The sequence below is a fragment of the Oncorhynchus masou genome, chromosome 31, assembly GCF_036934945.1.
Source record: "Oncorhynchus masou masou isolate Uvic2021 chromosome 31, UVic_Omas_1.1, whole genome shotgun sequence".
In the NCBI taxonomy this organism is placed as follows: domain Eukaryota; kingdom Metazoa; phylum Chordata; class Actinopteri; order Salmoniformes; family Salmonidae; genus Oncorhynchus; species Oncorhynchus masou.
The window spans coordinates 78,793,803-78,854,750 of record NC_088242.1 but is presented as its reverse complement, the minus strand read 5'-3'; the positions used below and the strand labels follow the sequence as shown (position 1 = coordinate 78,854,750).

Below are 60,948 nucleotides of genomic sequence, written 5' to 3'. Positions count from 1 at the left end.
ATCTGTAATAAAGCCCTTTTGTGTGGAAAAACTAATTCTGATTGTCAGGGCCTGGCTCCCCATTAGGTGGGCCTATGCCCCTGCCCGGTCATGTGAAGTCCATAGATTAGGGCCTAATGAATTTATTTCAATTGATTGATTTTCTTATATGAACTGTAACTCAGTAAAATGTTGCGTTTTTATATTTTTGTTCAGGATAGTTTCCTTATTTTTTAAGATGTCAATGCCAAAAGTAACATGGTTCATCATGGTAATGTCTCTGATGACCCTAAAATAAAGGTTCAAGTTAATAGGCCATTGTGAAGTGGATGTACAAAGGATCGAAAAGAACACAAAATCTGATTTCTGGATTTATCAATAACTCCGCCATTTCATATTAACCAGTCCCTTAGCTTTTCTCAAATAAAGTAAAGAGATGTACCATGGGCCTACGAATTTGGTGTTATTTGGACATAGTTCACGAGAAGAAGATTTCTAACATTTCTAAGATGGAGGAAAATCTATCCTGATGGGTTCTTGAGCCAAATTTGTTCAGCATGAGGAAAGATGCCCACATCCAAAGTTTAGGCCAATTGGTGCCATTCATTTTGACCAAGTTACTTATTGCCTCTAGTTTCTGTGTGTCAAATTAGAAAAAAAGTTGCCAATCTATGTATAAGTTATTTGACCAAGTCAAAGAATGTTTTAAAATCTAAGAATAACAATAGGTTTCACAACTTTGCTGTGAACCCCTAATGATGGTTTTGGAGGTCTCTCGGATCAACAATCATCACCAAAAGTCCATGGTATACTAAACTGTTGCATAGCCTTTACTTTGATGAAATAGCAGAAAATTATATTAAACTGCAAGTAGAAAAAGTAGTGTCATACTTTTGTTAATGAAACAGGGTTTTAAATGTAAAAGATTATGTGTGCCAGCTAAAGCTCTTGTCTGACTGAGAAAATTGTCCACAACAATTGTGAACTATTCCAACTTAATGGCTGAGATATTTCCCAGGTACAACTTTTTTTTGACCCCTCCCAAGTTTTCTGAGCAAAAAAAAAAAAAAAGTTGTATTTTTATTGTTGGACAAAAGACTAATTAGCTGTGTGATTTTAATTTTTGAAATCTGTTCCATAGTATTCCCACACATAATAGTATGTGATCGTGTACAAATGTAAGCAAGATTTGAAATTATGTTTTAGTTATATCTGTTTGGGCTTCTTGCGGTCAATTTGCTAATTATTTGTAATTATGTTCCGGACCCTTGACCATTCGCTCAATAAAAAATTGTTTGCAGCTTAATCTAGTTGATCCCTGTATTATACTGTGTGTAACTGTTAAAACTTTTGTGTTTCAGGAGATCCAGGCCAAGAAGTATAGGCCATTACTTTTAAGTCAAATAAGTATAGGCCATGACATTTTGTAGATTAATGTTTTGCAAAATAGTGGTACAGTCTGGGGACATTTAGTAAGATGGCTGCCAGGGCCAAATCTGCAGTGGCGCCATATCTAAATATTTTAAGGGTATCTAAGGCTACCATAGTGTTACCATTTTGTAAGATGGCCTCCACAGCCCCCAGGGGCCACATCTGTGGTGGCTCCATATCTAGATCTTTTCAGGGACCATAAATCTAGGGTCTATGACAAATTTGGTGCCTTTACCTCAAAGCAGTCCATTCAAAAAAATGTCTGCCACACCCCCCAGAGGTCAAATCTGGGGTGGCTCCATATTGAAATCTTTTCAGGGTACATATTTTGTGTTTTTATCAAAAAATGAATGATTTATCAGCTTAACCACCCTACTACAAACGATAAGTTCAATTGTGACTTAAAACATGATTGTTCAACCATTCTACAAATGTTCCATATACTGAAAGTTAAAAACAGCTAAAACACATGAGTTACTTTATAAGGGCATATCTCCGCTAGTTTACAAAAGAGACTGATGGATTTTTGACTGCTTTGGATGATTGAATATTTGCAAAGAATAGATTTATTAGGAAGAATGTGCGGATTCACCGGGCTGTGACTGGTCCTGCTCCTGCAGCTTCCTTCAGCTTGTTCCAGGTCTTGGTATGTGTCTTCAGAGCCATCTGTATGGATGGCATGGAAATCAGGAACTTTCTGGTTCTATAATGATAATTTCAGAACTGCATGTCCCTTACCCAACATGATAACATTACTTAAAAAGGGTACCTATGTAAGGACTTCGTAACATTTACAAATTCATAAGCAGAACAGAAGCCAATTGCAAAACAAAATGAAAATATTATTATCAATGTGTTATGAAGTATGCACTTACCTTCTGTAGGTAGCCTTCGTAAGTAAAGTTATATCTAACCTACAACTTTGACTCTCACCTCAGATATCTCAACTTTTCGCTCCCAGGCTCGGACACTCTGCTCGAGCTGGCTATGGGAGGCCTTAGCTGTGATGTATTGCAGCACGTGGGGAACACGGAAATCTGCCAGCTGGCCTCGCAGCTTCCTGTTAAGAGTCTCTGCCTTGGCTCGCTCCTGCCCAAAAAGGACACAAAGAGGGAGATATTTATTAGCCTACCCACCAGCAGTGTTGCAAACATAGCTGAATAGTTGGCTACAAAAATCGTATGATTTTGGTTAAAAACTAAACAGGTGAATGTTAAATTGACCTCTTCTGCCTGCAGTGTCTCCTCCTCGATCTTCACCAGCATCTCCTTACGGGAGGTGATGTCACTACTAAGCAGCTTTGACTCACATGTCATGCTCTGCAGCTTCTTCTACAATGGGAAAACAACACATTTCCTTATCAAAGTCCCGAACCCCCACGTACATAGTAACACAACAAAGGTCAAGTACCTTAGTTGGGCCTGGGTGATGAAAATAAGCCTAGAGTTTTATCAGTTTATCTCAAGGGATCTACCTCTCAAGTTCAGATTCCCCAACCAGGAAAATATAATTCCGCTCTCCTGAACCTGATCACACACCTGCACAAGAAAAGAGATGTACAGTGGGGCAAAAAAGTATTTGTGGTGTGTTTGGGATCATTGTCATGCTGAAAGACCTAGCCACGTTTCATCTTCAATGCCCTTGCTGATGGTAGGCTTTGTTACTTTGGTCCCAGCTCTCTGCAGGTCATTCACTAGGTACCCCCGTGTAGTTCTGGGATCTTTGCTCACCGTTCTTGTGATCATTTTGACCCCACAGGGTGAGATCTTGCGTGGAGCCCCAGATCGAGGGAGATTATCAGTGGTCTTGTATGTCTTCCATTTCCTAATAATTGCTCCCTCAGTTGATTTCTTCAAACCAAGCTGCTTACCTATTGCAGATTCAGTCTTCCCAGCCTGGTGCAGGTCTACAATTTTGTTTCTGGTGTCCTTTGACATCTCTTTGGTCTTGGCCATAGTGGAGTTTGGAGTGTGACTGAGGTTGTGGACAGGTGTCTTTTATACTGATAACAAGTTCAAACAGATGCCATTAACACAGGTAACGAGTGGAGGACAAAGGAGCCTCTTAAAGAAGTTACAGGTCTGTGAGAGCCAGAAATTTTGCTTGTTTGTAGGAGACCAAATACTTATTTTCCACCATAATTAGCAAATAAATTCATTAAAAATCCTACAATGTGATTTTCTTTTTCATTTTGTCTGTCATAGTTGAAGTTTACCTATGATGAAAACTACAGGCCTCTCATCTTTTTAAGTGGGAGAACTTGCACAATTGGTGGCTGACTAAATACTTTTTTGCCCCATTGTCCATACAATAGTGTTTGAATAGGAATCAAACCTTGTAGGAGTTGAGAACCTGTAGGGTGTTTCCTGCAAGGAGTTTTAGGCGCAGAAGGTCCTGGTTTCTTTCATCAATGCGTTCGAGATACTGGCTGTTCTCGATCTTCAGCTGCTGGAAATCCACCTCGTGCAGGGCTTCACCCATTTCCTCTTTCTGCCGTAGCTGTAACTGCAACTTCCTCTTCTGCACATGGAGGGCTGCATTCTTCAACCGCAACTTCTCAACCAGTGTGTCCTGTAGGATGATGTAAAGGTAGCAGCAGGATGAGACAAATAGGTGATGAGGTCAGAGAAACATGGCAGCAGTCGGTAACAGTGAATGCTGATATTGAAGCTTGCATTACTTCCAAGATTTGTAATTCAAGTCAGGAACCAAATGTGATTTAAGAACTCTGACCTGACCACCCTGCCTGGCATGCAGCTTGCTTACCTTTGCTCTCATCCTGTCCTCAAAATAACGAATGACCTTCTCTGCACCCATCATGACACCTCTCTTCTCCCTCAACACCTTAGCGACATCACGGTCAAACTCATAACTTGCTTTCTTGACCTCCACAAGTCGAATATCTGCTTCCTCCAGAGTTGCCTAATATGGGGAAGGGCCCAGAAATTATTGGTTATCAAGCTTTTGATACAATGTACAGTACCAGTCAAAGGTTTGGACACACCTACTCATTCAAGGGTTTTTCTTTATGTTTTACTATTTTCTACATTGTAGAATAATAGTGAAGACATCAACACTATGAAATAAAACATATGGAATCATGTAGTAAAGAAAAAAGTGTTAAGCAAAGCAAAATATAACTTATGTTGAAGATTCTTCAAAGTAGCCACCTCTTGCCTTGAGAACAGCTTCACTGGGAATACTTTTCCAACAGTCTTGAAGGAGTTCCCACATATGCTGAGCATTTGTTGGCAGCTTTTCACTCTGCAGTCCAACTCATCCCAAACCATCTCAATTCGGTTGAGGTCGGGTGATTGTGGATGCCAGGTCATCTTATGCAGCACTCCACCACTCTCCTTCTTGGTCAAATAGCCCTTACACATCCTGGAGGTGTGCTGGGTCATTGTTCTGTTGAAAAATAAATTATAGTCACACTTAGCATAAACCAGATGGGATGGTGTATCGCTGCAGAATGCTGTGGTAACCATGCTGGTTAAGTGTGCCTTGAATTCTAAATAAATCACTGACAGTGTCACCAGTAAAGCACCATCACACCACCTCCTCCATGCTTCACGGTGGGAACCACACATGCAGAGATCATGCGTTCACTTACTCTGCGTTTCACAAAGTCACGCCGGTTGAAACCAAAATTCTCAAATTAGGACTCATCAGACCAAAGGACAGATTTCCACCGGTCTAATGTCCATTGCTCGTGTTTCTTGGCCCAAGCATGTCTCTTTGCTGCAATTTCTGAGGCTGGTAACTCAAAGGAACTTCTGCAGCAGAGGTAACTCTTGAGTATTCCTTTCCTGTGGCGGTCCTCATGAGAGCCAGTTTCATCATAGTGCTTGATGGTTTTTGAGACTGCACTTGAAGAAACTGTGATGGAAATGTTATACATGTGCTTTTCTAATAACCAATTTCTGTGTTCATGCAAGTGAGTGATTGAATGAATCCTCATTTATCAGTATCTGCAATTTTGCAGTATGCCCAGACCTTGTTTTGAGAACGAAAGATATCTCCGTTTCAAGGTCTCAGCTTAGAGAGAAGAAGCCTCTTGAAGTATTGGTCTGTCACATGTTATGAACCAGTATTGGTAGGTCACATGAATGAAAAACGGTAATGCTGAATAAATTATGCAAATAAATTATGCAAATAAATAAATCATGCAAATATAACTTGTCTGTATATAGCTGTATATAAGACAACGGCTGGGACTGCCGCAGCAGAGCTCCTAACAGACATTCACTACGACACATCGGGTTTGTTGGAACCTCTCCAGTGCTCTGATAATAAACAATGATTAATTTATGATTGACTTTGAGTGTCCCTGCGTAAGAATTTCCACAACAAAACTTTAACTTTTCCGGATGACTGTCCTTCATGTCTTAAAGTAATGATGGACTGTCGTTTCTCTTTGCTTATTTGAGCTGTTCTTGCCATAATATGGACTAGGTATCCTACCAAATAAGGCTATCTTCTGTATACCACCCCATACCTTGTCACAACACAACTGATTGGCTCAAAAGCATAAAGAAGGAAAGAAATTCCACAAATTAACTTTTAACAAGGCACACCTGTTAATTGAAATGCATTCCAGGTGACTACCTCACAAAGCTGGTTGAGAGAATGCCAAGAGTGTGCAAAACTGTCATCAAGGCAAAAGGTGGCTACTTTGAAGAATCTCAAATATTAAATATTTTTGGATTTGTTTAAAAAAACATGGGTTACTACATGATTCCATATGTGTTATTTTATAGTTTGATGTCTTCACTGTTATTCTACAATGTAGAAAATAGTAAAAAATAAAGAGAAATCCTGGAATGAGTAGGTGTGCCTAAACGTTTGCCTGGTACTGCAATAATGCCAGAAATCTGAATGGGTTTCAGTGCATCTTAATTACATAGACCACAACTAAACCAAATCACAGATTCCTCTGCAGGTTACACAGATCCAGAATAGTCTTTCTCTATCCATTCTCTCTCTGTTTGTATATTGTGTTTACCTTATAGTTGTGGAGCACTCTTTCTGAGCTCTCCTTCAGTTTCTCCAGGTCCTCCTTGGTTTCATCTAACTCTCTCTGTGCCACGTCACACTTTTGCTCCAATGTCAGACGTTGTAACTGCTCCAGAGCCGTTGTCCGTGTTTTCATCTTTCTCCCACGGCCCTAAAGCCACAGAAATACAAGCATTCAAACATGCAGTAAAAACCCTTATTTTTCTATGGTAATAACACACACACTTTGTATTTCCCACCCAAGCCTTAGCCAACCATCTCCTCATTGGTTTATAGAAGCAGGTACCCACGTGCCATCTCCTCATTGGTTATACCCACGTGGGTGATTGAAAGACGAACTTTGTTGCTGGTTGTCGTGGTAATACAATAGAAGTTTAGATGCGATCACCATATAAGTTCAAAGATGAAAAAGCCTGGAAGGAGAGATGACTAGAAACGATTCAGTTGCCCGTTTATGTGTGGATTAATTTGTCGGAGTAGAGGACTTTGTGCAGTTCAGGTAAAATAACAACTCAGTGTTTATATCAGAGTACAAATTAGCTAGCAACAGCAAGCTAGCTAAATAGGACAAATTAGCTAGCAAGTGCAAGCTAACTAGCTAAATTGCCATACATGTTTAATGCTTTTCGACCTGTCCCCAAATTAATATCATTGGTTCAGAATTTGTTTTGATATTTTAACCTGCCTGTCTTGATCACGTTTGGTGTACGTGGACAAAATACATTTATGCACGATAGTGCAAGCCTGCAGCCGGTTTGGGATCTGTGTTAGCCCTTGGCGACGCAGACGCTCGTTGGCGCGCTAGCAGTGCGGGTGGAATATTTGAATAACATGGATTTCTAAATTTATTTTGCGACGCACGCGACGTGTCCGGTCTGGTCAGCATGTTAAACCTACGAGGTTATAGTGGAAGACGAGACTATGGTGCATGAGTCAATCACGAGAGGTCAAAGAACATTTAGGGTAGGGAAATCCATTTCATTCAACACATTGTTTGTGGAAGTTGTGCAAGATGCTTTCTCATACCCCTCCAATCTCCAACTGTGATGCTGCAGCTGCTCCCAGAGAATCTGATAAAGGCTGAGGAACCAAGTCCCTGGGGTCCAAGCGGCTTATATACCGCTCAAACATATCAGTTTCTGCCCGTAGCACCGCATTGGAGCGTCTGGAAAAAGAGGCAGTGAGGGACAAGGCCTTTTGTTTTTTTGCGGCCACAAATTGCTACTCCATGTAGCAAATCTATGAGTTAAGACAAGAGTTAAGAAGTGTTGAAACTGAAAAATATCTTTATACCTGAGTTCTTTGACGAGTTCAACGAGATGTCGCTTATCTGCTTCAGAAACATCTTGAACCATCTCTGCCATGGTTGCTAAGGTAAACAAACAGGTGGGAAGGCGGTTGCTGCGTCTGCTCAGACCAGCCATGGACGGATAGAGTTCTAAATTACGTGACTAGCACACGTAAAATCTGATAATTTATATATAAAAGGAAATTGTTGCAGATTTTAGAAAATCTGTGCCAATTGGATGGAAACCAATTATATAAATATATATATAGTAGATATGTTTCCATCCAATCAGCGATCGATTTTCATGCAAATATTCTCAAATCTGCATAAAGAAAACACACGTATTTTCCCACCAGTGGTGTTTCCACCAAACAGATTTGTTGCAGATTAAAGTAAGTGTATGATGAGGTAGTGCACATAAAACAATTTCGCTAAAGTTTTAATGTACAGACAAAAAAATCTAAAGTTCAATGTCTTTCCATCATTGTAATGAAACAGGCAGGGAGCAGAGCTCGAACCCTCGACCTTCGAGGTCCGGCGCGCTATTGACTGTGCCGCAAAAGTGTGCACGTGCGGCAGAGTCGATTTCCGCGCATATAAACCCAGGATCGTAACAATATGTTCAACTCTACGGTTAGTTTTGTCACAAAAACTGTTGCGTTAAATAGTATACTGCCTACTCGGGTTTCGGCAGATGGCTCAGGCCTACAGATTGCAGATACAATGCGGGTTGGCTAGTCTGCATGATAAGATTATTATGGATAACAGCGATAATATTTGAGTTTGTCAAACGGCAGTCAAGCAACTATCATCACGTCACAAGAATAAGACTTCCGATATTTTTTGGAAAGGAGCGTCAAGATAACCGTGCACTTTCACCACCCCGTGAAGTTAATCATAATTGTATTTAATCTGTAGACTAATAACTGCATGATCATAGTGGGAGGACCACACACCAATCGCGTGACTCCAAATGTACTTTGATATGATGGCTATTATATTAATATTTGCGCATAAAGGCGTTTCCATCACATAATTAATTTTACCGACACAAATAGACCCCACCATGTCAAATGAACAAATGATCTGTTGCCATTTATACAATTTTACAGAAACTACCTGTTTCCTCCACAGCTGTGGTGATTTTTTTTTAAGTGTATGATTTTCATCGCATAAAAACTGGATGTGAACGTGGTGAGTGATGGAACAATTGTTTCCAATGCATTTGAATACCCTACACACTAGAAGGCGCTGCAGCCTTGGCTGAACCTGGAGCTATGTGGCCACAGAGTTTCAAAACGTAGAAGTGCAACATCGCGAGACTTCCGGGAACGTTTGCGAAACAGAACAAACAGGCCAGGGTCTGGGATTTGAGAAGTCAATGATAGAAGTGAAAATGTCTTCCTTTGTTTAAAAAAAATCGAATTCTAAAGGCACAACCTAGATTCGAGTCAATGTCTAAAGTAGATGAACATGTTACCACTCCAACCTCGTGAAAGTGACAAACGTTTTCATTTTTGTCTTTATATTAAAGAGTGTCTTTGATACGACTGTGTGCACACGCGCAGTTTGGCGCGAGACGACCATTAGACCCTATAACGTGTCTCTACGCATGAGCTTTGCTAGCCAACGTCGCCCTGACATCGCCTACAAACGTGATCGGGGATTTAAATTCGAGAAGCAGTTTTAGCCTATCTTCATATTGTACTGTCTTTGATATGGCCATTCCACAAGCGTATCTAGATGATGTTCGTTTCCGGGTGCGCCTTATATCGCAATCCGGTTCCCTGCGGTTCGGAATAAGGACCGGGGCGTTTCTAAAAGAAAGCCTCAAAACCCGACCTCCAACGGGCTTTTCAAGGGATTTTGAAGCGGCGTTCCCTCCGCTTTCTAATGCTACGCGCCCCGGCGAGGGTGCACTGCACCGGCGCTCAATGGTGGTGCAATTCTCTCTGCGTTAGCATACTAGCTAACAACATCGATTTCTACTCCACCCCCTCTCTAACCGGCTGTAGCTACTAGGCAATACCCAGTAGCTAGGGGTGAGCTGTAAAACCCAATTTGCCCATTCAATTCCTCCTCATCACATCCATCCACAGCGCTAGAAGATTGTTGACTTGGGAGGGCCATCGCAAGACTATTCTTGAAGGATCCCTGCATCGGATTCGGGATTTAAGGCCCTCGGGGGTTTAACACGCAATCATTTCATTCATAAACTCCCCAAAGCCTGGCATCTCGGTCAATGTTTTGTTCAGTTTTAATACAATGTTTAAACTTATTTTACGTTATAGTACCAGTTCGTGATTTTTCCTTTCTACCTCAACACTTTATTTTAATTCTCCTCCCAGCCGTCTTAGTTAACACTAGCTATATCTGACGGCCCCTTTCCCCCCCCCCCATCAACCTTGGAGCCCAATTAGGTTTAGCTGCTTCTGGCAATCTGTGCAAAGATCGCTGCTCAGTGATAACTGCTCGCAGCACTCTGTGGTCATCTCTCGTGAGGAAGATATCAGATAAAAGGACGCCTCCTACTCGGACAGTGCGATACCTCGGGCTCCGACACGAATACGGTGGTCTGTGTTGCCAGCAATAGAGCTCTGTGGAAATCGAGTCCTCCACACAGACGGTGCTCAGGTGCTCGCAATGCCCGGCCCTGCGGCCGGCAGTAAATCTCGGGTGTACGCCGATGTCAACACTTTGAAGAGCAGGGAATATTGGGACTATGAAGCCCACGTGCCTAGCTGGAGGTGAGATGTTTATATATTCAAGACCAAGATATTAAAACATCATAATGCACTATTTAGTATTTTATTGGCAAATGCTTTATCAACCGTATGATAACACTGTTGATGTCGATACGTGTATTCTATTTGTATTTTGTTTTATTGTATGTCTAAATACTCCGCGTTTTCCAGCTACTACAACGACACATAATCTTTTACTATTTACTGGATTATGTTCCAATGGCCATAATATTGTTCGATTGCTTTTGGATCTTTGTGGGCGGATGCAACATTGATATATTATATATCATAATAATAAATTAGTATCAATAGGCGTATTTTGAAAACGACCTAATTTGGTGAATAATATGTATTTTTGGAGACCTAAAGTTTTGTCGGGAACGTGCATGGTTATGTCACTCTTGATTGGGATGGGAAAGTCATCAATCTGCGAGATCGAGCAGGCCTAGCTGGCAGTTGACGCTGACAAGGCAGTACCGAATGATGCTTGTGAATTTTACTACTGTAGCTACTTCCTATGTTCTACTTTTCGATATTTCCACATAAGCAACATGTGAACTTCGTAGGGGCTTATCAAATTGGTTGTCAAATGAAAGTTAAATATGTTTTGTAGAAATTAAAGGCATAGATAGGTACACTTGTCTGGATAAACAGATGGAAAAGGGGTCGTAGAATTCATCTACCAGAAAAAGTCTTAAAAGGAATCAGAAATGCATCAAAAAACCCACATATCTTTAAGATATTTCCAAATAGGATAATAGGAGGATAATGACGGTTAAAATCAAATTTCATTTGTCACGTGCTGAATACAACGGATGTAGACTACTTATTTACAAAATAAACTATGGTAAAAAATAAAATAAATACCACAAAATAACAATTTTGGCATACCGGTACCGAGTCAATGTGTGGAGGTACAGGTTAGTTGAGGTCATTTGTCCATGTAGGTAGGTGTTCAGCATCCTTATGGCTTGGGAGTAGAAGCTGTTAAAGAGCCATTTGGACCTAGACTTGGCACTCTGGTACCGCTTACCATGCGGTTGCATAGAGAGCAGTTTATGACTTGGGTGACTAGAGGCATTGTCGTGCCCTCTTCACAACTTTCTCAGTGTTTTTGGACCAGGATAGTTTGTTGGTGATGTGGACACCAAGGAAGTGAAACTCTCGACCTGCTCCACTACAGCCCCGTCAATGTGAATGGGGACTTGTTCGGCCCTCCTTTTCCTGTAGTGCTCGATCATTTCCTTTGTCTTGCTCACGTTGAGGGACAGGTTGTTGACCTGGCACCACCATGTCAGGCCTCTGACCTCCTCCCTATAGGCTCTCCCATCGTTGACAGTGAGAAATTGCGTAGCGCGATTTCTTGTAAGTATCTGGATTAGTGTCCCGCTCCTTGAAAGCGACAGCTCTAGCCTTTAACTCGGTGCGGATGTTCCCTTTAATCCATGGCTTTTGATTGGGATATGTACGTCGGTCACTGTGAGGACGACATCGTCGATGCACTTATTGATGAAGCCGGTGACTGAGCTGATATACTCCTTAATGCCATTGGATGAATCCTGGAATATATTCCAGTCTGTGCTAGCAAAACAGTCCCGTAGCGTAGCATCCGCGTCATCTGACCACTTCCGTATTGAGCGAGTCACTGGTACTTCCTGATTTCGTTTTTGCTTGTAAGCAGGAATCAGGAGGACAAAATTATGGACAGATATGCCAAATAGGTCGGGCAGGTAGCCTAGTGGTTAGAGCGTTGGACTACTAACCGAAAGGTTGCAAGAACAAATCCCAGAGCTGACAAGGTAAAAATCTGTCATTCTGCCCCTGAACAAGGCAGTTAACCCACTGTTCCTAAGCCGTCATTGAAAATAAGAATTTGTTCTTAACTGACATGCCTAGTTAAATAACGGTTTAAAAAATTGTGTGTGGAGTAAAGATGGTCTAGAGTTTTTTTAATTTAATTTATTTTGAATATCCTCTGCTTGCCCATGTGACATGCTGGTAGAAATGAGGTAAAACAGATTTAAATTTGCCTGCATTAAAGTCCTCGGCCACTAGAAGCGCCGCTTCTCGATGAGCGTTTTCTTATGGCCTCATACAGTTCGTTGAGTGTGGTCTTAGTGCCAGCGTCGGTTTGTGGTGGTAAATAGATAGCTTATCATGAGGTATTCTACCTCCGGCGAGCAATACCTCGAGACTACCTTTATATTAGACATTGCGCACCAGCTGTTATTGACAAATAGACACCCTTACCCCTTGTCTTATCAGACATACAGTGGGGAGAGCAAGTATTTGATACACTACCGATTTTGCAGGTTTTCCTACTTACAAAGCATGTAGAGGTCTGTAATTTTTTATCATAGGTACACTTCAATTTAAGTGGACCTTAAACAAAAAATCCAGAAAATTACATTGTATGATTTTTAAGTAATTAATTTGCATTTTATTGCATGACATAAGTATTTGATTCATCAGAAAAGCAGACCTTAATATTTGGTACAGAAACCTTTGTTTGCAATTACAGAGATCATACGTTTCCTGTAGTTCTTGACCAGGTTTGCACACACTGCAGCAGGGATTTTGGTCCACTGCTCCATACAGACCTCCAGATCCTTCAGGTTTTGGGGCTGTCGCTGGGCAATATGGACTTTTTGCTCCCTCCAAAGATTTTCTATTGGGTTCATGTCTGGAGACTGGCTAGGCCATTCCAGGACCTTGAGATGCTTCTTACGGAGCCACTCCTTAGTTGCCCTGGCTGTGTGTTTTGGGTCGTTGTCATGCTGGAAGACCCAGCCACGACCCATCTTCAATGCTCTTACTGAGGGAAGGAGGTTGTTGGCCAAGATCTCGCGATACATGGCCCCATCCATCCTCCCCTCAATACGGTGCAGTCGTCCTGTCCCATTTGCAGAAAAGCATCCCCAAAGAATGATGTTTCCACCTACATGCTTCACGGTTGGGATGGTGTTCTTGGGGTTGTACTCATCCTTCTTCTTCCTCCTAACACAGCGAGTGCAGTTTAGACCAAAAAGCTCTATTTTTGTCTCATCAGACCACTTGACCTTCTCCCATTCCTCCTCTGGATCATCCAGATGGTCATTGGCAAACCTCAGACGGGCCTGGACATGCGCTGGCTGGAGCAGGGGGACCTTGCGTGCGCTGCAGGATTTTAATCCATGACGGCATAGTGTGTTACTAATGGTTTTATTTGAGACTGTGGTCCCAGCTCTCTTCAGGTAATTGACCAGGTCCTGCCGTGTAGTTCTGGGCTGATCCCTCACCTTCCTCATGATCATTAATGCCCCACAAGGTGAGATTTTGCATGGAGCACCAGCCTGAGGGTGATTGACCGTCATCTAGAACTTCTTCCATTTTCTAATAATTGCGGCAACAGTTGTTGCCTTCTCACCAAGCTGCTTGCCTATTGTCCTGTAGCCCATCCCAGCCTTGTGCAGGTCTACAATTTTACCCCTGATGTCCGTACACAGCTCTCTGGTCTTGGCCATTGTGGAGAGGTTGGAGTGTGTGGACAGGTGTCTTTTATACAGGTAACGAGTTCAAACAGATGCAGTTAATACAGGTATTGAGTGGAGAACAGGAGGGCTTCTTAAAGAAAAACTAACAGGTCTGTGAGAGCTGGAATTCCTACTGGTTGGTAGATAGTCAAATACTTATGTCATGCAATAAAATGGAAATGAATTACTTAAAAATCATACAATGTCATTTTTTGGATTTTTGTTTTAGATTCCGTCTCTCACAGTTGAAGTGTACCTTTTGATGAAAAAAATACAGACCTCTACATGCTTTGTAAGTTGGAAAAACTGCAAAATCGGAAAACCTGCAAATCAAATACTTGTTCTCCCCACTGTAGCTGTTCTGTCCTGCCGATGCACGGAAACCCCAGCCAGCTGTATATTATCCGTGTCATCGTTCAGCCACGACTCTGTAAATCATAAGATATTACTGTTTTTAATGTCCCGTTGGTAAGATAGTCTCAAACGGGAGCTCATCCAGTTTATTATTCATTGATCGCAAGTAAGTTGTCTAATAGAACGGATGGTAGAGGCGGATTACCCACTTGCCGACAAATTCTCACAAGGCACCCTGATCTCCGCCCCCTGTATTTACTTATTTTCTTCATGCGAATTACAGCATTTGGGACTTGTCTGGGAGCAACATTATGTCCTTCGCGTCCGACTCATTAAAGAAAATCTTTGTCTAGTTCTAGGTGAGTAATCACTGTTCTGATATCCAGAAGCTTTTTTTTGGTCATAAGAGACGGTAGCATCAACATTATGTACAAAATAAGTTACAAACAAATTGGTTAGGGTCCCGTAAAATGGCAGCCATCCCCTCCGGCGCCATTCCGTAACAAGTAATAGTTGACCTACCAATTAGTTATATTGATTTTTACTGATATGCATTTTGTTTATGAATTATTAAGTGATTAAAACTCAAAATTCCGTTATCAAATTGGTAACAGAATTACCAAAAAATCTAACGGAATTACTGCAGCTGAATTGGCTACAATGGGAAATCACAATAGTCACAAACCACAGTTGGTTCACCTGCTACTGTCCTCTCTTCCACTGGCATATTGTTATGTTCAGCTCATAGCAGTTTTCTTTGTCTTTCTGTTGTCTTATGGTCAAACCAAGACTGTTTTAACAGTCTGGACACCTCTCCCTCGCTCTGCCTTTCTCTAATTCTCCAGTTAATGTGACATCTTCCAGCTCTTACTAACACCTACCCATGAGTAGTGCTGTTGCAGTGACCGTATTATCACCACTCCGGCAGTCACGAGTCATGAAAGCAGCCAAATTTCACACGACTGTTCTGTCACGGTAATTAGGCTTCTCCAAGCTCTGATGGTGCTGATGGTCATTAGTAGCCTACCAAACTTGCTAACTGCCTGTTACTCAACACTCTATTGTCACTCTAATCACTCTGACATCCATGCAAATGTTTTTTCAAAAATCTAATCAAATACTTAATCAGAGCCCATGAGCTCATGTTGCGCAACATTTCAATAGGCTATGCAATTGCGCAAGAAAACCGAGTGATGGCCTCTACTACAAAGAGGAGGATTCGCTTTCTACAGGCTAGACCTACTCTGTTTATTTCTTAACTTTCCTAACATTAAGCACATTGCTTATATTTACAGCAGGAGTATAACCTACCTGGTTGGCATAAATGAACCACAGGGAAAAGCGTCCTCCATTCACTATTTAAGTGCATAGATGACTTATTTTTCCCCGTTGCCCCTGTTTCGATACAGGTGCATGATAATGTTCCCTTCTTTATCAAAACAAATTTCACCCATATATTATTTAGTATAAGTAAATGCAAAATTTAATCAAGAATATGGGTGACAATATTGCTTATCACTTGTGAATGATGCCCAGCATAAGAAACAAAGCCTTTTCTTACTACTTTTTTTGAATCATAGCCGCACGTATCATGTAGCCTAGCCCATAGCCTATATGTTTTAATAAGCTTTGTATCACATCTAAAGTGGCCAAATAACTTCTTAAAATTAAGCACGTTGGGCTCAACACGCCTTGTAAAGCAGATTAACTGCAATACATGAGTGGCACGTGAGCTTCAAATTTGGGGAAGATAATTTTCACCATAAAAATGCACCTTTATAAAAAAAGCATTACATACCTAATTACATTTGGAGTCACTTTTGATAATGTTTTTTTCTGCTAATGGAACATTTGCGTTTATAGCCTACTACCATGTGCGCATTGCTGCGCTTATAATGTGAAGATATAGCCTAATAGTTTATCAAAATTTTAAGCTAAATGTTCTGATCTGTTGTGTAAGCCACATTGCGTAAAAGTTTTTTTTTATGCTAGTGGTTGTATTAATTTGGAATCTATCTCATTCCACAACTGTCCCATACTATGTTTGGAATATGTATTTCTCGCACAGAGTAGAATAGGTTGACCTTTGTACTATGGGGGATAGTAGGTTGACATAGGCTAGTGCTTTTGTTGTTCGTTAGGCCTACTCATCTTGTTAGCTGATGAAAAGAAAATGTGGACAGTTCTTCCAATATCTTCAATATGCACCTCGGACTATGATAAGGACACGCGCAGTTGCGTCCCCGATGTGTCTGTTTTCACTTGTAGCCTGTGAGAAAGACCTGATCATGTGTTGGAGCGTGCAGCACTCAGGGGGAGGGGCACAACGGCCACTGGCTGCAAACGGCATGGATTCTTTTAGGATGCGTTACTGCACACAAACGGGATGCCACCGTTAAATTCTAGGCATTATCAAGTGCTTGTCAAATTGTGAATGAGTGACTGATATAGTGTGTACAGCCTGTGCAAAAAAATAAGCAGAACTGTGACTTGTTTTCAAATCCTCATTAGTCGCATCATGCAGACTGACAATGTATTAAAAATAAAAACAGCCTAATGTTTGCGGAACAACTAAAGTTATATTAACTCTAAATGAATCATATAGGAATTAGTGATGCACCAATATTGCATTTTTGGACAATATCCGATATTTTCCTTGCGAAAAAACCCCCCGATACTGATAACCGATATTTAGAATTTTAGCGGCGTTTTAAGCATTCTAGTATAGTTAACAGACAACGGACACAGCAGTCTAAGGCACTGCATCTCAGTGCAAGAGGCGTCACTACAGTCCCTGGTTCGAATCCTGGCTGTATTATATCCGGCCGTGATTGGGAGTCCTATAGGGCGGTGCACAATTGACCCAGCGTTGTCCGGGTTTGGCCGGGGTAGGCCATCATTGTAAATAAGAATTTGTTCTTAACTGACTTGTCTAGTTAAATAAAGGTTACACACAAACCATACTGACCAAAAAGTTAGTTTGTTGGCATTTACGTATGTCCCCATTACCAGTAAAACAATCCAAACCAGCTTCTTTCACTTACTTGCTGTGCTGTTTCGTTGTCCATTTGTTCAGTCGTTTCATTCTCATCCAGGATTTCTATGGAACGCCGTTTGGGTCTTTGCGTGTCAAATAACACTATTTGACATGTCAAATAACACTATTTGACCAATCAGGACCTGAATTTTCACATAATAATTTAACGCGTTCATAATTTTTCACGTAGTTATTACGAATTGATTACACTATCACTCGTCACAACATTCATAGATACGTATGCTATAAAGTTGTCTCGCGCACTTACAGTGCTGGTCATAAATAAAAAGCTAGCTATCTCATGGATGCAAACCATTTTTTAAGTTATTATTTTTTATAAAATGTTTTAACTAATATCAACAACAAAAGAAGAATAGTCACATGCAAACAAACAAACTATTTACATTGCCAGGAATCATAAACAAACAAATCATATTAATTAATAATACAACAAGTTTTTTACTTGCCTTTTTGTTTTTCATTTTAGTTCAATTGGTGCCATATTGTCTAAACTCATTTATAAAGTGGAAAAAAGTTAGGTTTTGAATTAGACCATTTGCATTTGTGAATGTGAAATTTACCTAGTATTATTAGCATTTGGATTAAATATACTACATCTTTATGTCAGAATTTCTAAAATAAATCATTATATCAAAACCATTAAATAGTAGAAACGGTCCTATTTTTTTTAAAAACAAAATACTATATGTCAATCCAAAACATTCTACGATAAATACAGGCAAAAAACAAATGCAAAATGGTCTCCTTCTCCATTCCACAGAAATCACAGTTATATTCAATATTCAGCTTGAATCTTTCCAAAACATGTTTCACAGGATAAATTCTATGTAACATTTTAACATTTACATTTAAGTCATTTAGCAGACGCTCTTATCCAGAGCGACTTACAAATTGGTGAATTCACCTTCTGACATCCAGTGGAACAGCCACTTTACAATAGTGCATCTAAATCATTTAAGGGGGGGTGAGAAGGATTACTTTATCCTATCCTAGGTATTCCTTGAAGAGGTGGGGTTTCAGGTGTCTCCGGAAGGTGGTGATTGACTCCGCTGTCCTGGCGTCGTGAGGGAGTTTGTTCCACCATTGGGGGGCCAGAGCAGCGAACAGTTTTGACTGGGCTGAGCGGGAACTGTACTTCCTCAGTGGTAGGGAGGCGAGCAGGCCAGAGGTGGATGAACGCAGTGCCCTTGTTTGGGTGTAGGGCCTGATCAGAGCCTGGAGGTACTGCGGTGCCGTTCCCCTCACAGCTCCGTAGGCAAGCACCATGGTCTTGTAGCGGATGCGAGCTTCAACTGGAAGCCAGTGGAGAGAGCGGAGGAGCGGGGTGACGTGAGAGAACTTGGGAAGGTTGAACACCAGACGGGCTGCGGCGTTCTGGATGAGTTGTAGGGGTTTAATGGCACAGGCAGGGAGCCCAGCCAACAGCGAGTTGCAGTAATCCAGACGGGAGATGACAAGTGCCTGGATTAGGACCTGCGCCGCTTCCTGTGTGAGGCAGGGTCGTACTCTGCGGATGTTGTAGAGCATGAACCTACAGGAACGGGCCACCGCCTTGATGTTAGTTGAGAACGACAGGGTGTTGTCCAGGATCACGCCAAGGTTCTTAGCGCTCTGGGAGGAGGACACAATGGAGTTGTCAACCGTGATGGCGAGATCATGGAACGGGCAGTTCTTCCCCGGGAGGAAGAGCAGCTCCGTCTTGCCGAGGTTCAGCTTGAGGTGGTGATCCGTCATCCACACTGATATGTCTGCCAGACATGCAGAGATGCGATTCGCCACCTGGTCATCAGAAGGGGGAAAGGAGAAGATTAATTGTGTGTCGTCTGCATAGCAATGATAGGAGAGACCATGTGAGGTTATGACAGAGCCAAGTGACTTGGTGTATAGCGAGAATAGGAGAGGGCCTAGAACAGAGCCCTGGGGGACACCAGTGGTGAGAGCGCGTGGCGAGGAGACAGATTCTCGCCACACCACCTGGTAGGAGTGACCTGTCAGGTAGGACGCAATCCAAGTATGGGCCGCGCCGGAGATGCCCAACTCGGAGAGGGTGGAGAGGAGGATCTGATGGTTCACAGTATCGAAGGCAGCCGATAGGTCTAGAAGGATGAGAGCAGAGGAGAGAGAGTTAGCTTTAGCAGTGCGGAGCGCCTCCGTGATACAGAGAAGAGCAGTCTCAGTTGAATGACTAGTCTTGAAACCTGACTGATTTGGATCAAGAAGGTCATTCTGAGAGAGATAGCGGGAGAGCTGGCCAAGGATGGCACGTTCAAGAGTTTTGGAGAGAAAAGAAAGAAGGGATACTGGTCTGTAGTTGTTGACATCGGAGGGATCGAGTGTCTCTTGAAGACGGAAGGGACGTAGCCAGCGGTCAGGGATGAGTTGATGAGCGAGGTGAGGTAAGGGAGAAGGTCTCCGGAAATGGTCTGGAGAAGAGAGGAGGGGATAGGGTCAAGCGGGCAGGTTGTTGGGCGGCCGGCCGTCACAAGAAGCGAGATTTCATCTGGAGAGAGAGGGGAGAAAGAGGTCAGAGCACATGGTAGGGCAGTGTGAGCAGAACCAGCGGTGTCATTTGACTTAGCAAACGAGGATCGGATGTCGTCGACCTTCTTTTCAAAATGGTTGACGAAGTCATCTGCAGAGAGGGGGGAGGGGGAGGAGGATTCAGGAGGGAGGAGAAGGTGGCAAAGAGCTTCCTAGGGTTAGAGGCAGATGCTTGGAGTTTAGAGTGGAAGAAAGTGGCTTTAGCAGCAGAGACAGAGGAGGAAAATGTAGAGAGGAGGGAGTGAAAGGATGCCAGGTCCGCAGGGAGGCGAGTTTTCCTCCATTTCCGCTCGGCTGCCCGGAGCACTGTTCTGTGAGCTCGCAATGAGTCGTCGAGCCACGGAGCGGGGAGGGGAGGACCGAGCCGGCCTGGAGGATAGGGGACATAGAGAGTCAAAGGATGCAGAAAGGGAAGAGAGGAGGGTTGAGGAGGCAGAATCAGGAGATAGGTTGGAGAAGGTATGAGCAGAGGGAAGAGATGATAGGATGGAAGAGGAGAGAGTAGCGGGGGAGAGAGAGCGAAGGTTGGGACGCGCGATACCATTTACATTTACATTTAAGTCATACCTTATCCAGAGCGACTTACACCGAGTAGGGGCAGTGTGGGAAGTGTTGGATGAGAGCGAGAGGGAAAAGGATACAAGGTAGTGGTCGGAGACTTGGAGGGGAGTTGCAATGAGGTTAGTGGAAGAACAGCATCTAGTAAAGATGAGGTCGAGCGTATTGCCTGCCTTGTGAGTAGGGGGGAAGGTGAGAGGGTGAGGTCAAAAGAGGAGAGGAGTGGAAAGAAGGAGGCAGAGAGGAATGAGTCGAAGGTAGACGTGGGGAGGTTAAAGTCGCCCAGGACTGTGAGAGGTGAGCCGTCCTCAGGAAAGGAGCTTATCAAGGCATCAAGCTCATTTTAAATATAACTTCCTTTACTTTGTTACTGATACAATATTTGTTAGCAATTTTCCATTCTTTTCCCTTTTGTATATCACCATAGATATTTGACCAAAATAATCTTGCTGAGGGAATTGTAGTAGCACAAACAATATTCCTAATCTGTTTATAGCTACATTTATCATTGATGTTAATATTGCCAATGAATATATTTTCATGTAAATCTATGTTACTTACATCAACCACAGAGGAATTTAAAAGAGATACAACCCCCCTTGGAATCGCATCAAAAACAATTGCCTATTCTCTTATTGGAATTTTAAATTTATCAAGAAATTCCCCATATGAGAGTAGATACCCATCCTTATTCAGTAACTGACCAACTAAAATAATTTTATTCTCAAACCAGTTATGAAAAAAAGAGATTTATACGATTTAAAAATATCTTTGTTGTTCCATAAAAAGTATCTGTGAGGGGAAAAATTGTGTTTATATGCTAACATCTAAGCTAGAATTGCCTGTTTATGGAATTTGGCCAACTTTACTGGACTTTTATCAATATCAAAATTACATCGAAGCAAAAATTCTAAACCACCAACAGAGTCATCATTATATACTTAGGGAAGATATTCTAAATACTGTTCTGGTTAATATCAGAATCCAATTTGTTTTAAAAGCATTATTTAGAGTATTGAAATCTAAAACCTCAAGACCTCCTTGTTCATGGATGCAAACAATGTTCTTCCCCAAAAACATAGCAAACCGTCATAATCTAGGTGTCGTCATCTGAAACAACCCTAATTTATAAAACCGTTCTTATTTGATTAATGGTGGTCGGAACCATCTATGTGTAGCTAGCCACAATAAGGATTAGCCACAATAGAGGAATTTGCGGTTCGCCTTCAAAATAAAAGTATGGCATAATTGTACTATTTGTATCAATGTCAATTACAGACTTTTATTTTGAAGGCAAACCGCAAATTCCTCTATTGTGCCTAATCCTTATTGTGGCTAACTTCACAACACATAATCCGGTCCGGTCGCGCCTCACGAGCCAGATGAGGCTAGCTGGCTGCTTATAACGTTAGCTTTGGGCAACAAGGTTAAATTGCTGGCTAGCTATTTATTTCCATTTACTGAAGTTCAATTTCAATAGGTACACAACAAGTGGCAACTTAGCTAATACTTAAAAAAATATATATTTTACCTTTATTTAACAAAATCAGTTAAGAATAAATTCTTATTTTCAATGACGGCCTAGGAACAGTGGGATTTGATCTTGCAACCTTTCGGTTACTAGTCCAACGCTCTAACCACTAGGCTGCCTGCCACCACAAGGATTCCTAAATTATTACTATGAACAATGAAAATGACTGCAGTTTCTACTGGTCATTGTTTTCAGGCTGGTTGTAATGGTGCTAGCTAGGTACCAAGCTAAAGCTAGCTACCCCAGATGTTGCGGTGGAACATGTGATGCGGTATTTTAAACACATCGTTAGTGGCTTGTGTTTGCTCATTTGCAGACTTATTTTTTGCAGCTTTGACAGTGCTACTGTATCTTTTTTGACATGCAAAGACCCTAAACGGCGTTCCATAATATGTATGTCGTGAAGCTAATAGCAGTGACGCTATTACAATGTAACAGAGAACAGTTGATTTTCAAGGGCAATGAATTCCATTATCTTGGCTTTAATGGATTTCTCCTTTGCGTTGTCTCGCTGAAATGTTCTTACTCTTTCAAATGACTACTCGACTTGTTGACTGCTCGATCCTCCCAGGTTAGGAATTCTGTGTTGACGTGTAGCGCAACATTTTAAGTGGCGTCATTACATCAAGTACCTACGTTATATAGGTATGCAGTCAGGTTTGACATCGGTTTTGCACATATCGGCCGATACCGATGTTGGTATTTTTATTAGAATATGTTCACTGATATATCGTGATCCCTAATAGGAATACCTATTTCTTTGTTAACAGCTGAATACAGAATGTGTGCGCACTCCCTCAAATCGTTTGGAGGAAATATCCTTTTTTTATTCAGCTTTGTTCAATTGTATTCTTCATACTATAAAATTATGCCATGGAATTCTAAGCAAATATTGTCTGCTGAATGAACTAGTGTAGCCCACAGCCATTTGGCATTGCCAGATCAGGACATCTCAGAGTATGCTTTTCTGTTCTTCTGAAATAGACTGCATTTCCTCATATCATCCTTTGTGGGATGTTCCCCAATGCTGGAAGGGGGGACCTGAGTGAAAAAGTTTGTGAACCCCTGCAGTATTGTACAGTGAGTAGAGCACAGAGTACAGTCCAGTACAGTAGGACAGTACAATACAGTGAAACATGAGGAGAATGACATTCATATCAATAGTTATGCATTTCTGTGTAGTACTGATCATGGACCAATGATGTAATTCCGTTTCACGGTTATAAATCCACTTCACTTACTGTAGTTCAATAACCAAAATAGATTTGTTCAAACTCAAGGTACCATGTCCTAGCTGACACCCCATTCTTTCTGCAGATATCTTTGAGTTAGGGTTGGGTGATATGTCGAATTAATTCAAATGTATGTTTTTGTGTGATATTCCAAATGCCTGTATCTCAAGAATCAATGTTATTAAATGTTTGGTCTTTAAAAAAAAAAGTGTTTATGCCCACTTGTTCTCATGTCTTTTTGACTTCTGTGCTGTGTGCAAGGATTTTGGGCCAAGGATCATCAACTGATTCAGGCTTGACACAATTTATTTTCTTCTTGAGTGGATGGTCAGGGGGCCAGAACATGATTACAAATAATTTTTAGACTGAAAATTGACCGCAATACTTAAGTCCAAACAGGTATATTTGACTAAAACATAATTTCTTACCTTGCTTTTATACGATCACATACACTGAGTTTACAAAACATTAGGAATGCCTTGTTACTATTGACTTGCACCCCACCCTTTTCCCCCCAGAACAGCCTTATTTCGTTGGGCATGGACTCTACAAGGTTTCGAAAGTGTTCCACAAGGATGCTGTCCCATATTGACTCCAATGCTTCCCACGGTTGTCAAGTTGGCTGGATGTCCTTTGTGTGGTGGACCATTCTTGATACACACGCAACTTTTAGGCGTGAAAAACCTAGCAGCATTGCAGTTCTTGACACAAACTCACACAAATCTAATTCGTTTGAGAATAGGTTGGAACAGATTTCCAAAATTAACATAACTTGCAGCTGATTTACTAGTAAGGTCCTCAGTTGAGCAGTGACTTTCAACCACAAAGACTAGCCCCCTCCCCCCCAATGCATCACAAAGAAGATTAAAAAAACAGACATTGAATATATCCCTTTGATCATAGGGAGGTGAATGAATTACACTTTTTTTACCCAGTCACTACAATGATACAGGCGTCCTTCCAACGAAGTTGCAGGAGAGGAAGGAAACCACCCAGGAATTTCCCCATGAGTTTAAAACAGTTAAAGTTTAATGGCTGCGATAGGAGAGAACTGAGGATGCATCGACAACAATGTAGTTACCCTACAATACTAACCTAATTGACAGAATGAAAAGGACACCTGTACAGAATACAAATATTCCAAAACATGCATCCTGTTTGGAACAAGGTACTAAAATAAATACTGCAAAAAGCAATTCACTTTGTCCTGAATACAATGTGTTATGTTTGGGGCAAATCCAATGCAACACATTTGCAACACATTACTGAGTACCACTCTCCATATTTAAGTATAGTGGTGGCTGCATCATGTTATGGGTATGCTAGTAATCGTTAAAGACGAGAGATTTTCAGGATAAAAAGTAAATGGAATGGAGCTAAGCACAGGCAAAATCCTGAAGGAAAACCTGGTTTAGTTTGCCTTCTACCAGACACTGGGAGATTAATTCACCTTTCAGCAAGACAATAACCTAAAACACAAAGCCAAATCTACACTGGAGTTGCTTACCAAGAATACCGTGACTGTTCCTGAGTGGCCAAGTTACAGTTTGGACTTAAATCTACTTGAAAATCTATGGGAAGTCCTGAAAATGGTTGTCTAGCAATGATCAACAACCAATTTGACAGAACTTGAATAATTTTGAAAAGAATAATGGACAAATGTTGCGCAATCCAGATGTGGAAAGGTCTTAGAGACATAGCCAGCAAGACTCACCAATACCCCATAATGACAAAGCAAAAACAGGTTTTTAGAAATGTTTGCAAATTTATTAAAAACAAAACATAGAAATACCTTATTTACATAAGTATTCAGACCCTTTGCTATGCGACTCGAAATGATGCTCAGGTGCATCCTGTTTCCAATGATCATCCTTGAGATGTTTATATAACTTGATTGCAGTAAACCTGTGGTAAATTCAATTGATTGGATATGATTTGGAAAGGCACACACCTACTATATAAGGTCCCACAGTTTACAGTGCATGTCAGAGCAAAAACCAAGCCATACGGTCGAAGGAATTGTCCGTAGAGCTCCGAGACAGAATTGTGTCGAGGCACAGATCTGGGGAAAGGTACCAACAAAATTATGCAGCTTTGAAGGTCCCCAAGAACACAGTGGCTCCCATCCTTCTTAAATGAAAGACGTTTGGAACCACCAAGAACCTTCGTAGAGCTGGCCCCTGGCCAAACTGAACAATCGGGGGAGAAGGGCCTTTTTAAAAATAAAAATAAATGTATTTCACCTTTATTTAACCAGGTAAGCTAGTTGAGAACAAGTTCTCATTTGCAACTGCGACCTGGCCAAGATAAAGCATAGCAGTTCGACACATACAACAACACAGAGTTACACATGGAATGAACAAAACATACAGTCAATAATACAGTAGAAAAAGAAGTCTATATACAGTGAGTGCAAATAAGGTCAAATAAGGGAGTTAAGGCAATAAATAGGCCATGGTGGCGAAGTAATTACAATATGGCAATTAAACACAAATGGTAGATGTGCAAAAGATGGATGTGCAAGCAGAGATACTGTGGTGCAAAATAAATAAATACAGTATGGGAATGAGGTAGATAGATGGGTTGTATACAGATGGGCTATGAACAGGTGCAGTGATCTGTGAGCTGCTCTGACAGCTGGTTCTTAAAGCTAGTGAGGGAGATGGGAATCTCCAGCTTCAGTGATTTTTGCAGTTCGTTCCATTCAGTGGCAACAGAGAAATGGAAGGAAAGGCGACCAAAGGAGGAATTGGCTTTGGGGGTGACCAGTGAGCTATACCTGCTGGAGCGTATGCTACGAGTGGGTGCTGCTATTGTGACCAGCGAGCTGAGATAGGGCGGGGCTTTACCTAGCAGAGACTTGTAGATAACCTGTAGCCAGTGGGTTTGGCGACGAGTATGAAGCGAGGGCCAGCCAACGAGAGCGTACCGATCACAGTGGTGGGTAGTATATGTGGCTTTGGTGACAAAATGGATGGCACTGTGATAGACAACATCCAGTTTGCTGAGTAGAGTGTTGGAGGCTATTTTATAGATGACATCGCCGAAGTCATGGATCGGTTGGATGGTCAGTTTTACGAGGGTATGTTTGGCAGCATGAGTGAAGGAAGCTTTGTTGCGAAATAGGAAGCCGATTCTGGATTTAATTTTTGATTGGAGATGCTTAATGTGAGTCTGGAAGGAGAGTTTACAGTCTAGCCAGACACCTAGGTATTTGTAGTTGTCCACGTATTCTAAGTCAGAGTCGTCCAGAGTAGTGATGCTGGATGGGCGGGCAGGTGCGGGCAATGATCGGTTGAATGGCATGCATTTAGTTTTATTTGCGTTTTAAGAGCAGTTGGATGCCACGGAAAGAGAGTTGTATGGCATTGAAGCTCGTCTGGAGGTTAGTTAACACAGTGTCCAAAGAAGGGCCAGAAGTATACAGAATGGTATCGTCTGCATAGAGGTGGATTACAGATTCACCAGCAGCAAGAGCGACATCATTGATGTATACAGAGAAGAGAGTCGGCCCGAGAATTGAACCCTGTGGCACCCCCATAGAGGCCTTGGTCAAGCAACCCGATGGTCACTCTTGACAGAGCTCTAGAGTTCCTCTGTGGAGATGGGAGAACCTTTCAGAAGGGAAACCATCTCTGCATTACTCCATCAATCAGGCCTTTATGGTAGAGTGGCCAGACGGAAGCCACTCCTCAGTAAAAGGCACATGACAGCCCGCTTGGAGTTTGCCAAAAGACACATAAATGACTCTCACACCATGAAAAACAAGATTCTCCTGTCTGATTAAACAAAGATTGAATTCTTTGGTCTGAATGCCAAGTGTCACGTCTGGAGGAAACAGTGAAGCATGGTGGTGGCAGCATCATGCTGAGGGTATGCTCCAGAGAGCTCAAGACCTCAGACTGGGGTGACGGTTCACCTTCAAACAGGACAACGACCCTAAGCACACAGCCAAGACAACGGTCCTTCGCGGCCCAGCCAGAGCCCGGACTTTAACCCGATCTAACATATCTTGAGAGACCTGAAAATAGCTGTGCAGCTACGCTCCCCATCCAACCTGACAGAGCTTGAGAGGGTCTGCAGAGAAGAATGAGAGAAACTTCCCAAATACAGGTGTGCCAAGCTTGTAGCTTCATACCTAAGAAGACTCGATGCTGTAATCGCTGCCAAAGTAAAGGTTATGTAAATGTGATATTTCAGTTTTGTCTTTTAAATAAATTTTCATTTACGGGGTATTGTGTGTAGATTGAGGGGGGGGAAACTATTTAATACATTTTAGAATAAGTCTGTAATGTAACAAAATGTTGAATACTTTCCGAATCCACTGTCTGTATTTCATTTTCAACTATTTTGCAAAAACATTTTTAAACATGTTTTCACTTTGTCATTATGGGGTGTTGTATGTGTGTGTGTGTGTGTGTACATGGGTGAAGGGGACACAACAAAATGTGGAAAAGTCAAGGAGTATGAATAATTTCTGTATCTGTTCCCCTATTCTCTCTCACCTAGTAACCAGGAAGACTACCAGTTGGTGCGGAAGCTCGGCAGGGGGAAGTACAGTGAGGTGTTTGAGGCCATCAACATCAACAACAATGAGAAGGTGGTGGTCAAGATCCTCAAGGTAAGTTGTTCAAGGGCTGCTTTGTTTCTCTCTATGCCCCAGTAGAGGTGGATTTGTGGTCTGTTTTCTTTAAACACCTAGTCTAAGTAAGAATCAACCAGGAAAACATCTAAGTTTCTAGGTAAGGTGGATACGTGGATGATGCTGTCACCCTTAGTTAGGCTATTTGTTGTTATAAATGAAGTTACATCCTGCATGGTCAAACGTTTAGGCTACATCCTGGTCTGATTGTATGTCTGTTATTATGACCCTGATTAGCCTGTCAAGAAAAAGAAAATCAAGCGGGAAATCAAGATCCTGGAGAATCTGCGAGGGGGAACCAACATCATCCGATTGGTGGACACAGTGAAAGACCCTGTGGTATGTCTTACAGCTCTTAGTCACCTGATTACATGGCCACTTCCTTACCCCTTCAAAGATCAGATTTGTTTGTTTATATTGTGAATTCCTTTTGTGAATGTTCCTATACATATAATGGCTGTTGAATTAACATTCTTACACTTTATAATATCAGTACAATTAACTTTACAAATGGTGAACGTGTTTGATATTCTTTTAGTGGGGTTCACTTGACTCTTTGAAAGTTCTGCAAACTAGTCATCTACTCACATATGAAGTCTTAGACTAACTAAATTAACTGACCAATGATCTAGAAGCAGGCGAAACTGGACTCAGTCTTTCTCACATTTTGGCAGGGTCATTTTGAGAATGTTTATGGATGCAAGGGAGACACAATTACCTCATCAAATAATTTCTTCATCACATGTTCACTATGCTGCTACCTACAATAACAGAAATGGGAATTTTGATCATGGGAATTAATAAGGCTAATATTAACATGGCTTTCTCTTTAATTACAAAACACATGATTTCAATAGCAGCCGGGACAAAATTGGGATGTGATGCCTTGTAATTATATTATTTCATGCTTCATCTGTGTTGATGCGCTTCTGATGTGTGTGATGGATGTTAAGGGTGTTAAGCCACTGCACAATGATGTGTGCTCTTCCTTTTCTTTCCAGTAAATATGGCTCATAGCCTGATGTCATTTTTAATGTTTGATTTATCAATGAGATTGGAATATTTCCACATTTCTCTGACCCCCCCCCCGTGTTCTCTCTCTCTCTCTCTCTCTCTCTCTCTCTCTCTCTCTCTCTCTCTCTCTCTCTCTCTCTCTCTCTGCAGTCCCGAACACCTGCTCTTGTCTTTGAATGCATCAATAACACAGATTTTAAGGTAGAATCATTCCCTCTAGGCATGGGTTTTTACTGGTTTTGGGATGGTGTCATGAGTGGGGAAACTTGGTCATGTTACCCAATAAGGCTTGGTACTTTCAAATAACATGTTGGTAGCCATGACTTAGCATTGCATTGTCCAGAGAATTTTGCACCCAATGTGTTTGTGTGTCTGTATGGTTGGTTGAAGGTGTTTAGTTAAACAGTGTGTGTTGCATCATGGATGCATGCATCGCATACTTGCTTTCTGCAAATTAAATCTTAAACTTTTCTTCTCTCCCCAGGAGCTCTACCAGAAGTTAACAGATTTTGATATACGTTTTTACATGTATGAACTACTAAAGGTGAGCCTTGCAGTTTTACCCCGTGTGTTTTCACATGCACTCCCAGTCCTACCTTTTACTTTCCGAACTGTGGGATTAGTTTGTGGTGTCTAGTCATTATTTTGCTGCCTCTTACATGATTTTGTTTTTTGTGTTTTCAGGCTCTGGACTACTGTCACAGTATGGGTATTATGCACCGGGACGTCAAGCCCCACAATGTGATGATTGATCACCAGATGAGGAAGGTAGGGGGAGCTCTTAACCTTTTTCAACCTTAGGTGTGTAGAACCTTGGTAAATTCAGAGTCAGATGATGCTATGTGTCTTGTCCAATTTTTTTAAGCTGTTCGAAAAGTCTACAAAGCTTACATAAATTGTCAGATTTGTCTGAAGTGACTTCAGTTATTTCTTTGCCAATATTGAATGGCAGTTCATAACTCTTAGCCTTTGCCAAATACAGTATTCTCATTGCCACCAGATGGCATCAGGGCACATACAGGACATCAACCTTTTTAGTAGTAGCAGCGACATCCCTTATGTGCCTCATTGTCAGTGTGGTTTCTATTCTAACACTTTGTGGTTTGTGTTTTTGTGCTGCAGCTACGCCTGATAGACTGGGGCCTTGCAGAATTCTACCATCCTGCACAGGAATACAATGTCCGAGTAGCTTCTCGCTACTTTAAGGGACCCGAGTTACTTGTGGATTACCAGGTAAATCCCCAGCACATGCAAGCAAACACACACACTGACACATGGTCATCCTGTAAATGAATAGTACTCCAGTGTTATTGTGTACCAATTTAATTGTAATTGGTAGCTGTTTGTGTATTGATTTATAACTGTAACTGATGCGTTTTGTGGTTCCTGTCAGATGTATGACTATAGTTTGGACATGTGGAGTCTGGGCTGCATGCTGGCCAGTATGATCTTCCAGAAAGAGCCCTTCTTCCATGGCCAGGACAATTATGACCAGGTATCCAATTCATTTACCAATGAACTGACCCTTTCTGTTGTCACTACCAAACTTCCTTTAATCTCACCACAACCCATCTTATTCCACCCTCATCTAGACCTCTCATTATATGATAACACTGACTGCTACAATCTATTAGAGCAGATAACACATTCACTACCTGATGATAACATGTACTTACCAAATTAGATTGTACATTAACAAATATTCCCTAAGGCAAACTGAAACACATTTGTAAAATTGACACTGTTCTTATTTCAGCTGGTCCGAATTGCCAAAGTCCTGGGGACAGATGAGCTTTTTGGTTACTTGCGCAAATACCACATTGAACTGGACCCACGCTTCAAGGACCTTCTTGGCCAGTGAGTACCAACAGGGAGTGCCATTGAGACATGTACAGTACCTTCAGAAAGTATTCATACCCCTTGACCTATTCCACATTTTGTTATATTACAGCCTGAATTCAAAATGGACTAAATATTATTATTATTCACCCATCTACACACAATACCACATAATGACAAAATGAAAACACGTTTTTATAAATGTTAGCAAATTTATTGAAAATTTAAAAACATAAATATCGAATTAACATAAGTATTCACACCCCTAAGTCAATACATGTTAGAATCACCTTTTGCAGTGCATGCAAAGCAAAGCAGTGAGTCTTTTGGGGTTTTGTATACCTGTCTCTAAGAGCTTTGCATATCTGTATTGTACAATATTTTATTTTTTTAAATGGTTTTATTGTTCAAGCTGTCAAATTGGTTGTTGATCATTGCAAGTCGCTAATATTTTATGAAAATTTTTAATAATCAAAACTGTAACAAGGCCATACAGGAACATTCAATGTCATCTTGGTAAGCAACTCCAATGTATATTTGGCCTTGTGTTTTAGGTTATTACCTGTTGAAAGGTAATAACCTAAAATTATAAATACCTGTTTATTTGTCTCCCAGTGTCTGTTGGAAACCAGACTGAACCAGATTATCCTGTAGGGGTTTGCCAGTGCTTAGCTCTATTCCATTTAATAAACAAATATTTTTACTTCCTAGTCCTTGCTGATGACAAGCATACCCATAACATGATGCAGACACCACCATGCTTGAAAATATGAAAAGTGTTACTTAGTGATGTGTTAGATTTTCCCCAAACATAATGCTTAATATTCAGGACATAAAGTAAAGAAAATTGCCACGTTTTTTGCAGTTTTACTTTACTGCCTTATTGCAAACAGGAAGCATGTTTTAGAATATTTGTTGTATGAACAGTCTTCCTTTCACTCTGTTATTTAGGTTAGTATTGTGGAGTAACTACATTGTTGTTGATCCATCCTCCGATCACAGCCATTAAACTCTGTAACTGTTTTAAAGTTACCATTGGCCTCATGGTGAAATCCCTGAGCGGTTTCCTTCCTCTCTGGCAACTGAGTTAGGTAGGACACCTGTATCTTTGTAGTGGCTGGGTGTATTGATACACCATCCAAAGTGTTATTAGTAACTTCACCAGGCTCAAAGGGATATTCAATGTGTGTTTTTTTTACCCATCTACCAATATATGCTTTTTTTTGCAAGACATTGGAAAAACCTCCCTGGCCTTTGTGGTTGAATCTGTGTTTGATTTTTTTTTTTTTTCACCTTTATTTAACCAGGTAGGCTAGTTGAGAACAAGTTCTCAATTGCAACTGCGACCTGGCCAAGATAAAGCATAGCAGTGTAAACAGACAACACAGAGTTACACATGGAGTAAACAATTAACAAGTCAATAACACAGTAGAAAAAAAGGGAGTCTATATACATTGTGTGCAAAAGGCATGAGGAGGTAGGCGAATAATTACAGTTTTGCAGATTAACACTGGAGTGATCAATTCACTGCTTGACTGAGGGCCCTAACAGCTAAGAGTATGTGTGGGGTACAGAGATGAGGTCGTCATTCAAAAATCATGTTAGACTCACTCTGTGTGCAATAAGTGTTTATGTGACTTATTATGTGACTTTTTAAGCAGATTTTTACTCCTAAAGTTTAGGCTTGCCATAACAAAGGGGTGGAATATTTATTAAATCAAGACATTTCAAGTTTTCATCTTTAATTAATTTGTACAAATGTCTTAAAACATAATTCCATTTTTTTTTTTTTTTAGTTCAGGCTATAACACAACAAAATATGCAAATAGTCATGTTGTGTGAATACTTTCTGAAGGCACTGTATTTAACTTAACTGAGTGTAAACCCTAGAGATGGGTCAGTTCCACAGATGGGTCAAGTACCAATTCTACGCTAGATGAATCACTATAGACTTAGACCATCTATATCAGACAGTGGCCTTATAGATCCAGAAAAGGAAACATTCTTTCCCAGGTGATAATACTGTTGTATTGAAGTGACAGCCTAGAGTAAGTTAGCTCTCTGTCTCCCTCCTCAGGCAGACACGGAAACGCTGGGAGCAGTTTGTCCAGACAGACAACCAGCACCTGGTGAGCCCTGAAGCTCTGGACCTGCTGGATAAGCTGCTGCGCTACGACCACCAGCAGAGACTGACGGCCACAGAGGCCATGGAGCACCCCTACTTCTGTGAGTAATGCAACCTGAACGATTCCTGTTGACCACCTCTGTTGTGAATTGCCGGTTATTATGGCATTGAGGATATGATCTTTAACATGATGACTCTTCTACTAAGATCCTGTGCTGAAGGAACAGTCTCTCTCTAATGTGGATGGCAATATGGTGTCCAGTGGATCCACTACAGCTCGATGAAAGCAGGTGAGTGAGAGAAACACCAACACTGGTCTTATTGTAAATGTTGACATTCTTTTGGTCTGAGAGAAATTTAGCTCCATGTCAGGTGTCCAAGCAGGTTCACTGAAATTGTTCCATTGTTCTCAATGATTCTATTGCTCTGGGTAAACGCTGCTTTTTAAATATTTTTTATAAAATCACTTTTAGATTTCTTAAGATAAATAAGCATCAACAGTATCATTTCTCTTCCCTTTTTGTCTTTCAGAAGAACATTTGTTACCTCAAATTTTGACCCCTTTGTGGCAGAAACCTCTTCAAGTGTACAGTGACAATGGATCAAAGCACCGCCGACCAGTAATACACTCAGATGTTCATACGGACACACACACACATACATGAACACACTCACACCCTCCTCTGTGTCAGTCCATGGTTGGCTTGCCCCAGTTACATGTGAAGCAGCCAGACCAATGAGCTTGATGTCTCACCTCTGCCTCTGCCCCCCTTCCTCTTGTCATTAGGTAAACAGAAAGTTTCAAAGACTAGAAAAAAAGGAAACTTTCCTGTCATTATCCCCCCCCCCCTCGTTAAACTAAGCATGAAGAATGAAAAGGAGCGTGAGCCTGCCCCCGCCTTCCCTGTCTGTCCGTCTGTGTTCAGTATTCAGCCCCTCTGCAGACTTGAGCTCAGCCTCCACACTGTAGTACTGAAGTGGCATGGTGGACCTTTTCTCTGCTCTAGGTAGAATGATGATAATAATATTAATGAAAATAAATGATTTTTATTTAGATTGATGTGTTTGTGTGATTTTTGGAAAATGTATTTGCCATGAGCAGTATGGCCTGCTGGGTGTTGGGTGTTTGACGTGGTGGTTTAACAAAATGTCAAAGAAAATGACTGCCACAGTTCTGTGGTCAGAGGCCATAGGACAGCTGCACACGGCCGACCTCTGTTTTTTATGTAACCTTTGTTTAACAAGGAAAGTCAGTGAAGAACAAATTCTTATTTACAATGACGGCCTAGGAACAGTGGGGTAACTGCCTTGTTCAGGGACATAACGACAGATTTATACCTTGTCAGCTTTGGGTTTTGATCTAGCAACCTTTCCGTGACTGGCCCAACGCTCTAACCACTAGGCTACCTGCCGCCCCACTAGGCTACCTGCCGCCCCACTAGGCTACCTGCCGCCCCACTAGGCTACCTGCCGCCCCACTAGGCTACCTGCCGCCCCACTAGGCTACCTGTTATGGTGTGTTCCATTTATATCTTACTTATTGTTGTTCAGACAGTCTTACAGTAATTATTCAGAGAGACGACCACAAACAACCCCAGTATCTGGTGGTCAATTAACAGTGGTTCATCTATGCCATTAATTGCTGAGGAATGTGACAGTCTTGTCTTGACACCAAGTTGCTACCACAACCCTTAATGGGCTTGGCTCCAAAACACACTCACCCTAGATACAGAGAAAATGTTTTGACAGACCATTCAATGTGAACCATCAGTGCTCATTCACTGAGTGAGTAATCTGTTCAGCTTCGTGAACTTTACTCAAGTGTTTCCTTCATTTGGGCAGTTACCGTTTGCTTACAGTCAGAAAGGCTGCAATTTGGGCAGCATGCTCACCAAAAATACAGCTTGTTATGTTGTGGCCATAAACACAGTGGTGGAAAAAGTACCCAATTGTCATACTTGAGTAAAAGTAACGATCCCTTAAAAGAAAATGACACAAGTAAAAGTGAAAGCCACAGAGTAATACTACCAGATTAAAAGTATCTGGTTTCAAATATACTTAAGTATCAAAAGTAAATGTTATTTCAACATATATTTAAGCCAGGGACACACTCCCAACACTCAGACAATTTACAAACTAAGCAATTGTGTTTAGGGAGTCCACCAGATCAGATGCAGTAGGGATGACCAGGGATGTTCTCTTGATAAGTGTTTGAATTGGACCATTTTCTGTCCTGCTAAGAATTTGATGTAATGTAACCAGTACTTTTGGGTGTCAGGGGAAAATGCATGGAGTAAAAAGTATATTAATTTCTTTATGAATGTAGTAGAGTAAATGTAGTCAAAAATAAAAAATAGTAAGTATAGGTACCCCAAAAACTACTTCAGTAAAAATACTTTAAAGTACTATTTAAGTACATTACACCACTGCATAGACATCATCCATAGAAGTAATTGACTATTGCCAAGAGGAGCGCACCGGCCATCTCCATGAGTAGTAGCCTATGGCTTCATCTTCGTCATTAGGTGAGTCAGTGTGCCACTGGAAACTATTTAGTAGCCTACTGTAGCCTATAATAAAAACATCTATTTATAATGGCCTGGACTATTGTTTGAATTCAAGGCCAGATTGATCTCAGTTTGTCAGAGTAGCCTATAAAAAAATAACTTCCCGAGCCTATGATCTCTTAATCCTGCCCTGGTGAATACTTATGTAAATTTGATATTTTTGTATTTAATTTTCAATACATTTGCCAACATTTCTAAAATCATGTTTTCACTTCCATGTGCTATTCAGTGTACAGGTGTGAGAAGTTTTTTTTAATTTTTTTTAATCCATTTTGAATTCAGCCTGTAACACAACAAAATGTGGAATAAGTCAAGGGGATGAATACTTTATGAAGGTACTGTAGATGCATCCATGCTGTGACCCTTACTGTAAGTAGAGCAGTGCTACTGGAAAGCTTTGTCATCGGACACTTGCTGCGCCAGAGTGCATAAGGCGCAGCCCCATCCCTGTTCCACAGGAGGAGCTCTTACTGGGAGGGCAGGTGACCTAATGCAGTGTCCTTCACTTTTGCTCACTAGTGTCTATAATCAACTCAGGAACTGATGCAGTTTCTCCACAACACTTATCCTCTGCCAAAATGTCCACCTATCTGAATCAGAGCCCCTGATTCTTTGTACATCTGTAATAATGAGGCAAGCTTAGCTGATACATGTAGGCTAATGGTATTCTTGTGTAACCTTGGTAAGTGTTATGGACACCATGCAGTACACTTTGTGGTGAGACTGTACCAGGTCACACTAATTGGCTCCTTAATTTGTTTGACCTCAATGTCAGAATACAGGAGTAAGAACATTTGGTGAGATGGAGAAGATGTGCGTGTATAGTACAGTACAGATCTGGTGTCCTTCTCAGACCACATACATCAACTTGTTCCCACTGGGCATACGCTGGTTGAATTAACTTTGTTTCCACATTTCAATGAAATTATGTTGAACCAACGTGGAATAGACGTTGAATTGATGTCTGTGCCTAGTGGGTTGTCTCTCACACCCCGAGTTGCAGAGCAAGGCTTATGTGGTGGCAGGTACCCTAGCATTTAAGGGTTTGAGCCAGTAATCAAAAGGTTGCTGGTTCAAATTCCCAAGCTGTCTAGGTGATACATCTGTCGATGTGCCTTAGTGCAAGGCACTTAACCCTAATTGCTCCTGTAAGTCTCTCTGGATAAGAGGGTCTGCTAAATGACTCAAATGTAGCAAACTACATTGACTTGTATAGGGGGTCCATTTAATTAGTATGTCTCCACCAAAGGAACCGGAGACCAGTTAACATGATGTAAATAAGTACTGTAACTGGTGCTGGAGCCAAACAGCCACTTAGCTAAATGTGTGTTCCTATCAGTAACAACATGGAGCCCTCCTGCGCAGACCTAACTTTAGAAGAACCTTTTGTTGAGATGCGTTGTTATTGATTGTGTATCCAGTGTCTGCACCATAGGATTTGGCTTTTGACTCTACAGATGAAGGATCGTGATCACCCTGTTGCAGGAGAACTTGTACATTAATTATATTCCACATAATAATTCACATTTCCTGTTGCTGCATGATTATTTTCCTACTGTAGCAAACTGGTTCAAATTAAGATCCTACATCTGTGTATGTTTCTCTATGCCATTTGGGACCTATTTTTGATTTTGCACGTGCAGCTGTATCACGTCTTGTTTTTGGTTATGAGTGTGTAGCCCAACCTCAGAGCCCTGTTCACCATTCTGTGCAAGGCGGTGGTGGCTGGACTATGGAGTTGTGTTTTAGTGTAGAATCCTCCTGTTCCATGATTCTGAATGAGTTAGCTATGATAACCATTTCTATGAGAATTGACCCTGAGTGAAGGACAAGGTGTTTGCTCCATGAACCTGCACGCACAGTAGCAGCTTAAAGGAGATGCACGTGCGTGATCCCAGGGTAGCATGACTGAAATATCCACTTCCTCCTCAAGATGAAACCTGAGAGCGAGTTTCCTGTCCTACAACCTGACTCCTCTGCTCCTCACGTTCAGACAACATCTCTTCCCATCAATGTTTCAGCAGGGGCCTTGTCAGATCAGCTGGGGCCCGGGTCTGGTCAGCTGTGGACCGGTCAGCATGGCAGTAGTCAAGAGAGAGAGAACAGGAATCTGTGTTTACAGCAGGGGCTGTGAGTGGGGTTTTCTATGACATTTGACAACCATATTAATCGTTTGGAATTGATAGGAGGGCTTATTTTAGGTGTTTAGTGTTGTTTTTAAGGGCCCAGTGTCTTTTTATTGTTGTAAGTGTCTAGCGTAGCGTTGTAGCCTATTTTAAAGTGTCTAGTCTATTCTATTATTTTAAGTCCCTACTGTCTGGTGTGTCTAAGTGTTACCTATTCTTCCCCTTTCTTTCTGTCTCTCTGCCTCTGTGCGAAAGAGGATAATTCATGTGAGTCTTCTGGATTCATGTTCACAATTAAACAATGAAACTTCAACAGCATAACAATTCATCATGTTTTTCTCATGATTGTGTCTGAACTTCCCTCCAGCTCTATCCTGGAACTTGCAAGGAAAACGAAAAACAGTGCACCGAAAAAACACCTGGAGGCAGGAACTAGAAGCAGATACTAAAAGATCTGACATGGGGTGGAACAAGATTGAGAAGTAAGTCAGTAAAACCTCCCCCCAGCCAATAATTACTGTATTATGGTAATTACTTACCTCCGTTTGGAATGAATGGCAAATGCTTTAAACGATGTATGACACAAGTATACAGGTGATAGTACTACGTGTGTTACTTTGTAAATCCAGTGTCTATGTAACCCAGAGCATACACTTCGATGGACAGTAATCTATTTGATAAAATGTACACAGAAACACAAACCTGTTACATCACAACAGCAAAATACAACAGACAAGGAGTTAAGTTGATCTAAAGAGTCAAAGCTTTATTAAATCTTCACAGTGCAAATGTCAATTACACCTTTCATTTAGCAATGTACACCCAGATTTCAACACACCTAAAAAAGACAACAACCCAACACCTAACCCCCCCAGCCCACAACAGAGGAACATGACAAGTCCCCTTTCCTGACCGGTGGTAACTTTCCACAGGTTTATTTACTGTTGGACCTTCCAGTGAGCATAGTCTCACCTGCTGAAATTACATATATCAGACAAAATAAAATCCCTGTGGTTGCCATACAGAAAGGAAAAAATAGTAGATTTTCTGTATCAATGGTGAATCATTGCCCACTGGGCTCTAACATGAAGCTAAATCTATCAGTCACTACTCCACTTCTGACCACTCCAGATGGAAAAAATACAGGTGTGCTGTCTCTCAGGAGTGTCCTCCCGCCCATCAACAAAGGAAGCATGGGGGAGATATGGTGTCTGTGCCACTATGTACTGGTTTGTGTGGAGACGTAAAGGGGGCTCATCCCCAAATGAATCGTAGCTCCCAATTGGGGGGGGGGCTCTTAAGGTGCCATTATCATCCAAATCTTTTAATGTTAGGAGTAATACGTCTGCGACGAAAGCAGGAAGGCAGACATCTCTTGTCTGACTTGGTCGGAGAACCAGGTGGTGGAGGAGAAGATGCTTGCTTCCTGAAACACAAAGAGTTTGACCATGAGTCAGAGATCTATAAATTGAGGTAATAATTTAACATCTACATCCTCTAAAATATTCAGAAGGTGATTGTTTTTTCATTCAATTGACAAAACAACTTACAAAACAACTACACTCTTAGAAAAAAAGGTTCCAAAAGGGTTCTCTGGCTGTCCCCATAGTAGAACCCTTTTTGGTTCCAGGTAGATCCTTTTTTTCTCAGAGTGTATCACCTACCCCGAATATAGCACATTTTGACAGTGCTAGATGATACAGGGCATTCGGAAAGTATTCAGACCCTTTTAATCCATATTTTGTTACGTTACAGCCTTATTCTAAAATGTATTCAATAAATATTTTTCTTTCTCAATCTACACACAATACCCCATAATGACAAAGATTTTTTTTAAATCATTTTAGCAAATGTATATATATTTTTTAAACAGAAAAACCTTATTTACATAAGTATTCAGACCCTTTGCTAAAAGACTCATTGATCATCCTTGAAATGTTTCTACAACTTAATTGGAGTCCACCTGTGGTAAATTCAATTGATTGGACATGATCTGGAAAGGCACACACCTACTATATTAGGTCCCACAGTTTACAGTGCATGTCAGAGCAAAAACCAAGCCATACGGTCGAAGGAATTGTCCGTAGAGCTCCGAGACAGAATTGTGTCGAGACACAGATCTGGGGAAGGGTACCAAAACATTTCTGCAGCATTAAAGGTCTCCAAGAACACAGTGGCCTCCATCATTCTTAAATGGAAGAAGCCTGGAAGCACTAAGACTCTTCCTAGAGCTGCCCGCCAGGCCAAACTGAGCAATCGGGGGAGAAAGGCCTTGGTCAGGCAGGTGACCAAGAACCCGATGGTTACTCTGAAGGAGCTCCAAAGATCCTCTGTGGAGATGGGAGAACTTTCCAGAAGGACAACCATCTCTGCAGCACTCCACCAATCAGGCCTTTATGGTAGAGTGGCCAGACGGAATCCACTCCTCAGTAAAAGGCACATGACAGCCCTCTTGGAGTTTGCCAAAAGGCACCTAAAGACTCTCAGACCATCAGATGTTCTGGTCTTAGGAAATGTGAGCTGATATTTCAGCTTTTAATTTTCAATAACGTTGCTAAAAATGAGAAAAACCTGTTTCTGCTTTGTCATTATAGGGTATTGTGTGTATATTGTTGAGGGGGAAAAAACAATTTAATACATTTTAGTATAATGCTGTAACGTAACAAAATGTGGAGAAAGTCAAGGGATCTGAATAATTTCCGAATGCACTGTATATGCTACCTACACACACAGGACTTGAAGAGAAATAAGACTGATAACAGTGCATCCAGAGAGATGTTGCACTGTAGTACAGCAGTGGGATTTGGCCTCACCTCTTGTTGGCTGCAGCAGCAGCCTCATAACGCATCACACACAGCATTCTGTAGATCTGACGTAGGGTCAACTTAGGGGTATTGCATGCCAGACGCGGGTGGGGGTCATTACGAGGGCCGCGGTAGGCGATGAGGGACATGTAACCACACTTGGGGCCCTTCCCAAAGAGTTGGAGAGGCTGATGGAGAGTGCTGTTTCCATAACAGGAAGCAAACTGGAGGAGACATGGGGACAGAAAAATACAGGTTTTTGCTCAGCATTCTGAAGCAACACAATGTCAAGTCTATTTTGTGGATTTAAGTGCCAAGATAAAAAAAATTAGGACCCTAATCATTCAAAACTTGTTTTCAAAAGCACAAAAATAAAAAAAAGTTCTGTTCATTTTAGTTTTACACAGTGAACATTGTTTCATTCATTTTCTCATTTTCACACAATGCAAACTGTTTTGTCTCTGTCCAGAATTTCAGTAAACAGTTTGAAAAGTTGAGAAAACAATTCCCCTCTCCATCAGAAACCCAAGCCCAGCACTCACACAAAGACTGGATCCTTCCTTCTACCAGACAAACAGATTATTTTACTTGACACCTGATCTTCATGGAGAACATTGGCTGAACATCCTCACTCTGACTACCAGACAACCTAGTCTGCCACAGACACACAGCTGAACTGAAGCCCCTCCATGGGTACAGTGACACATAGGAGTTTATCAACTGAGGCTCCTGTCCAACATTTCATATTTATTTCCCTTTGTCTATTTAACATAATAACCATAATTTCATAAAAACATTTTTGCTGATACAGTTCTGTTGAGGATCGTTCATAAATTTCCCACATTTTCACAAACCACTATTATGACCCAAACACATAAATAAATACTCACAGGCACTACAGTTGCCATGGACTGAGATGGAGAGACTGCTTGATCTGTTCAAAGTGCTGTAGTTCAGGTGAGAAGGTAACTTTGAGCCACTCTGCGGACATGCCACTTTCTTATAGCTTTCTGAGACAGTGATGCTGAATAGGGCAGGGCCAGTTACATTCCAGTCAATACAAAACAGACCTGCCCACTTCTGACATCACCCAGTGAGCTCACTGCTCTTTATGCACCCACACTCCACACACAGAACACAGCAAATAGGATGTCTCATGTTTCAGAAAATCAGCACCACAAAGCTTTTAATTATTAAGAAGGCTTTTGTCCCTGGGGGTAAATTTAGAAGCAGAGGGGTGTGAATTGAAGTGTAATTCTGGGAATGATGAGGGAGAAGCTTAGTAGCAGGTGCACTTTGTGTCATACTTTAATGGTTTGAATGTGCCCCTGGCACTCATTCTTGACTTAGACCACATTAGAGGACTCTTTCATTACTATTGTGACCAGGGGTGCGATTCCACTGAGCCTCTGTATATACACTGCTCCAAAAAAATAAAGGGAACACTAAAATAACACATCCTAGATCTGAATGAATGAAATATTCGTATTAAATACTTTTTTCTTTACATAGTTGAATGTGCTGACAACAAAATCACACAAAAATTATCAATGGAAATCAAATTTATCAACTCATGGAGGTCTGGATTTGGAGTCACACTCAAAATTAAAGTGGAAAACCACACTACAGGCGGATCCGACTTTGATGTAATGTCATTAAAACAAGTCAAAATGAGGCTCAGTAGTGTGTGTGGCCTCCATGTGCCTGTATGACCTCCCTACAACGCCTGGGCATGCTTCTGATGAGGTGGCGGATGGTCTCCTGAGGGATCTCCTCCCAGACCTGGACTAAAGCATCTGCCAACTCCTGGACAGTCTGTGGTGCAACGTGGCGTTGGTGGATGGTGCGAGACATGATGTCCCAGATGTGCTCAATTGGATTCAGGTCTGGGGAACGGGCGGGCCCGTCTATAGCATGAATGCCTTCCTCTTGCAGGAACTGCTGACATACTCCAGCCACATGAGGTCGAGCATTTTCTTGCATTAGGAGGAACCCAGGGCCAACCGCACCAGCATATGGTCTCACAAGGGGTCTGAGGATCTCATCTCGGTACCTAATGGCAGTCAGGCTACCTCTGGCGAGCACATGGAGGGCTGTGCGGCCCCCCAAAGAAATGTCACCCCACACCATGACTGACCCACCACCAAACCGGTCATGCTGGAGAATGTTGCAGGCAGCAGAACGTTCTCCACGGCGTCTCCAGACTGTCACGTCTGTCACATGTGCTCAGTGTGAACCTGCGGGGCACCAGTGGGGATTTTGCCAATCTTGGTGTTCTCTGGCAAATGCCAAACGTCCTGCACGGTGTTGGGCTGTAAGCACAATCCCCACCTGTGGACGTCGGGCCCTCATACCACCCTCATGGAGTCTGTTTCTGACCGTTTGAGCAGACACATGCACATTTGTGGCCTGCTGGAGGTAATTTTGCAGAGCTCTGGCAGTGCTCTTCCTGCTCCTCCTTGCACAAAGGCGGAGGTGGCGGTCCTGCTGTTGGGTTGTTGCCCTCCTACGGCCTCCTCCACGTCTCCTGATGTACTGGCCTGTCTCCTGGTAGCGCCTCCATACTCTGGACACTACGCTGACAGACACAGCAAACCTTCTTGCCACAGCTCATATTGATGTGCCATCCTGGATGAGCTGCACTACCTGAGCCACTTGTGTGGGTTGTAGACTCCGTCTCATGCTACCACTAGAGTGAAAGCACCGCCAGCATTCAAAAGTGACCAAAACATCAGCCAGGAAGCATAGGAACTGAGAAGTGGTCTGTGGTCACCACCTGCAGAACCACTCCTTTATTGGGGGTGTCTTGCTAATTGCCTATAATTTCCACCTGTTGTCTATACCATTTGCACAACAGTATGTGACATTTATTGTCAATCAGTGTTGCTTTCTAAGTGGACAGCTTGATTTCACAGAAGTGTGATTGACTTGGAGTTACATTGTGTTGTTTAAGTGTTCCCTTTATTTTTTTGAGCAGTGTACAATGCTTCTTCATTCACAGTCTTTTCAGCCCAGCAAGTGAGTTTATGAGCTGTAGTAACAAGTGACTCTGGCATTGGCTTACATTACATAGGCACTGCACTGAAGGCTGGAAAGTCCCACCTATTTCATTGGTTGAGAGACCTGTCAATTTAACTAGGCCAGTCAGTTAAGAACAAATACTTATTTCACAATGACTGCCTACCCCAACCAAACTGGACCAACTGTGCGCCGCACTATGGGACTCCCAATCACGGCCAGGAGTAAAAGGTTAATGATGCGGAATTAAAATCACTGGCAACCAGAATATGTATGTCTTCCTGTTGTTTATAGCCTTGTATAGGTCATTAAGTGGCAGCTTGTTATTTTTCTTGTCCTGGGGTGGTATGAATACGACAGTCGTGGGTCGTGCTTCAACCGTGCTCGAGTCAAGAGGCAAACCCCTCCCCTTCTTGATTTCCCTGACTCCACTGTCAGGTCCGCATTGGGACTGGAGAATCCATCAAATTGGATAGCTATGGGGGGTATCAAATCCGAGAGCATTTTTTCAGAAAAGCAGAGAATATTGCTGTTTCGAGAGTCCCACTGATAGCAAATCCACGAACGGAGGGCATTCATCTTATGAGGGAAGAGGTGGCCGGTTTTCCCATTGCCTTAATCTCACCAGGATCCCCCCTCTCTTGCCTCTGTAACACCAGCGTTTCCTCTTGGGTAGCCCAAAAATTGGATTGGAATTAAAGAAAGAATCCAGGGCAGATGAGTCGACGTCGAAGTTGAACACGGAATTGAAGTAACTGCCGATCTAATGTTCAAAAGTTCTTGTCGGCTGTAAGAAATGATAGCGGATATATTTAGTGAAAATAAGTGAAAATAATTGATGAAAGAATCACAAAATAGCTAAATTGGGTTGGAGCTTGCAAAACGACGGCCATCCAGTATGGGGCCATCAAGGGCCATCTATTAGGCGTTTATTCACTAATCTTTCTTCTTTATCTAATAATTGTGTTTATTCATTCACAACAAGGATGCTGCTGGGTCCAGCACAGGCAGTGTGGTCTCCTGCTCTTCTGGTACCAGTGATGTGGGAAAGGATGCTGGGCTTAGCAGAGACAGCTCAGAGGTGGACGCACACACACACGTTACATTGACAAATGGGACACCTGCTCTTTCCAATGTATCATATGTATCTACAGATGTAGGATCTTAATTTGATCGCCCTGTTGCGGGAGAGCTTTCCTGAAATGCAGGAAATGTAAAACTTGTAGTGTATTTGAGGTTTAAAAAGACTTCTAAAGTTTGTAATTTCCACTTTGAAATTTCAGACTTGATTTTTCCCATACAAACAAATCTATCAACCCTTACAAATATGTCCAATAATTATAATCCACATAATAATTCACATTTCCTGTTGCTGCAGGATATTTTAATCCTTCTGTAGGAAACTGGCTTAAATTATTATCCTCTTAAGGATCCACCACTTTTTGCCCCTTTTGGACAGTGTAGTTAGATTAACAAGAATTTAAGCTTTCTGCCAATGTCAGATATGTTTATGTCCTGGGAAATGTTCTTGTTAATTACAACCTCATGCTAATCGCATTAGCCTATGGGACCCACCGATCCTATTTCTGTATGGGTGAGGAAACAGCTTCGTCCCTCTGTGACCAAGAGAAAGTAGTCTTATTTAAATTCTATGACATTATTTAGTATTTGTTCATGTTGAGATCTCTAAATCCATCTGAGAGTATCACAGCGAGATGAGACTGCTTTAATCACAAGAGTCTCCTGTTTCATATGCCATATTGTAAGCCGAGCGGCGAGGTTCACAGACAGGGGATTTCAAACCTTTGTCTGGATAGGCCAGAAAATGTGACGTGTTGCTCCCTATGCAAATTAGGTGTCAGATTTCATAAACTGCAAGAACGGAATGCGAAGCGTGACAATCAGAACTGTCAAGGAGTGCACAGCAATTAATGTTGCATCCCTCACAGAGCGCTCTGTACACACAAATGTTGGTCGGAACCGGTCTAGGACCGCTCAAAATCCCCTAAATAGAGGACAACGTTCTATGTCCATCTCTGCTGTGTTTTCCAGGGCAGCCAAAGTGTGCTGACCCATTCTCTGGAGATGCATCAGTGTATGTTGGGGCTGGACTACCAGGACTGTGCACAGTCCCTCAACAATCTAGCTGCCCTACACACAGAGAGGAGGGAGTACGAGACTGCAGAGGACATGTATGAGAGGGCCCTGGACATAAGGATGAGAGCCCTGTCCCCTGACCACCCCTCCCTGGCCTACATCCTCAAACACCTGGCCAAGCTCCACAAACACACAGTAGGTTGAGGAGATGGAAAGTTTCTAACAAAGCTCCACAAACACACAGTAGGTTGAGGAGATGAAAAGTTTCTCACAAAGCTCTACAAACACACAGTAGGTTGAGGAGATGGAAAGTTTCTAACAAAGCTCTACAAACACACAGTAGGTTGAGGAGATGGAAAGTTTCTAACAAAGCTCTACAAACACACAGTAGGTTGAGGAGATGGAAAGTTTCTAACAAAGCTCTACAAACACACAGTAGGTTGAGGAGATGGAAAGTTTCTAACAAAGCCACCAGAGGGCTGTTGCATATAATCCCATTAAGACAAGTCCTAGACAAAACATTTTTTTAAAGTTTATTTTTAAAGGAGAAGTTAACTTTTTTTACAACCAAGTCTGTATTTTTGATGTAAATGGCATGCTATAGAAGTGTACAGACAGTTATTTTTTGCATTTTCACATGTTTTCGCAAAACCTACCCCAACGTTGTGCAAATGGGGGTGTCAAACAGAATATGAACAAAGGCCCCAAAAATACCCAAATATGTAATATTTTTAAATGGAAATGCTCTCATTACAGTGATGCTGGTCTTAGATGTTTGTCACATAAAATTGTGTCATTCTTAACTTATCCGCAACATTATATTCCATTTTATGTGACTCGAACGGTTTAACACAAACACACACACACAAACGCAGTCTTATTGTTCATACAGTATATACAGTACTATGAGCTTATCCCCATATCTCTTTATGATCTTTATTTTCTCTCTTCTCTGTCCGTCTTCCTCTCCTGCCTCCTCCCTCTCTTTCCTCCAGCTATGAGGAGGGGGACTTTGAGAAAGCAGAGGAGCTCTACAAGCCAGCCATGGACATCAAAGAGGTGGAGCCGTCTCAACACTCGTCCAGTGGGGTAACGTTTAGCCTGCAACGGCCCGCCCCTCTCCCACACGCCCCCAGGTCAACCCGCCCTCTACCGCCCCTCCCACGAACACAAGTGGTGGATCTCGTTTTGTCTTTCCTTGATCCCCTGTGTCCATTTCCTTGTCTCCTTCTAGAAATGCATTGGTGGAGAAGGTATGAGGGTAGGGACATTGGATCTTCTCCTCTAATGCATTTTGAGAAGGAGGAAAAGAGAGAGGACATGAGGAATCAAGGAATTACAACTGAGGGTCACCCAGGGTTCACAATCTGCATTCCTGAAAAGAACAAAGTCAATCGCAAAGTCAATATACAGTAGTGAGGCTACATACAGACACCGGTTAGTCAGGCTGATTGAGGTAGTATGTACATGTAGATATGGTTAAAGTGACTATGCATATATGATCATATATGATGAACAGAGAGTAGCAGTAGCGTAAAAGAGGGGTTGGCGGGTGGTGGGTGGTGGGTGGCGGGACACAATGCAGATAGCCCGGTTAGCCAATGTGCGGGAGCACTGATTGGCCGGCCCAATTGAGGTAGTATGGACATGAATGTATTGTTAAAGTGACTGTGCATATATGATAAACAGAGAGTAGCAGCAGCGTAAAAGAGGGGTGGGGGAGGGGGGGCACACAATGCAAATAGTCCAGGTAGCCATTTCATGATGGCCTGGGGGTAAAAACGGTTGAGAAGCCTTTTTGTCCTAGACTTGGCACTCCAGTACCGCTTGCCATGCGATAGTAGTGAGAACAGTCTATTACTGGAGTGTGCCTTCCTCTGACACCACCTGTTGTAGAGGTCCTGGATGGCAGGCAGCTTAGCCACAGTGATGTACTTGGCCGTACACACTACCCCCTGTAGTGCCTTGCGGTCAGATGCCGAGCAATTGCCGTACCAGGCAGTGATACAACCATGCTCTTGATGTTGCAGCTGTAGAACCTTTTAAGGATCTCAGGACCCATGCCAAATCTTTTTAGTTTCCTGAGGGGGAATAGGCTTTGTCGTTCCCTCCTCACAACTGTCTTTGAGTGTTTGGACCGTTCTAGTTTGTTGTCAATGTGGACACCACGGAACTTGAAGCTCTCATCCTGCTCCACTACAGCCCCGTCGATGAGAATGGGGACGTGCTCGGTCCTCCTTTTCCTGTAATCCACAATATCTCCTTAGTCTTGGTTACGTTCACAAACGTTTCCAAATTACTATGGTTCGCTGGTACTATCTATGGATGCATGTAGCTGTCAATGTCATTTGCATTTCAAAGAACAGCTCAAATAAGCAAAGAGAAACAACAGTCCATGATTACTTTAAGACATGAAGGTCAGTCAATGCGGAAAATTTCAAGAACTTTGCAAGTTTCCTCCAACGCAGTTGCAAAAACCATCAAGCGCTATGATGAAACTGGCTCTCATGAGGACCGCCACAGGAAAGGAAGACCCAAAGTTACCTCTGCTGCAGAGGATAAGTTAATTAGAGTTAACTGCACCTCAGATTGCAGCCCAAATAAATGCTTCACAGAGTTCAAGTCACAGACACATCTCAACATCAACTTGTTCAGAGGACTCTGCGTGAATCAGGCCTTCGTGGTCGATTTGCTGCAGAGAAACCACTATTAAATGACTCCAATAAGAAGAAGAGACTTGCTTGGGTCAAGAAACACGAGCAATGGGCATTAGACCGGTGGAAATCTGTCCTTTGGTCTGATGAGTCTAAATTTGAGATTTTTGGTTCCGACCGCTGTGTCTTTGTGAGACACAGAGTCGGTGAACAGATGATACAGTGCCTTGCGAAAGTATTCGGCCCCCTTGAACTTTGCGACCTTTTGCCACATTTCAGGCTTCAAACATAAAGATATAAAACAGTACTTTTTTGTGAAGAATCAACAACAAGTGGGACACAATCATGAAGTGGAACGACATTTAAGTCATTAAGTTCAAGGGGGCCAAATACTTTCGCAAGGCACTGTATCTGCATGTGTGGTTCCCACTGTGAAGCCCTGGGTAGATGGTGTGGGGGTGCTTTGCTGGTGACACTGTCTGTGATTTATTTAGAATTCAAGGCACACTTAACCAGCATGGCTACCACAGCAATCTGCAGCAATACGCCATCCCATCTGGTATGTGCTAAGTGGGACTATAATTTGTTTCTCAACAGGACAGCGACCCAAAATACATATCCATGCTTCCGTAAGGGCTATTTGACCAAGGAGAGTGATGGAGTGCTGCATCAGATGACCTGGCTTCCACAATCACCTGACCTCACCCAATTGAGATGGCTTGGGATGAGTTGGACCGCAGAGTGAAGGAAAAGCAATCAACAAGTGCTCAGCATATGTGGGAACTCCCTCAAGACTGTTGGAAAAGCATTCCTCATGAAGCTGGTTGAGAGAATTCCAAGAGTGTGCAAAGCTGTCATCAAGGCAAAGAGTTGCTACTTTCAAGAATCTAAAATCTAAAATGTATCTGGATTTGATTCCATATGTGTTATTTCATAGTTTTGATGTCTTCACTATTAGTGCACATTGTAGAACATAGTAAAAATAAAGAAAAATCCTTGAATGAGTAGGTGTGTCCAAACTTTTGACTGGGAGTGTATATGGTTCAGTCATCAGCATACATGGACACACAGGCTGTGTTTAATGCCAGTGGCAGGTCATTGGTAAAAATATAAAATAGTAGAGGGCATAGTGAGCTGCCCTGTGGTACACAACATCCTACATGTTTGACATTAGAGAGGCTTCCATTAAAGAAACCCCCCTGAATTATATTAGATAGATTGCTCTGAATCCACGATATGGCAGAGGTTGAAAAGCCATAAAACCTACGCTTTCTCCACAAGAGGTTATGGCCAATAATATTAAAGGCTGCACTGAAATCTAACAGTATAGCTCCTACACCCTTTTTTATTATCAATTTATTTGAACCAATCATCAGTCATTTGTGTCCGTGCAGTACATGTTGAGTGCCCTTCTCTATAAGCATGCTGAAAGTCTGTTGTCAATTTGTTTACAGAAAAATAGCATTGTATTTGGTCAAACACAATTTTTTCCAACAGTGTGCTTAGAACCAGTAAAGGCCGCTTTACGACTCTTGGGTAGCGGAATGACTGACTTCCCTCCAGGCCTGAGGACAAACTCCTTCCTCTAGACTCAGATTAAAGATGTGACAGATAGGAGTGGTCATATCATCCTCAGTAGTTTTCCATCTAAATTATCAATGCCAAGAGGTTCGTCATTATTAAACTTACAATGTTTTTCTTTCATTATTTGATATTTTTTGCATGAATACAATGCCTCACTGTTCGTTGTTGGCATTTCCTGGCTAAGTTTGCCCACTTACACCACATACACTTACACCACATACACATACATTTCACACACTTTATTTAGATACTGACTGTGGCCTATAGCAACACCCCAAAATAATAGGCTTAGATGAGGCATGTGAACCTGCAACCACAACACTTCAATAACACTTGACATGAGATCTTCTCTAAGCATTACAAACATGGCACGGTATCCAAACTCAAAAGGTAGCTAAGCTAGTAACAAAGCATGTTCAATAGAATACTTTTTCAGAGACTTTAAATACTTTCCAATACAACTAAACAAATTCTCCCTCGTACCACATTCAGCAGGAAGTACACTACTTTGATACGCGTCATGGGGATTAAGAACTGAGTACACAGTGCACACTGAAAAATATACTGGACAAAATATACATTTAAATTATTTTACTGAGTTACAGTTCATATAAGGAAATCAGTCAATTGAAATAAATGATTTAGGCCCTAATCTATGGATTTCACACGACTGGAAATGGGGGCAGCCATGGGTGGGCCTGGGAGGGCAATTGAGAGCCAGGCCCAGCCAATCAGAATGAGTTTTTCCAAACAAAAGGGCTTTATTACAGACAGAAATACTCCTCAGTTTCAACAGCTGTCCGGGTGGCTGGTCTCAGACGATCCCCCAGGTGAAGAAGTCGGGAGTGAAGGTCCGGGGCTGGCTTATGGTATAGAAATTAACATTAAATTCTCTGGCAACAGCTCTGGTTGACATTCCTTCAATCAACATGCCAATTATACAATCCCTCAAAACCTGAGACATCTGTGGCTTTGTGTTGTGTGAAATAAACTGCACATTTTAGAGTAGCCTTTTATTGTCCCCAGCACAAGGTGCACCTGTGCAATGATCATGCTGTTTAATCAGCTTCTTGATATGCCACACCTGTCAGGTGGATGTATTATCTTGGTAAATGAGAAATGTTCATGAACAGGGATTTAAACAAATTTGTGCACAACATTTGAGAGAAATAAGCTTTTTTATGTTAATGGAACATTTCTGGGATCTTTTATTTCAGTTCATGAAACATGAAACCAACACTTTACATGTTGTATTTGCATTTGTTCAGTATAAGTGGGTATAAGGGCCACATGCCTGCACATACTCTCAAACTTACTCAACTTCAATTGCTCACATGGGCCATAACGTTAAAGATATCAACTTAATTTACAATGCAGTTAAAGATCTTGCAATTTATACTGTACTACAAGTTTTTGAGAGATCGGTTTAGTGGTTTCTGAGAAGATGTTGTTTAAAAATGTAGAAAAATGTACACCATTTACCACAACTCAAACATACTGGTCCTGTGTGGCTCAGTCGGTAGAGCATGGCGCTTGCAACGCCAAGCGTCGTGGGTTCGATTCCCGCTGGGGCCACCCATATGTAAAAGTAGTGGCCCCAGCCGACTTGTAAGTCGCTTTGGACAAAAGCGTCTGCTAAATGGGATATATTATATTATTATTATATTATACTGGACGCTATGAGCCAATGTGCTTGCATTAATGTTTTTCCTGCCCAACAGTGCCACCATGCGGCCAAACTTAAGCATACGTTTACAGCTTTACTGAACTCATATCTCTGAGCATGTGTGACAAATTCCATCATTCTGAGTCAAACCGATCAAGATATATAAATAAGTGCCATTTATAGCGCCACCATGTGGCTGATCTGAATGTGCTTGCATTTGTTGAGTCTTGACTGCATTTGGATATAACCCGTTTTGTTACAATATGAATATTCATGTCTGATTTATATGTGTTTATGTGCCAGACCACGCCCACGTTCATTTTTATTGGTCAGTAGCGGCCATGTTGTTCGAGGTAATAGTCTGGAAAATGCGTTGAGAGAGCTTGGTCCATAGATGCCACTTATTAAGTTTCTTGCAGATTCTTGCAGATCGGTCATTCGGTGCTAGAGGAGTAGCATATTATGTAGTTTTCACAAAATACAAAATCGTGGAAAATCCATCATGGCAGACCTTATAGGTCCTTGAGGCAAATTCTTTCCTTGTGGAGGAGAAGGGCCGAATTTCTGGACTATATGTCACACCCGGTGGGGCGTGACCTTTCAAAGTTTGCATTTTCAATTGCTTGTTATAGCACCACCATACAGCCAATTGACATGGCATTTGCATGAGAGGATAAGGCCAATGCGATTTTACATCATCATGGAAATGATTTACAGGAATGTTCATGTCAGTTTTCCTTGGCAGAAGATGTATAATAATGAACGCCAACAAATGCAATATGGTTTCACCAGATTTTCTGCTTGAACCCCAACAAATACAATAGCGTTTCACCCAGCTACGCTGGCTTCAACCCCTAATTAACGTTGGAATAATTATATTAGAGCTATAAACATTGGAGGTAAAAAGCTAGCGCGCAACAGGTAGATGAAATGCTGAGCTTAGAGCAGTCTTGAGCAGTGAATAATTCATGATATGTAAATTAGTTGATCGGGTAAAATCAGTCAGTGCTGAGATGAGCTAGAAGTCAGTACGCGGTCAGTCGGCATGCCAAGGGGGCTTGACCCACTCCTTTAGTTTAGTTTTTTTGTGCATACTTCAACATCGAAATGTCTCCATCGGAATCACCTCGGGTTTTCTCTCAGAAGGAGGTAGCCAATCATTCCACCAAAAACTCATGTTGGGTATTATCGGGGACGAGAATTTATGATGTGACGGGATTCCTTCGTATTCACCCGGGTGGAGAGGCTCTGATATTAAGCCGGTCAGGGAATGATATCAGGATGGAGATGGCGGGACCCCCACACCGGCACTCGGAGAACGCAAGGCGGTGGATGGAACAGTACTACATCGGAGAGCTGGACACAGACGGTAGTGCCGATGAAATACAGGTGCAGCCTATATGCCAATAAAGAGCCTTCAAAGAGAACAACAAGTATATCTCAGATACTTTAACTCAAGCATAGTTTATTGTCTGTGACTGAAAGTAGACTACAGTGAAGTAGGATATGCTTCATTTTCTCATTGTAAAACGGAACTTGCTGCACATGTAAGTGTGATTTTTCACATCTGCTTTGAGACGCATTTCCTATTTGCATCTATTTATCTCATTTCCCCTATTTGTAAACCACATGCACGTGTTTTGTAAACATTAATGTTGATCGAACGTACAGTACATTAGATGAGTAAAGACAGTATTTTATAGGAGTGGATTTTCACAAAAATAAGTGAATTTCCTGAGTTACAAATATATATATATTTTTTTTGGTATTGTCGCTTGATGTTTGGCCTATTGCATTTCTTTAATTCCTCCTATTTTTCTTCTGTGAGGAATAAGATAGCTCTGTGTGGCTCCACTTGTCTCACTCTTGGCAGGGGCAACTTTGGATACTTGGGCTTTTCTTGAAGGATAAAATTGCCTGGCTTGCTCTGCCAGCCGCAATTGCTTTCTATTGGCTGCCCGTTGAACCTGAACAAATAGAGGAGAGGCTAAGTTTGTCATTCATCATACTCTCTAATGTGGAGGCATTAGGACATGATGGCACAACAATATTTTTGTGTTAAGAATGTGAAGGAATATACTATTCCCATATACAGTGGGCATAGAATGTCACCAACCCCATTCAAAATGTTCACATTTTGTTGCCTTACAGCCTCAAATGAAAACACAAAATGCAACTTCCCCCCCCCCCCCCAGCTTTATTTACAAAACAGTAAGCCACAATATCCAAGTGCGAAAACCCCCCTCACATGATTTACAATTCAAACATTAAAATACCCTACTTGGATAAGTGAACATCCCCCTGAGTTAAACCTTGGTGGAACCACCTTTGCTTGAATTACAGCCATGAGTCTCTTTGAATACGTCTCTACTAACTTTGCACACCCAGACTGTGCAATATGTGCCCATTCTTCCTTGCAGAATTGTTCAAGCTCAGTCAAATTGCACAGTGACAGCTCATGGACTGCACTCTTCAAGTCATTCCACAGATTCTCGATTAGTTCGGGCTCTGACTAGGCCACTCAAGGACATTCACCTTCTTGTTCTGCAGCCACTGTACAGTTGCTTTGGGTCATTATCATGCTGAAACGTGACCGATCTTCCCATTTTCAACTTCCTGGAATATGGCTGCAGGTTCTCCTCAAGAATCTGTCTGCATTTTGCACTGTCCATTTTCCCTTCTATTCTGACAAATGCTCCAGTCACTGCTGAAGAGAAACACCACCACAACAGGATGCCGCCACCACTGTGCTTTACTTGAGGCATGGTGTTCTTTACAGTAGGCATGGTGTTCTTTACTGTAGGCATGGTGTTCTTTACTGTAGGCACGGTGTTCTTTACTGTAGGCACGGTGTTCTTTACTGTAGGCACGGTGTTCTTTACTGTAGGCACGGTGTTATTTTACTGTAGGCACGGTGTTCTTTAACTGTAGGCACGGTGTTCTTTAACTGTAGGCACGGTGTTCTTTAACTGTAGGCACGGTGTTCTTTAACTGTAGGCACGGTGTTCTTTAACTGTAGGCACGGTGTTCTTTGACTGGAGGCACGGTGTTCTTTAACTGTAGGCACGGTGTTCTTTAACTGGAGGCACGGTGTTCTTTAACTGTAGGCACGGTGTTCTTTAACTGTTCTTTGACTGGGCACGGTGTTCTTTGACTGGAGGCACGGTGTTCTTTAACTGGAGGCACGGTGTTCTTTAACTGGAGGCACGGTGTTCTTTAACTGGAGGCACGGTGTTCTTTAACTGGAGGCACGGTGTTCTTTAACTGGAGGCACGGTGTTCTTTAAATGGGTGTTCTTTAACTGGAGGCACGGTGTTCTTTAACTGGAGGCACGGTGTTCTTTAAATGGAGGCACGGTGTTCTTTAACTGGAGGCACGGTGTTCTTTAACTGGAGGCACGGTGTGCTTTAACTGGAGGCACGGTGTGCTTTACTGTAGGCACGGTGTTCTTTGGGTGGAAAGATTTATTGGGTTTTCGCCAGACATATCGTTTTCGTTCAGGCCAAAAAGTTCAATTTTGGTTGGTTATACCTCAGCAAGTTTTTAATTGCAATTGTAAGGTGGGGTGTTCACTTATCCAAATAGTGTGTTTTACTTTAATTCATCTTCTGAAGCTTTTTTAGGTTACACTCTTTTCATTTGGCTATTGTGGGTTAATGTGTGTAAATAAAGCCGTGAAAAAGTCTGATTTTAGTTTTCATTTCAGGCTCGACGGCAACAAAAGGTGAACATTTTTGAAAGGGGGTGGTTACTTTCATTACCCTCTGTATAACAGAGATTTGTTGCTATCATAATAGACAGTCTATTAAAACATCCATTTGGAACGATCAATGCTTTCATGTCCTGGATCAGATCTCATGGAGAAGGAGCCAAATGGCTCCCTATTCCCTATATAATGCACTACTTTTAACCAGGACCCATAGGATTGATGTTGTATCTTTAGTGTTTGTAGACTGCATACAAGCCAGTGTTTCTGATGAGTTTACAAAAGTGGAGGCTGGTGGGCGGAGCTATAGGAGGACGGGCTGGAGTTAACGGTTGGAATGGAATTATTGGAACGGTATCAAACATATGGAAACCACACGTTTGAGTTCTTTCCTTTTATTCCATTCCAGCCATTACAATGAGCCCGTCCTCCTATAGCTCCTCCCACCGGACTCCACAGTGTGGAGTTGATGACATTTTAAAGAGCGTTGTCAAAGTAGAAAAAGACTCTCAGCCGAAGAGTGGAACATTTTAAAATTCAGGCATGTTACCATGACAACATAATCAAAAGAGCGAAACATGGTGTGTGTTTTAAAATTATTTTTATTTATTTACTTGCAACAAAGGTTTTGTCAGAAAGGCAATTCCTTTCAGAATCTCACTGTTTTTATTTTAAAACTGGTAAATCCTGTCTGAGTCAGATTTGACCCACTATGCAAGCAGAGTACTGTATGACCCATAACATAGTCAGCGAATTTGAAACTTTCCATCACTCTCATGGTGGTAGGCGACATGCAGGTTTAGTTGGAGAGGGAGTTGAAATCAATGTCTTCCAGAAAATGAAGATAGGATAAAACAGATTCTCTCCTCCAGTACCTAGTGTGGGCAAAGGGGGGGCATGTGGTTTTGTCACTGTCTTGATCCAGTTTTACCACAGTTAAACACTGTGTCACTGTCTTGATCCCATTTACCACTGTTAAACACTGCCACTGTCTTGATCCTGTTAACCACAGTTACACACAGGGCTCTATTTTTGTCTGCCTTTAAGGAGGAGCTTATTGACTAAGGAGGCGCTTATTGACTACATTTGGCATGTCTGTGTCCAGACTGCAATTTACAGTAGGCCTTGATCCTGTTAACCACAGTTGAACACTGTCACTGTGTTGATCCTGTTAAAGGGGCAGTGCAATTAAACACTTGATTTTCCTGTTTTTTTTTATATTTCCAAACGATGAGGTCGAAATAACACTCTGAAATGTAGATTTTTTGTGTGTGTAAGAGCTGTTTAAAAAAAAATGCCTTGAATTTCAGCCTGTTCAGGTGGGATGGAACTTTCAGCCCACATCATGATGTCACAATGTCATCTGATTTATAATAGACCAATGACTGTTAATCTGGGCAAGGGGGTGGGCTCTCAACTATCCTATCAGGCAATCAGGGCGGTGTATGTAAGTATCTTCAAATTTGTTTGCTCATGCCTACATGGTCAGATTGGCCCTTGAAATGCTCAAAGGAGGGTCAGGGAAATAAATAATAAAACAATATACTTTTTAGTTATTTTCATTGAACACACAGTGATTTGAGACATACAGTGATGATAAAAAAGGAATAAATAACTGCATGGGGGTTTTAACCACAGTTAAACACTTTGAACTGTTCCCTTGTGCTCGTCATTAGTTATGCCTTAGTATGTCATTTCAACCATGTTCATCTCACTGAGTCTGATTTTCTCACTTCAATTCAAACCATCGGGTTTAGTTTCAATTGACAGGCTTCTGTTTCACATGTTAACTTTCACTTGTGAAAATCTGATATTCAGTTTCAAATGTAAAAAAACATTCATGTGGAATAGCAAGTACACATGTGGAAATCTAATTTGCAGGTTCAGATTTAAGAACTCCAACTGTGAAAATCTCACTTTCACTTGTGGAATTGGAGATTCACATGTGGGGTTGAAATAATGTTTTTCTCCTCACATGTGAAAAGATGGTGTTAGCATGTTGCAGTAGCAATGTTTTCACTGGTGGAATTAGGGGACCACATCTAAAATGTACAAGTGTCCAAACCACGTGTCTTACTCATGAAAATAATAAATATACAGTACCATTCAAAAGTTTGGACAAACCTACTCATTCAGTGGTTTTTCTTTATTTTTTAAAACTAATTTCTACATTGTAGAATAGGTAGTGAAGACTTCAAAACTATGAAATAACACACATGGAATCATGTAGTAACTGAAAAAGTGTTAAACAAATCACATTACATTTTTTTGTTGGAATGACCAGTTTTTGCCGGGGGAGCCGCCTTCCTCAAACCTATTCTATCAGTGATTAAGAGACTAACATCTTATGCTGAGCTAAAAGCACATAGAACATATAAAATCATCTTTCTATGCCTACTTCCTGATATTAGTGTTATTTAGGTCTACAAAGGCCCAGCATTATCCTGGTCATTTATAATGTTCATGTGTGCTAAACTGTATATGCAGACTGGTCACAGACTTGACGTAACATAGTAAACTTAAACCCGGGAAACTGAAATGTAGTATGATAAATTATGTTTGGTATTGTTACTTAAAGAAAAAATGAAAGGAGGGTGGTTGGTTGGTGTGGATGGGTAGACGCATAACATGAACGTCTAGCAACCGAAAGGTTGTGTATTTGAATCTCATCATGGACAACTTCAGAATTTTTTTGTAATTAGCAACTTGGCAACAACTTATTACTTTTTTGCTGTTTTGCAATTACTTTGCATATTAGCAAATCCTTCCGTTAACCCTTTAACTGTAACCCCTAACCCCAAGCCTAGCTAATGTTAGCCAGATAGCTAATGTTAGAAACCGAGCTACCTAGCTAACCTTGATTGTAATCTGTAACATATCATACAAATTGTAATTAGTAACATACACAAATGAATACATACCATACAAAATATAAGATATACTAAATGGAGTGTCTCGGATTTACGTACAGAATAATATGAAATGCTGAGACCATGTTGGTATATGTGGAGATCTGTGAGCTTTGAATTTTCTACATGCTAAATATGAATCTGTATATTGAAGAGTTCCCAGTTTCCACCGCAAGAGATTTTCAGTGGTTGCCTGCTGCTCAGACTGAATCTAGCTCAACTCACTGGTCACCATGTCCATATCGTGTTTGAAATCTATAAGGGCTTTTCTGGGATATTGTGGGAAAATAATGGCAGTGTCTTGTCTAACTGTGCATGTAGTAACATGATACCAAGTCCCAAACGTCTCCAGCTACAGTTTCTCTCTCTGCTTGTAGTACCATCCCTATCCACCCAACTGAAAGAAAGATAATTTGTGTGTTTGTGAATGAGTTATCTTGATTTCTTGCCAGTCAGGTTTGACTGGTTTTATTAGTGAGAGGAGCTGAGTTATCCTGCTATCCTAACTTAAACCTCTGTGTGTTTGAGGAGAGGGAGAGGGCTCACACCACCATACCCTGCTACTGTTTCTCTCCACAATGTCTTCCTCAAGAAAAAGTCACACTTTTATAAAGACATCTTACTCCCCTAAATGGAATCATTGTTATATGGCAGACAAATTCCTAAAATTTGAAACACCCTGCCTGGGACTGTTTTTACACTTTAATAAACAGCTGAGGTGACATTTGTACAAGGTGACTGTTGTCACTTGAATGCATGTGCCATAAGTTACTTTAATTGTGTAATTAAGTCAACCTCAATTACTTCATTACCCACTTGCTGCAATTAGCAATTTGCAGCCGAGATGTGACAAGGTGGTAGTTTCATACCCAATAGGCCCAGGGTTGAGAAAGCGAGAGAGCCTGCTCATACACATTTCAACAGAGCCATTTCAACTGATGTGAATGAGACTTATCTGACAATGAGGTCAGTGGCGGTTGGTGCCATTTTACAACCTAGCCTAGAAATGAACGTTTATAACGTCGGTGCACAGGTTGAGACAAATTGGACTAATCAAGGTGACAGACAGTGAGGCATTCAATACCGCCTTAACTCTTGCTTGCATCTAGTTGATCTGGGGTGTGATCATTAGTCCAAACAGTTGAAAAATGTTCTGTTTTGCAACTTAAACTAGAGTTTCCATTGGACAAGTTCAGGTTGGTCCATCCCGTTTCATTACGATTCTCATTTTGCAACAGAATCGGCTGAATGAACACACCCCTGATCACCTTCACACACAGTTGACTTTCATAGCAGGCACATACAGCATCGTCACTTTGCCCGTTGTCTAGTTCCTTCTGACATCAAAACACTCTCCTCCTCTCACCTTTTCCCTTTACTTGTGGACTTCAGTGCACTACACAACAGCTGTTTGTGAACAGGTGGGAAAAAAAACTCCAAGCCAAATGTTCATACATCACCGCTACACAACCTACATCATTGTCACCATATTAGCTAACGTCATAGTCAACATAGCTACTAGAACTAATGTAAACTCACTCACTTTTGTACATCGCCTTGGTCCTTACAACTGACCTTATTTTAGCGCCCCAAAAACATAATACTTCTAGATCAACTGTAATGTCAATACCATTGTAAAGCACAATTCCTCCCCTTTCTAACAGAATCAATTAGATGACCTAAACACTGCCCGTTTCTGCATAATTCAACAAGGCAATGAGCTCCGTCGGGTCTTTTTAGAAATGGCGGGCGGGGAAGCAAAACTAATGCGTGATAGTGAGAAGGAGAGATGTTGTGTGGAAAAATAGCTTTTTTTTCACTCGATCTGTCCAACTTATCACCTTATTGCCTCTAAAATGTAAATAAAACACTATAAAAAGTTCATATAATGTGTCATTACATACCTATTTGAAGGTTTGTGTTGAATTTGAATCTGGTTTTGAGGGCGGCGCTAAAGTGATCTTCAGAAGTAAACAGTGGCTTTGAGAATGATGATCACATGCAGTGATGATGCAAAAAATGACTAGGTATCCCCCCCTTACCCCCGTCACTGTCCATTTCTTGTTTTTAAACGATGAGAGAAGTGCTACACCTGGTGGAGAGCGACTGTAAGACAGAAATAGTTGCTTTATGCGTGCTGTATGTTACGGCATGACACGTCACTATGTAATGGAGAGTCAGTTTTTTAAAACTTTTCTCCAATACTATAGAGCCATTATCATGTCGATCAATGCTTGAATAGAAACGTAGTTCATACCCCAGATTTTGAAGTCAACACAGTCACTACAGTCCCATTCGTTTTCTTTGCAGCGTTTGTTTGAATGTTGTGGTTTCGCACATTTGTACGGAATGGGGTGAGTTTACGTTCACGTATTAGTAAACCCACAAACCAATCCATGTGTACAATCATGCAGTACAGTGTATAGCTAGCAGTTACACCGGCGGGCCCTGGCGGCAATAAATTAATAAAACCGAAAGCTTACCTTGAGTTGGAAGAGTTGCGGTGTTGGATAGCCTTAGCCAGCTAGCTAACATAAATAGCATCCTCTCTGTTTGAGTCCGGTTGTTGTTTAGACTAAAATAGTTGCATTAGCTAGCTAAGTAAGTGAAATGTAAAATAAGAAGAAAAAAATTAAATGAAAAAATATATATTTTTTTAAAGAAATGAATTAAACTGTTCTTTCTTTCTCTTTGAGTCAACCACTGACCACAGTTTAAGCACTCCAGTGCCAGTTAGCTGTAGCTTATGCTTTCAGTACTTGATTAATTCTCTGATCCTTTTGATTGCACGGACAACATGTCAATTCTTGCTGCAAGAGCTCAGATAGGTTGGATGACATTTCCGGATGTCATCATAATTACTGTGTAAGTCAATTGAAGGGGTTGAGAACCATGAGCCTCCTAGGTTTTGTATTGAAGTCAATGTACCCAGAGGAGGTCGGAAAATAACTTT

At 41.6% G+C, this 60,948-nt stretch overlaps 3 protein-coding genes across 3 annotated transcripts in view; 2 read left to right on the top strand and 1 right to left on the bottom strand.

Annotated features, from left to right (window-relative positions):
* Nucleotides 1–866: 866 nt before the first annotated feature.
* On the bottom strand, nt 867–6,565 carry cfap263 (cilia and flagella associated protein 263). The gene is made up of 6 exons (XM_064952109.1): nt 6,416–6,565; nt 4,177–4,332; nt 3,745–3,981; nt 2,634–2,741; nt 2,344–2,499; nt 867–2,076 (listed from the first exon to the last, which is right to left on the bottom strand). Exons 1-6 carry the CDS (start codon nt 6,560–6,562, stop codon nt 1,999–2,001), a joined length of 882 nt encoding a protein of 293 aa, XP_064808181.1. The 5' UTR covers nt 6,563–6,565; the 3' UTR covers nt 867–1,998.
* Nucleotides 6,566–9,424: 2,859 nt separating this feature from the next.
* On the top strand, nt 9,425–33,920 carry LOC135524510 (casein kinase II subunit alpha'). The gene is made up of 12 exons (XM_064952101.1): nt 9,425–10,461; nt 27,754–27,865; nt 28,124–28,225; nt 29,051–29,101; nt 29,385–29,444; nt 29,585–29,668; nt 30,023–30,133; nt 30,294–30,395; nt 30,657–30,757; nt 32,817–32,965; nt 33,072–33,154; nt 33,396–33,920. The coding sequence occupies exons 1-11, from the start codon at nt 10,358–10,360 to the stop codon at nt 33,146–33,148; spliced, it is 1,053 nt and encodes a 350-aa protein (XP_064808173.1). The 5' UTR covers nt 9,425–10,357; the 3' UTR covers nt 33,149–33,154; nt 33,396–33,920.
* An 18,477-nt stretch (nt 33,921–52,397) lies between these two features.
* The window catches only part of LOC135524509 (fatty acid 2-hydroxylase-like), a 54,744-nt gene continuing 46,193 nt past the window's right edge, over nt 52,398–60,948 (top strand). The window contains exon 1 of the mRNA XM_064952100.1: nt 52,398–52,769. Within this exon, the coding sequence (XP_064808172.1) occupies nt 52,488–52,769 (282 nt within the window). The 5' untranslated portion in view covers nt 52,398–52,487. The remainder of the gene's footprint in view (nt 52,770–60,948) is intronic.

Excerpts from the sequence above, each read along its gene's own strand:
- cfap263 (XM_064952109.1), bottom strand. The coding sequence starts at position 6,562 with ATGAAAACACGGACAACGGCTCTGGAGCAGTTACAACGTCTGACATTG. Across the intron at positions 2,500-2,633 it reads AGACACTGCAGGCAGAAGAG|GAGCGAGCCAAGGCAGAGAC; the intron begins GTCAATTTAACA and ends CTTTTTGGGCAG. Across the intron at positions 2,077-2,343 it reads GAAAAGTTGAGATATCTGAG|ATGGCTCTGAAGACACATAC; the intron begins GTGAGAGTCAAA and ends CCATCCATACAG.
- LOC135524510 (XM_064952101.1), top strand. The coding sequence starts at position 10,358 with ATGCCCGGCCCTGCGGCCGGCAGTAAATCTCGGGTGTACGCCGATGTC. Across the intron at positions 30,134-30,293 it reads AGTTACTTGTGGATTACCAG|ATGTATGACTATAGTTTGGA; the intron begins GTAAATCCCCAG and ends GGTTCCTGTCAG. Across the intron at positions 32,966-33,071 it reads CATGGAGCACCCCTACTTCT|ATCCTGTGCTGAAGGAACAG; the intron begins GTGAGTAATGCA and ends TCTTCTACTAAG.